Here is a 72089-nt window from a genome sequence, read left to right on the forward strand (position 1 = left end):
CCTGCGACGTGCTGCGCGCGCCGCTGGACTTTGGCTGTCACATTTTTTGTCATTGAAGAAAAATTTTCTTTTCGCTTTTTATTTGTCTCAATAAATTGTATACGATTATATTATAATAAACGATTATAATAAACGAATATATGCGTATCAAACAGTGCGTAAGTAATTTTCACAGGAAACAGCTATAATCTATGTCTATATGCTTTGAGTCTGACAAAGCTGTCATTTGTACATTTTCTGCAGCTGCTACGACTAACCAGAAGCCAGAAAGTCTGTCAGTCTTGTGTAGTTGACTGGATTGAAGATAGGTAGATAGGTAGTCGCTCCAAGCAAAATATTGGTCCTCAAACAGATTCGGTGACTGGAAGCCAACACCAACATAGTTGGGGAATAGCTGGATGGATGATAAAATGAGTCATCATCATCAGCAGGCGCATATTTATTTATTTATTTATTCTTCAACAAATTTACATTTGTGTCGAACAGTTGGTTTTGACAATAAAGGTACATAACAAAGAAAAACATTAAAAAATCATTATACAGCCAGGAAAGAATAAAGAATACAAAAATTTTACAACAATACAACATTCCACATAGGTTCTACTTAACATAAGAGGTATAATGTCAGTGTAATAAAATGTATAAATTCAAGCAAAAGTAATATATGTCAAAGAAATAATTATCAAATGTAGGTATGTCAGTCAACAAATTACATATAACTTTGATTTATTTTTTATTGTCTTTAAGAAACTCGTCTATGCTGTAATAACATTTTTTCAATAACAATGACTTTAATTTTCTCTTGAATTCGTTTGGATTCATAGAGTTTTTAAATTCTACAGGCAATTTATTGAACAGATTTACTGATTGCACTCTTGAGGCATGTTTAACGACATATGGTAACGACGACGATATGGTAGGATAGTTTCACTTACTCACTATGGTAAGGCTGACCCCACATTAGGCGTGCGCGATCCTCGGGCGTGTGAGTAGCGCGGGCGTCGCGAGCGCGCTGCGTGAACGTCGCGTTTTGCTGCCCTGCGGCATGTGTGAAGAGTGCAAGCGACGCGCTCGCGGCGAGCACGCGGCGCTTGAGTTGCGTTCTTACCCCTTCGCCCGCTATCCCCGCCGCCCGCTAAACGCCTTAGCAGTTAAACGTCAAGGAGAGCGGTGCGTGCGCGCCGCGAGCGCGCTGCAAATGCCGCAGGGCAGCAAAACGCGACGCTCACGCAACGCGCTCGCGACGCACGCGCGGCGCCCGCGCTACTCACACGCCCGAGGATCGCGCACGCCTAATGTGGTGGCCTAAGCCGGGACTCCACCGAAATGTTTGCATTAGTTCACGAATAGGCAAAATGTACGTATCTGTGAGAGTCCACTTCATGTATTCGTACTTGAAACCTGCAGTTTTGCCAAGATTTTCAGAATGTACGCTCGCAATTGTCATTTCTTGGTGGAGCCAGCAAATCAAAAGAAACATAAGTGTTGTATACTGTGCGTCACTACCGCACACCGGGAGAATTTCGCTCTTGCTGAGGACGTTTATATACCATATTTTGTGTCACACGTAAACAGGACGACAGTAAGTATCCACCGAAACACTTTCAAAGATCTGATGAACGTTCGTTCATCAAATCAGACCTGACTTGGTCACCTGGGGCCAATCAGAGCTCTATGAAGCGATAATACGCTTTGGCTCCTACTGTTATTGTGGTTTCTGAAAATTTATTCACCTCATTCAACGATGAATGTAATTCTGATGGTACTATTAAGAACACTTGCTTAGCGCAGAAGCTGACGTTGGCAGGTCAACTCTTTTGACTGCTCGAATAGGATACCATTGGTTTTTGTGCAATGCACACCTGCAATGCATTCTGGATTAGGATAGGATATAGGTGGATAGGATTTGCAACAGAGAACAATTCTGTCTTTGTGATTAAATGACATCAAACGTAGTTTTATATAAATGGTGTTTTTTTAGACTTGGCTCGGGTCTTACTGAGACTGTTCGTAATCGTGAACAGTGTATTTGCGATCAGAAGTTGAAAGTAAGCATGTCTCTGGTATGCGACGCGTAATTTGTGCGTTTTCAGACGCATAAAGCATTTTACGTGTGTATGGTATTAAATAGAGAAAGCTCCCATTTCTTATCTGCACTTTGTATCTGGGCTTGTTTTTAAAGCTACAGAATCCTACATTACCTACCTCACGCTTAACAGCGCTTGCGAGAGATAGATCCTCATTTCTTCTAGGATTAAGTTTACATATTTTGCATCAGAAAAAATAATTATGGTCTACTTAATACTACTCACTCAAAGTAATGTGTTTTAAGGCCACCACATTAGTGGAAGATAAGCTAAACTATGTTTATGAAAAAATCCTGATATGAACTCCATCTGTTACTTTAAATGATAATTAATTGTTCCACTAAAGTCATCATTTTTGACATAATGTTCAAAAAATAATTTAGATGGCACCGTTTTAAATTTGGTTGAGAACTATTAATTTTCTTTTCATCAAGATAATAATTATAGTTGAATTTTGATGTGGCACGGCAAACTGACAAACACTATTGAAATGTCTGTCGAAAAATTACACTACGTGTTAAAATGTGGTGAATTACGGAAAATACACAACTCCATCTATTGAAATAATAATCCTCTATAAAGAATGTATGGTAATATTGTCATTTACCACCTCGCTCCTTTGACAAATTTGATGTATTTTATTTACCACAGATGGAGCTACTTTAACCTTGGCTAAACAAAATTTTCATTTTTTTTTTCTTCCGAAGTTACTTATAAAGGTGTGATTTTCTGTGTAAAGATTGATAATAATAGGCTGATCAATTAATATAAGTACAACATTCAAATGTACAGTTTTGACAAATAGATTGGGTGTCGTAATATTTTACATCTTGAATTCACAAAATTAATCATATCTTTTGATAGAGTGAATCGATTTCGATGAAACAAAAACTAAGTAGGTAATACCCCAAGTTACGCAGAATTTTTGTATATAAGCATTGTCTGCATTTAATTCGTAGATTTTACGTGAATCGCGAACAAACAAACAGATAAACAGACAAACAGACAAAAATGATGGAAATGGGTTCTGTTAGCTATCCTTTAAAATGCTGGCTATTTTTTTTGTCAATTTCTTCAAGGTACAAAAATTACTTTTCTACAGATTTATTATATGTATAGATCTTCCACTGATTGTCAATACTTTATAACGTAGTTATTATTTCATTAAACACTTTCTAACTGCCTTAAAACTAACAAATGACAGTAGCCCCAATGCAAGAAAATACTCAACATAAAATTAGCTTTCTATTGATGTACCTATCACTTAATGCTAGAAGAGAGGTAGGCCAAAGCGCTCATTCTCCTTTTGCTATTGCTATTGTTCTATACACAATTAAACTAGAAACGATATACACATGAAAGCGTGTAAATAACACGACATTATGAAGATAGTACCCGTGACTGGCTTCACGTGGCTCTCTGTACTGTAAAAAGTGTTTTTGTGCTAAACTTTTGGCGTGGCTTTGACCGCAGGGTCTTCAGTTTTGTACTTTTTCATAAAACAATGGTATTGAAGAAGTTTGGCCTCACGTGGCTCTCTGTACTGTAAAAAGTATTTTTGTGCTAAACTTTTGGCGTGGCTTTGACTGCAGGGTCTTCAGTTTTGTACTTTTTCATAAAACAATGGTATTGTACAACTTTGATGTTTTCTCTCTTTTAAGAATTTCACTGTAAAGCTCCGTCACAGTTTATACATTCAAAGAATTATTATTCCAGTGAATTCTTAGTTTTCAGCGTAACTCAAAATTACGCATCTCAGCAGGAGCACCTACTTCATTTACTTTGGAGTTCATTTTCTACATTGAAATTAGGATTTTAAAAAATCAAATTAAACACTATAGTTCGGCCATTCAGAGAATGCGTTCCTGACACGTCGCGATTGAACTGACGACGTAACTACATTCATTGATTATTGATATAATAATGTTGTTTTAATGCTCCTCAATTGTTAAAACGGTAAACAACCAGCAAAAATATTTTTATCGTAACTGCAACGCCATTGCAAAGTTACGTCGTCAGTTCAATCGCGACGTGTCAGGAACGCATTCTCTGAATGGCCGAACTATAACAGCCCTTATACTATTGAATTTTCTACTCGATTTATTTACGCCCGACATATTGTTATTAAAACAAGTCAAGTGTCCTCATTAGAGCCGATACATACCTTTGTCGCGGCGGTCAGGCCCGTTATGAAGGAGTGGCTGGAGAGAAGCCACGGCGCCCTCAGCTTCCGCCTGACACAGGTTCTTACCGGACATGGGTGTTTCGGAAAGTTCCTGTGTCGCATAGGCCGGGAGCCCACGCCCGAATGCAACCACTGTGGGATCTGCAGCGAGACGGTGGCGTTGTGTTGCGCGCGCCTCTCGTAATGGAGTTTGCTGTGGCCTCTGGGTGACGGCCACAGAGGCTGACGGGGCCCACCTTCGAACATCTGGCGGGCCAATACCTGTCGGGGGTGCGGAAGAATGCTTTGGCGATACCCGTGCCCTCGACAATAGGTAATAGAAGGCAACACTGGGTGGGTTTTTAGCCGGTAAGAGTCCGGCACACCCCCTCCACTGACCCCAGGTGGAGGGAAGTCCATGAGGATTTTCCCCCTGCCAAAAAAAAAGCCGATACATACCTCTAGATCCACTAGGGCCACTAGGAAAATCAACCTGAAAATTTGCTACCGTAAAAGTGCGGTTAGCCTACAAATACAAAATAATATTTCAGAAATATACAAAAGTTAAACAAATAGAACTACAGGAAAGGCTAACGGAGCGGAATACGTTAAGTCCTTACCGTAATGCCTTAAACTGATCCCAAAAGTTAACTTCATCAGCAGTAAAACAAGAATACTAATCTCATGACTACAAAGTTGTAGACAACCATACAATACCCACTACAGTAGTACGGCACCTACTACAGTTTTAGAGGGCAAGCTCACTGACAGTCAGTGCTATTACCAATCTTGCTGATAGATTAATCTGTTTACGTATTCGTACTTCCGACACAAGGGAACTGCACTACTGTTTTATACGATGCATTTAAAATTCAAGCACATACACGAGCTACATACAATTAGATACGGGTGAATTTCCCGGGACCAAAAATTGCGTGGCATCGATGAAATCGGTACTAAAAATCATTGTTATAATATTCTTATATTTTTTTCTAAGTAGGTGAAATAGTAATCTATGTGTAGCACTAAATATTTTGTTAATAGGATTAATTGGATCTCCAAAAAAAATAATTAAACCTCAAAATCTTTCATTGCCGTGTTTGTCCACACATCACCTTTATGTGTACTAGACCGTATTTATAAAAATGTATTAGTTATTTATATTAAGGTTTTAATATTCTTTTATTTGATTCGTGAATAGTTAAAGTATTTTTACGGAATACATTTGTTCAAATATTTAAACAATACAACAAATGGTAAATAAAAAATAGTTTGTCCCAGAACTACCATTCATCGCCATGTCCTAAACATATTTGAGAATATTGCTTTTTCTAACGGTTTGCGTCCCTCCCGCTGTGCGCTAAATGTTGCATATTAGTGGACGTCAAGTGTTCGACGTGGAATGACGTGTGCACGAGCCTGCGTTTTCGCGCCATAAATGTAAGTATTCAATTTTTTTACTACTGGACATTTTTTCTTTCATCGCCGTGTATAGGTCTAACTTCTGTTTGAATAAGTTTGTCCTCTTAATTAATCATTCGGTACAATGCCATTTATCTTATGTTTATTTGTGAAGTATTAATGACTGTGAATTATTAACAGATTTTTGGTTTTTTGATATTTTTACCTTGATATTCATCGCCACGCTCTCATTGCCGTGGTTTCCGTGGTCAAAATTTGCTATGGCAATGAAAAAAAATACAGGGCAATGAAAAAAATTTCATTGCCATGCCTTGTAAAAATTTTTTATGTTTTCATCGTCACGGCATGATTAAGAAAAAAAACATTAACCGACTTCAAAAAGATATATAAAAACCTAAACTAAAAAGTACAAAATAATATAAGTAACTAAACCAGAAATTTCGAAAGACGATCCAAAAAATTATACGTATACACCTATCTATTTAATATTAATATACAATTAGTTTTGGAGTCGGTGCCAGCCAAAATAAACAGTTTAATCTGCCCTTGCAACAAATTAGAATTTTACGGAATCGGAATTCGGAACAGCCACCGCCGACGGCCGGCACGGACGCACTTGTCGCGGTGAGTGGCGGGAGTGGGGCGACAGCGCAGTGTGCGTAATGTTTGTGTCCGAGTGAGCTACCCGAACGGGCAGACGCGTGAGGGCAGACGACGTTGATGGTTGTGTCCAAATGCATTTATTTTTATGTACTTTTCGTTCGATTCTCGCGTTCGGTTCTTTAGTTACGAGACTATTTTAGGCTTATTAAGATTTTTTTGCACTAGCTGGCACCGACTCCAAAAATAATTGTATATTAATATTAAATAGATAGGTGTATACGTATAATTTTTTGGATCGTCTTTCGAAATTTCTGGTTTAGTTACTTATATTATTTTGTACTTTTTAGTTTAGGTTTTTATATATCTTTTTGAAGTCGGTTAATGTTTTTTTTAAAAAAATAATTTTATTTTTCCATTTTTAGTGGTAAGAAAATAGTTTTTTCTGTTCATTATTTTTTCATATTAAGGGTTTTTGGTTAAGTTATTACAATGTCATTTTTTACTATTAGTTTAAGTTTGTAGATTTATATGTAAATATATATAGGTTTGAAGTTTTTTTTAATAACTCATTTTGTTTTGATTTTTAGTATAAAGCAAGTTCTTTTTTTATAATATATATTATACAACATGGGTAGGCCTACAAAACGCGCTGCTTTAATGAGACAGCGTCGTTTGGCCGAAAGTAGTCAGGAGAGGGAAGACCGCTTAAAGAAAAGCAGGTTACGGAATGCGGTAAACATTTTAAATGAGAGTGATGAGCAGCGGGCCTGCAGACTTTCCCAGATGAGGGCATACGCGCGCTCATCAAGGTTTAATGAAAGTCCGACAAGCCATGCTCAACGGCTTTCATCGATTTGCGAACGTTTATCAAACGAAACTGAGGAACAACGTTCTCATCGTCTCGGTTTGATACACAAACGTTTATCAAACGAAACTGAAGAACAGCGTTCTCGTCGTCTCGGTTTGATACACAAACGTTTATCAAACGAAACTGAGGAACAACGTTCTCATCGTCTCGGTTTGATACACAAACGTTTATCAAACGAAACTGAAGAACAGCGTTCTCGTCGTCTCGGTTTGATACATGAACGTTTATCAAACGAAACTGAAGAACAACGTTCTCATCGTCTCGGTTTGATACATGAACGTTTATCAAACGAAACTGAAGAACAACGTTCTCATCGTCTCGGTTTGATACACGAACGTTTATCAAACGAAACTGAAGAACAGCGTTCTCATCGTCTCGGTTTGATACACGAGCGTTTGTCAAATGAGTGTAGCGAATCCAGAGCATCTCGATTAAATGCTATGCGTAGTCGAAATCGCAGAAATGTAACTTCTGTTAATGATTTTGAAGAAGCCATTAATATTTTTGCAAACATTCCATGTGCCATTTGTAACAAAGCGTTGTATCCACCACAACGTTGCAATTTAAATACTGCAATGTACAGTGCATTTTTGCCTGATGAATTAGTTTCTTTAGGTAATACAATAACATGCTCTCGCTGTCATAATAATATTCGAAAAAGAAAAATTCCGCCTGTAGCTTTCTGGAACAAAATGAGAGTCGCAACTGTACCTCAAGAGCTCGCCAATTTGACGAAACTTGAAGAAAGGTTTTTATGCCGAGTTGTTCCGTTCCTTAAAATAATGAAGTTGCACAACCGTTTCTGTCAAGACTGGTGTAAAGGACAAGTGACTTTATTTGCAAAAGACGTCATAGAAGTCGCTGAACAATTGCCACTTGCGCCAAACCAAGTAGGACTAGTTTTGGTTGTGGAAAGTCTTGAGAACTTACAACACTCTAGAGAGTTTATTGTAGATATGAATCGTTTGTATCAAGCTCTAACCTGGTTAATGACTAACAATGTACTCTATAGAGATATAAGACCCCATTTTGGGCATGATATCGACATTTCTGAAATTGTTCAAGTTTCTAAAGAACCTGCGGATGGTGATGACCTTATGAAATCACAATTAACTCCTCAAAACAACTACGTCAATATAAGTGTAGGCGTATCTATATTACACGGATCTTTCCATCAAGCTGATTTAAGATTCGATTTACAATCACGTGGCAAACAATGTACTGCTATAGCGGCTGTAGCTTGTGCCGCGTTTTGTACAGAAGAACCAAGTCAATGGTCGAAAAGTGATATTGATTACATAGTAATAATTGGAGACAAGTTCTACCGTGAGTCAATAGCTTCTAGAGACGGTCCCGCAGTTGGAGAAGTTAACCCCGAATATCTTGCCGCAAGCGATCTTGCAGAGCAAATTTTATTTAAAAGAAAAAAAATTAACCTCGTTGTGTCTGATACCAATTACAATGGTCACATGGATACAGATCGAAGTACCGAAGGCTTCCCTAATCTACAAAATTGTTTGCCAGTATTTTTCAGAGAAAATTGTTGCGGGTTGCTTACTGCAAATTCAATGACAGTGGCTATATATTATAAATCTGAAACGGACACTTACTGGATATTTGATTCACATGCACGTGGACCTAAGGGAGCTGTGGCTCCAAGACGTGGTGCAGCTTGCTGCATGGAATTCCAACATATTGATGGATTACACAGCATATTGCGTCGAAATATGTATATACGGACGACAAAAGAACACGCACAAGATTATTTCATCAATGTGTTTTCACTGACTCCCTTAATTGTAACTCCAGAAAATGAAGCTGAAGCGGTTCGAGAAACGTTAGGGAATCAACCGTTGAATGATCAGGAGCAGTCAGAAGTAGTTCAATTAGAAAGTCCTACATTTACAGACCCTATGCTAAAAGTGAAAAGCAACACTCCTAAACAAACATATCTTTATTCCTCAGGTCCAGATCCAGAAAAAGCGCTATCCCCAGTACAGCCAATTGCCACTATAATTGAAACGACTAGTATGCTCCGTAGCATAGATGAAGCGGTCCCTAACCTAGAATGCGTAGTTTCTTTGAATTCAAATTATATATCTAATAACGAGGTGAGATTAGCTGAAATTACACGAAAAACAGCGCCACCATTAAAGTTGGATCGGGAGCGACGTACGGAAGAACTTGCATGGTATAGTCTTTTCCCAGATGGCAAAAACGGTTTTGGAGAGGACAGGGATATTCATATTACTCCTTTAGATTATTTTCAAGCTCGAGTAATGAGCCTTGACAAACGATTTAATCGAAATGATTATTTGTTCTTTGCTCTGTCCATAGTAGAGTATTATCGAGCTAAATCCAGCGTTTCCGTATCGTGTCGAATGCGCCAGGGTCAAGGCCAACAAACACCCCAAGGACTCATAGATAACATACATATTACTATGAGAAATATCAGAGGATCATCGTCATATTGGCAGAAAAGTTGTTCGGAACTTACCGCTATGGTCCGAACTTTGGGGCCTCCTACGTGGTTCATGACATTCTCTTGCAATGATCTGAATTGGCCAGACATGACAAAAGCCCTGCTTATCGCAGAAGGTCGTGACGTAAATGAAGCAGAGAGCCTGACTTTTCCCGAGCGTTTACAGCTGGTACAAAAACATCCGGTGGTGGTCTCTCGACAATTTACGGTGCGCGTGAATGCTCTGATGCGATTCCTCAAACGCGACCCTGATTGCTTAGGTGGTCCGGTAGTTGACTTTTGGTATAGAATCGAATTCCAAAATCGCGGAAGTCCACATCTTCATATGTTGGTTTGGTGTGACAATATACCAGATTTCATGACGAATGAGGGTATCGAGGTGATAGAAAGGGTTGTTTCATGCTCCTTAATGCCTGATGATCCTGTATTGAAGACATTAATAGAAGACGTGCAAACACATAAACACACGGCCACGTGCTACAAAAATCGCAACGATCGTTATTGTCGTTTTGGTTTCCCCAGGCCCGCACATGAGACGACAATTTGCTTAGGGCCTGACGAAGTATTGTCAAACAATGGACGATTTTGTTGTTTGAAACGAACTGCAGACGAAACTATGGTGAACAATTATAATCCAACTTTATTGAGCCTATGGAAAGGAAACATTGACGTCCAGCCATGTGGTAACGTAACAGCAGTTGCGTACTACGTGGCTAAATACGCAAGCAAGTGTGAGCCCCATGACACAGGTGAAGTTGTTCGAGAAGCCGTGGCAAAAGCCAAAAGGCAAGGTGGTCCTGTGTGGAATCAGTTATTTGCAGTCTCAATGGCCATTTTGTCTCAGCGCCTTGTAAGTGCTCCCGAATGTGCATATAGATTGTGTCATTTACCTCTTAAAATGTCTTCACGGAAAACAGTCTTCATAAACAGCTGCAAGCCAAATGAACGTTTCAGACTTCTACGATTTGACAGTGACGATACATCTATTTACAATAATATTTTCGACCGGTATATATTGCGCCCAGACGAACTAGAACAGTTAAGTCTCGCTGAATTCGCAGTACGTTTCGAATCAATATCTAACTCATCATGGAACGAAGACAATGGTGATGAGGAATTACGGCGTGAAGATGTTTCACCGGCAAGATATATACGACTGAGAGATAACACGCGGATGCGTATAAGAAATAAATCTGCTGTATTGCGCACCCGATATTTTACTCTCAGCAGTGACAAAGAAGCCTATTACTACAGCTTATTAGTGTGTCATGTGCCATTCCGTGATGAGAGTGATCTACTACTCGAAGAGGAAACCGCTGAGCAGTGTTTCATTAGAAGGCAAAGAGATCTTCGTCCGTTACAGGGCAACGTTAGTGCTGAAGAGTTTGCTCACGCCGAGCAAATGATACAACAGGCTCTTGCTCAAGCGGTCGCTCTCAACGCTGCCCGTGACGCGGGTGACGTGGGTGATGCTCCTTTAATTTATTGCGGTGAACAAATTGTTAATAACGATGATAATTATTGTGAAGATGTATGCGAAAGATCTGTAATGCCAGATGAAGTCTTTTTAGGAAATATACGAGGTCTTAATGTCCAACAGAAAGATCTCTTCCAAAAAGTTTCTGCAGCTGTGGAAAGTGATTTGCAGGGACATGAAAGCCAATTATTGTTATTCATTACTGGCGGTGCAGGAAGTGGAAAGTCTTTCGTTTTGAAATTATTAGTTGAGCACATCAAACGGTGCTATGCACCTACAGTCGATATATTACTCAAGGCTAAATTTGTAGAATTAGGTTCTTTAACAGGAGTAGCCGCACGTCAAATATTTGGCAAAACATTGCACTCGATATTCTCTCTACCGATTGAAAAAGGCAATACCATGACCTACAAAAAAATGACTGGACAAAAGCTCGAAAATGAGAGGCGTAAATGGCGCCATATAAACTGGCTTATTATTGATGAGATTTCTATGGTGTCATATGAAAATTTGCGTATTATACACCTGCGACTCCAAGAATACAAAAATAATGACAATTTATTCGGCGGGGTGCATATATTGTTGTTTGGTGATATACTGCAACTTCCACCGGTAAAAGGTCATTGGTGTTTTATGCAACCAACATGGTTTTCAGGCGAAGTAAATTTATGGCAGCAATTTTCATTCTGTGAACTTACCATAAACATGCGACAGCAAAATGACCTTGAGTTCATTGACTTATTAAATTGCTTGCGGGTTGGTCAATTAACGACAGCTCAGCTGAGTTTACTTTGTGAGCGGCGACAAGTCCCCTTAACGGGAGATTTTGCAGACGGGGTTGCTGTCCGGATATTCCCTACTGTTAGACAAGTTGATGCATATAATGAAAAAATGACCGCTGAAAATGCTAAAACGCACCGCATGTATTCGATACATGCTGTAGATGAGTCTCGCGAAACGGCAACGTATGGCCGAAAGCCTCCAGATAATGTAATTCCTAAAGATGTAAATAACTGTGGTGGTTTTTTACAGTCTATGATGTTGGGTATTGAATCGCGAGTCATGTTAAGGCGAAATATTTCGGTATCCGATGGGCTCGTGAATGGTGCCATGGGCGTTGTAAAGAAAATTAAATGGCCTGCTCTTAGAAGAGATCAATTAGAAGAAGGTGAATTGCCTGAATCTGTCCTTTTACAATTTGACGACCCTTCTGTTGGTCTAAGAATAAAAGATGATGAAGGTTATGTAGCAATTTCACCTGTTTGTACAACTTTCCAAGCGCAAAGAGGATATGGAGATGTCGAACGGAGGATGTTGCCACTCATTTTAAGTTGGGCCGTAACTGTTCACAAACTTCAGGGAACAACCCTTGATAAAGCAGTAATTGATTTAGGAAAGAAGAATTTTGCTAAGGGACAGATTTATGTAGCTCTCAGTCGAGTGAAAACCTTAGAAGGCATTGCACTATCTGATTTGGATGCAAATAAGCTATTAATCCGACCCCATGACGAAAAGGCTTTAACAGAAATGATAAGGTTGCGTAATCTTAACAACAACTAAATCGTGATTTCTTTCTTCTTAAGAAAGATTGATGTCCTCCTAGCCGATTATCGGCTACGGCGGCTGTTCTCATACATGGAGATCAGCCAACTGCGCAGGACATATTATAGTGCACAAGCATTTGCGCAGATACGGGTGCACTCACTATTCCTTCACTCTCATAATGCGATGGGACGGCAATCCGACACGACCGGAGAGAGATCAGGCGCAGGACCGACATTTACTTGCTCTCCGATGCACGGGTGTATCAATCACCAACTTCCAGGCTCCGGGCTGCTTTTGTGAAAGTTTTAGAAAACCCACAAAGCGATTTCGGCCCGACCCGGGAATCGAACCCAAGACCTCGTGCTCGGCGGCCGCGCTTACGACAGCTTGATCAACGAGGCAGTTATTAATTATCTACTTAAGAAAGAATTATTATAATAAAAAAATAAATATAAACTTTTTTTTGTAAAAAGTTTTTTTTGGCTTTTCAGTGATAAGTCAAAAAAGCTCGTCAATACGAATAATATAAGCCCAAATACGAGGTAGTTTACATATTCAGTTGTCGAGTTCCCTCGACCTTCTCTGGTCTCCATCATCAGGTCAGCTCCAAACCTTCACTGTTATAAAGGTATCATCAATACAAAGAATATAAGCCCAAACACGAGGTAATTTACATATTTAGTTGTCGAGTTCCCTCGACCTTCTCTGGTCTCCATCATCAAGTCAGCTCCAAACCTTCACTGTTGTAAAGGTCTTGTCATTACGAATAATATAAGCCTAAACACGAGGTAGGTTACATATTCAGTTGTCGAGTTCCCTCGACCTCCTCTGGTCTCCATCATCAGGTCAGCTCCAAACCTTCACTGTTGAATAGTGCTATCAGGCATACACCTGACTGTCAAGTTTTTACCCTATTATGCCTACAACTTTCGAAAGTTGCCCTCGATTTCTCAGGGTTCCCATCATCAGATCCTGACCTGATGTCTATGGGACCACCTCGGGAGTATATCCTATCAAACAAAAAAAGAATCATCAAAATCGATTAATAACTGGCGGAGTAATCGCGTAACAAACATACAAAAAAAAAAAAAAAAAAAAAAAAATACGGTCGAATTGAGAACCTCCTTTTTTGAAGTCGGTTAAAAAAAAACAATGACTAAAACAAGATATTTCCACGTTCACCACACAAAATGATAAACTTACACACACACCACTTCACTCTGTCATTTCTTCTTCTTCTTTCCTGTCGATGACATGTCTTACAGTGACACTACACTTTGTCAGCCCAATATGCCGCCACAGCGAGAGTACGGTCGGACGCGCTCATAAGGTCCTCCCGCGAGCAAGTTTCAGGGCACGGTGGACATGCGGTGAAGTGGGACATGGTCTGCACAGCAGCAATGCACTCGCACCCAAGGTCCGCCCCGTCCGGGAAACCCCACCTGGACCGATTGTCCTTGCTCCGGCCGACCTGTGTCCGGAGTCTGTCTAAGGACTGCCAAACTCCTCTCGGAAGATCGTGTCCAGGAGGGAGACGGTCCAAGAGTGGGACAAAAGGAGAGGGCAGTGAAGTCCTCGACCGCCACAGATCCCGTCTGGCTAGAGAGGCCTCACTATCAACAGGAGCAACGATAGAGGAGAGAAAAGAAAGAAAAAGATTGTCTGGAAAAAAACGACGTGAAAAGTTCTTTCATTGCCATGGACGCATGTTTCATTGCCGTGCATGCATGTTTCATCGCCGTGGCATGAACATTTTAATCTTGTATATCTCGTTAGTTTTTTAAGCTATCTACTAGATATTAAGTAAGAATACATATCTTATCAAAAACTTGAGTAAACACTATTTTTTCTTGTTCTAAAGTTGAAGAATAAAAAATCCACGGAAATGAAGATTTTATTGGACCTGTTGAAATTCACCCACACACAATCCTCTCATACACTGTAGTCGTACCAATGCAAGTTATGAAGTTTACATTGCAAGTCACAGACAACGCAGATGCTAATTGCTACACAATGAGAATAGTGTAAGTAAATACTCTTAGTTGGAAGTCAAGCTGCGATATCATCCTCCGAGCCTCTTTCCCAATCATGTTGGGGTCGGCTTCCAGTCTAACCGGATTCAGCTGAGTACCAGTGCTTTACAAGAAGCGACTGCCTATCTGACCTCCTCAACCCAGTTACCCGGGCAACCCGATACCCCTTGGTTAGACTGGTGTCAGACTTTCTGGCTTCTGACTACCCGTAACGACTGCCAAGGATGTTCAATGACAGCCGGGACCTACAGTTTAACGTGCCATCCGAAACACAGTCAGTGGTGTCTAAGATATACTTAGAAAGTACATACAAACTTAGAAAAGTTGCATTGGTACTTGCCTGACCTGGGATCGAACCCGCGCCCTCATATTTGAGAGGTTGGTCCTTTACCCACTAGGCCACCACGAATTTTTCAAGCTGCGATAGTGTAGTCCAATATACACCTTACCTGTTACGTCCCCTTCTCAACTACGTAAGTAAAGTGAACATGACGTTACTACGAAAATAGCTCTGCAAGATCTTTAATAATCTTTCAGGTAACATTTTCCCTTTACATTTTGCAACTCGTTACTGCAAAATGAAAGGGGCCTAGAGAAAGTGGAATTTTGTAAGACTTCAATTGTTTAGACGCGCGAACACAATGGGTAAACATTCGTGCATTGTTTTGATATAATTTCGTAAACAGTTGCAATGTACGTACAACTATTTCGTAACAGAATTAGCGCATACGCGATTGTAACGAGAAGTTGCAGTTTAACAGAACAATCTGTTTGCAGTTCAAGATTAACATACAAATAGGAAACTAACTTGTATTTTATTCAAGTAACAGAATTGTAATATGTATAATAGTTTCGACACCGCTCACTGCTGAACCAATTAGGTAGAAGTGCCTCTTTAACAGACGATATTTGTTCGTAGACCCTAAAGTTAATATTTAATTATTCTTGGAAGCCTTGTGCCATCTATTTTGCTCAATTAGTTCCCTTGGCCCGGAACAGTCGTTACACTTTGCCTCCTACTAATCTATTTATTATGTGTATCTGTTATGGACCATGTGATTAATTCGGGCATTATTTATAATGCCCGAGCATTATGAATAATGTCTAGCTTTATCGGGCCAAATGATTAATAACTATCTTAACTTCATTATTTATCACATTGCACGGGCATTATTATATTGCTACATGATAGTTGGGCAAATTGATAATAAAGCTATATTTTATGCGGTGCGAGGGTGGCAGTTGTTCTAATAAATAAATCCTGATACTTGCTACATATGTTATGATTATTGTTTTAAATTATATGTTCTATTTTAATGGGAAATTATAAGTCTAGCCACAAAATTATTAATTGGACAATTGTCATCTAATTTACTAACTCGGCCTCGTTTTTCTTGATCTCATTATTCTTGGCTGCTTTTTTTTATGGTAGAATTTAATTTGGATTCAAAACATTGTATTAAAATCTGAACTTAGTGACGAAAACGAATCGCTGCAAAACCGACTCCACGTAGTCTTGTCTGCCCTACCCCTAGAGTGCAATTCAAAACCGCGTAGGCGTGGAGGGGCGAGGCGGCCTGCGAGCTGAGGCGCAGATAGTTGAAGCGCTCGCCGCCACGGCTGAGGCTGGCCGGCTGAGCCGGCCAGCAAGCCGAAGCTGCGGTGGTGAGCGTGAAAACCATCTGCGACGATAAGCTCGCATGGGACCGCCGGAGCCCCGCAGCGCCGGAGCCGTGACAGAAGCCATGCTTGCTGCATGTTGCATGCTTACTTCCATGCTCTGTTAATTGATATGGGATGTGTTATATTTTAAACGTACTGAGTAAAAAAAATATTGTCATTTTATATTTTATGATGTCATTTAATAGTATTTCAGAAGTTTACTTTAGTTTAGCATGCTACAAATTTAATTGTGGCTGACTTAGTATTTTAGAAGGCAACATACATTTTTGGGGGCGATTAATGATATTAAAAAGAAGCCTGTTTAAATAGCACCCTATTTTAATTATATTTTCTATGTGACTTTTATTTAGAGAAGCTAAATAATAAAAGTTAATTATGCCAAATAATGAGTCCAATCGCTTAAACTTTAGTTTATTTTGTTTTATAATAATAAGTCATTTGTATAAAACAAAGATACGTTGTAAATTTTTGGTTTTAAATTTAATTATATTTTATGTTATATTTTTAATATGACTTTCCTTAACTTTTAAATGCAAAAACTAGTGGATTTTTAAGGCAGAAGTCCTTCATTATTAATCCAAATCATGAGGCTGATTATTTAAGTGGTTTAATGTTTAGTTTATTTTAAGTTAAATGGCAAAAACAAAAAAAAATGAAATTAAATATGTTTGTATTACTTTGCCCAAAATGTCACGGGCAATATGTATAGTGCCCGGTCAATTTGATTATTTGAATAATTATTATCAAATTGCGCTCTCATATTGGGCATTATTCATAATGACCGGGCATTATGTATACTGCCCAATTTATCACTTGGTCCATAACATATCGAAGGGATCACACTTCACACACTTCAAACTTCATTATTGAATTAAGTTTTATAACACAGGGTTTGTTACAAGTCCAAACACGTTGTTAGAAATATAGTTCGTGTAATAAACAGGGACCGTACAACCCCGAATATAAGTTAATTCTTTCGAAAGTGTTACAGGTTATATGGCTGCAGTCAATAAAAGTGTTATCTCTTGGTAGTGTTAACCTTTTCAAAACCCTAACGTTAGGGTAACCCTTTCAATAAGTTAACTAGTACAAGATGTTACCGGCTCATGTATGATATCCAATTGAAGTAGATAACCCTTTGAAAGGGTTTTTCGGGGTTTTCAAAGGGTTTTAAATCAAATTATTTTAAACTACATAGGAGAAGGGGAATAGATTTTGACCTTGAAAGCTTGGAATCATTTACAATGTTTCATAACTGTTTCTTACTCGTCTATAATATTGTTTTGAGCGCAGTCGGTTACAAAAGTTTTCGTTGTTACTGTTGTTGAGTTTTATTAGTATTGTTTAGTTTTTTATTTAGTGCTTATGATTGTTTTGTGTATAAATACATGGGTTAATTGAAAAATGAAAATAACAGTTTTTTTCACGATTGTAAATGCGCTAAAGTTTTTTATTTTTTTATTAATAAAACCTTACCGCAGACTTGGGGGTCCGCGCTTTTATTTACATTTTTTACTTAATTATAATTTTCGCCGTCTTGGCCTCACAAAAACTTATGTCTACTGACTTCTAGTCTTAAGACTATGTGAGTCCACCACGTATTTATGTATATATTATTATTACACAATACTTAACACTATATGGACATGGACTTAGTTTCACAAGATTATGGGACAGGAACGGATTGGGGATTGGTCTCATTTCCCGCTAGCGACTAGGGACTACCGCGTGAGAGACGCGGTCATGAATTTGGAGCCTCCTGGACTTAGTGTTTATGATGACGACGTTGTCGTATGTCAGTCCCTGAGCCTCGTTAATGGTTAAGGTACGCGACCCTTCACCGGACCCGTATCCCTGGCTAATTAAAAAAAGATTTCTCTTCTTGCGTATGAGCCAGGAATAGGATGTTTTGGGCAGTGATCGATACTTGCGCTCCTGTTAAACCCTTCAAGCTCAGGGAATGAACATGAGACAGCGACGTTTTGGAGTGGACGACGCTGAGTGCGAAGGCCACATCCACTGTGTTACGGTGGGTGCAGAGCAGCTCCTGTGTGATGCCAGCCACCAGATATGGACGGGTATACTTTAATGGGAAAAGATTTTCCCTGTCCAAATATGGTAGCTGATTCACGTCTCCGATGAGGACCACCTCGCTTGCACCAGACAACTTTACTGCCATGACTATGGCCCCAAAGTGGTTCATGAGAGCTTCGTCTACCGTCAAACGGTGACATTTCTCATTTGGATTGAACCCGATGGCTAAAATTGAGGCCATAGTGCGCACCTTTGTCTTCGCTCTATCGCCCAATTGATGCGCAAGCTTTCCTCTTAGATCTTTGGCCGCTTCAGTTGTCGTGGTGGCTACGACATCCCTCCTCTCGTCGAAGTGTTTCACTACCCAGGTAGTTTTGCCGCACCCCGGTACCCCATTTACCCATCTGATATTGGGTACCGCCCAAGCTTCCATCGATGCTGAGGTGTCTGAGGTCCCAGAAACGGTCTGTGCCATTTCAAGGATACTATCCTCCAGCATGATTTTGGTACATTTGGCGGTAACCACTATCGGGTCATCGTGTGGCGTCAGGAATTTTATTTTGCCGGTTCGCTCCGTTGCCTCTTCGTCCAGGGCCACGAAACCGCTCTTTGCGCTGTAGGCGGCCATGTACGACCCCGTCATTTCCCCTGCAATGACTTGGGAGTTGGCGTTGTCGTCTACCGCCGCCTCTGCGTCCTTCAGTAATACCCGGAGCAGACCATCATTTTCTCGACGGAAGGTCAGCATGATCTTGTTGCAATTTCTAAGGTTTACCTCCTTTGTGGCCCTTACAAGTGCAACGTATTCCAGGAAAGCGTTTTTGACATGGTCCGTGATGCCAAACACATCGCGAGAGTCGGTGGGCGACCTGCCCCTTGTCCGCTCTTGTAGGCTTAGGCTTCGGCGACTCGGGCTCTTTGGGCTTTTTCGGAAAAACCGCTCCACTGCTGATTCCTGTTTCGCTGTTGGTGATTTGCGACTGACCGATGAGAATGGTGCTCAGGAAAGAACCGATATCTTTAAGGCGATTCCGCGCACGAGCGTGCTCCTCTTTGCTGGTGGTATTCCTTTGCTCCTTTGCGGTTTTTGCTGGGCTCTCTCCAGCCCCGGATCTTCAATTTTTTTAGGCGGGGCAAATACTGAAAAATGCCGCCCCGCCTGCCTACCTATAGTTCGGCCATTCAGAGAATGCGTTCCTGACACGTCGCGATTGAACTGACGACGTAATAACATTCATTGATTATTGATATAATAATGTTGTTTTAATGCTCCTCAATTGTTAAAACGGTAAACAACCAGCAAAAATATTTTTATCGTAACTGCAACGCCATTGCAAAGTTACGTCGTCAGTTCAATCGCGACGTGTCAGGAACGCATTCTCTGAATGGCCGAACTATAATTATGTTTATTTTCACCAAAGAAAGTCACTTTTTTGGTAGGTAAAGGACTTAAAAAAAATGTCCAAATCATTGTAGGCTCAAACAGTAGGCCAGATTAATTTATGAAAGTCGAGACAGATTAATGTAGGTACACAAAAAGTTAATAAGTTTTAAAAAGCGCTATAATAAAGTAACAAGCAATCGGAAGCGCAAACTTTTTTGTTTTTGAGGACTCCATAAATATATTTTTGCTACATTTGACTTATAAAAGGTAATACAGCGTGGATTTGATTTATGGAGTCAACAAAGTAAACCGGTAATGGTTATGTAATATTGCGCGAGCGAAGCAGGCGCCAAATTTTTTGAGTTTACGACACAAAAGTACCTACATTGTCAAGGAACAAGTAGCCGCGTGCGTAGCGAGCGCGAACTTTTTTAAGTTATTTGTTTGAAGACTCACTAAATGAAACAAGGAATTATGTACAAATAAAAAGAAACCGTGATTAGAGCGAGTGCCATTTGCGTTCGTTGATTCGGTGCGTCAATAAAAATAAAAAACCATCTGAAAAACAGTACATAAATAGCCATTTAGCCGCGAGCGTAGCGAGCGAGAATTTTTTCACTTAGTTGGAGGATGTTAAAAGTGAAAAATAATCAAAATGATCAATTAAACAAAGCGAAGGCGACTTATTTTGAAACTACGGGTGTAATTTCATCGAAATTTCCTGGTGGTGGGCTGAGACCGAGGCGCCCGGGCTATTCGCACTCGCTGCACCATAGGTTAAGACAGCCCTGTAGGTAACTATTATGGTTAAAATCAGGCAGCTGCCTGATTTTGCCGCCCCCTGAATTTGCCGCCCGGGGCATGGGCCCCGGCTTGCCCCCCCCCCTAGATCCGGGGCTGGCTCTCTCAGACCTGCTTTGCGCAGTTGGACGCTGGCTGTTTTTTTTTTAACGACGTCAAAAATCATCAAATGCTGTGGGTTAGCAGCGGCGAGGGAGTGTCAGACTCTTACTGACTAAAAACCGTCGTGTTCCGTCGTAGGCCTTTCATGTGCCAGGGCCGCGGTATCTCTTTCGAACAACCCGCAGCGCTGTAGGGTTTCCGCGGACTTAAAGGAAATTCAAGGTTTCCCCTCTGTCCTCGTATACTACCACCTCATGGTGTTCCGAGGCTTTTAAACAGCCGAAGCGGTCTGCGACGTCACCCCTTTTCTATTCAACTGCCATCGCGTCGACGCTTATGGTGCGAGCCGTGGCTGGCGCTTCTTCTTCTTCTGCCTCTGCGATCTTTTGCAGAAGTGAGCACACCTGAATGGAGTCTCCTCTCTCCACTCGAGTATTGCGATCGTCTTGCATTTGAATCGCAATAGTCGGCATCGGTGAGAGGCTACTTTCAATTGAGGCAGTGCATGGTACTTGCTGCCTTTTTTGGTTGTCTTGGTGGTGCAACCGTTGAACGGGGCGGCGAGGCCTGGTGCAATGGTTATTCGAGCTCCAGCTCGACTCGAGCCTATGCAGAAGCTTATGCCTATTTTTTCCGCTTCCCTGTTCATAAACAAGGCGACTCCACGCAGTCTTATGCCTGGCACTCCGTCTCCTCCGAATGCCAGAAGCTGTGCGATGGGCATGGTACTTGGAGCTGACTGTTGACTGGTGGGTGATTTCTGTGTTTGCGCTGGTTGTGAGTTGGTGTTAGTAGGTCCTTTGTGTGGTTGTTAATTCTGTGTGTGTTGATTGTATGATAGTCGTTTGTCTGGTTGTCAGTTCTGTAGGTGTCTGTTCTGTAGATGTTTCGTGTATGGTTGTAGTTTGTGTGGTTATCGGTTGAGTGGTTGTTGTTAGTGTTGTTGTCGATTGTGTGTAGCGAGTGTAGTGTAGGGTCTGTTTTGTTGGCCGCAGCTGCGACTATGGCTAGTTTAATGGTTTCCTAGTAGCCGGTTTCCCCATGATCGTGTGGACTGTGGACTGACTCGGTTTCGATCGTGTATTCCAGTTCCATTCTGTCGTGGCAGAACCTTGGACACTCGAAAAGCAGGTGCCAGACTGTTTCATCGCAGCTGGGGTCACAGACGCACGAGGGACTGTTTTTGAGTTGGAATCTGTGGAGATACGCTGAGAATCCTCCATGCCCGCTTAGGATCTGGATGTGTGTCGGTGTAAGGACAGCTTCTTTAAGTCTTCTTTTTGCCGCAAGGACATTTGGAAAGAACACTTTTGTGACCGCTCCTGTGCTGCAGGATTCATATCGCGCTTGCCACATTCTGATACGATACGAGAACTTTGAAAATACAGCGGAGTACATTGTAATCCGCTGTATTTTCTGTCCTCCTTGGCCAGCTGGTCCGCTCTTTCATTCCCTGGAGATCCCACGTGGGCCCTCAGCCAGAAGAATTTCACGTCTCTGCCCTCCTCTCTGATGTCTCGGACGCATCTCTTTATCTTTAGTGCCAGGTGATGTGTGACAGACGGACTCCTCAGCAGCTCAAGCGACGATCTGATGCGCTAAAGTTCGCAGAGCCTATGTTCAGACTCGCCAAGACACAACGGCCGTATTGTAGTTTGGAACTTTAAAGTAAAGGCACGAGATATAAAATTACAATATTTGTAGTCTCAATGGGTTACTGTGTTACAGTCGTTGAAGGGGTAACCCGTTCAAAACGTCTTACGACAAAAAAGTGTAACCCATTAAGAATGGGTTTTTGAATACACAGGTATCAAATCGAAAGGGTTTGAAAGAGGTTATCCATTGATAAGGGTTTTCGTAAAAAAGTGTAACAAATATGAAATTGGTTCTAAAACAACACTTTGTCAAAACCCTATCAAAAACCCTTTCAATGGGTAACCAAAATGGTCCCTGGTAATAAACAAAACACAAGTTTACAACAATAGGTATAACCAAAAGTAACTTAATCAGAATTTACAATAAAAACTCAACGCGGAGCACCGCGGAGGAAAAATCAAATCTCGCGTCCGAATCACACGGCGGTCGGGTGGCTCTCTTGCGCGTCACGGGCTGCGCCGCTGCGCGGGGACCGGCGGGGTGAGGGTCGCGGGTGTCGCGGTAGTAGCGGGCGCGGGGATGCGGCCGCGTTCCGTTAGCTGCGCGGCGCGAGACGTATGGCTTTCAAAAATCCCGCGCTACAGTCTCCCCCTCTAGTCCAGCTAGCGTGCCCCCACAGCTGGACTAGCCTAGGTACCTGCGCGGCCTACCACGTTTACGTTTTTCGCGGACCGGCGGTTCTACTTCACCGGTATAAGGCGTCAGGTTCGAGACGTGGAACCTCCCAACGCTCCCTCCGGTCTGGATATGCTCTAAGCTGTACGTAGTGGGGCTTACGATCGGCCCGATCCTATATGGGCCGTCACGGCGCGGGATGAACTTTGCGGACTGTCCGCGGCCCGCATCGTTCGGCCCTTGTGTCTGTGGCAAGACGAGGTCACCTACCTTATAGTCCGGCGGTGGCCTCCGCTTCTTGTCGGCATACTCCTTCTGCGCGGCTTGAGCCTCCTCGTGAGCGTCCCTGGCCTGATCCAGGGTGGCCGCCATCTGTTTTAGGTAAGGAGTAATGCTGGGTACAAAATTATCACTCTCCACGACAGCCCTCATGCCCGGCCAATAGTACCTGGCCCGGACACGGCTCAACGTACGCTCTACTCCGAAGTGACCGGCTGTAGGCGCATCGTGAAGGTCAACCAATACTTGCCTGCGGTCCTGCTCTGGAACAACCAAACAGCAGTCTTCTCCGTCGTCTGGTTCCAAACTGTACCTATAAAGGATTCCATCAGACATCACGTAACCCCGATCTGACCATGGTCTCCCCCTAGAGGGTTCGTCGGACTCCATGTCCTCGATGATTTTACGAACCTCTGGATCCAGGAGCTGATTGCTGCGGACATCAGCGCCGCTTCTCTTCGGCATGTCCACAATCGTCGTGCGTAGTTCACATTCATCCGGGTCGTCCGGACAAACGGGTCGCGATAGCGTGTCCGCCACCACGTTCGAACGACCGGGAGTGTATTCGATAACAAGATCGAACTCTTGTAATGTAAGGGCCCACCTTGCCAGTCGGCCGCTGGGTGACCTTTGACTCATAAGCCACCGTACGGGTTGGTGGTCTGTCCTAACTACAATCTTCGCGGTCTCAACGTAACCGCGGAACTTACCAAGTGCCCATACGACAGCGAGGGCCTCGCGCTCGGTCGTTGAGTAATTTCTCTCGGCGCTGGTGAGAAGTCGGCTCGCATATTCAATCGGCCTCTCGTCTTGGCCCTCCCCCTGCATAAGAACTGCTCCAAGGCAATACGCACTACTATCAGTGCAGAGTACGTACGGCTTCGATTCATCAGCCTGACGCAGTATGGGAGCGGTCACAAGAAGAGACTTGATGCGCTCGAAGGCCTCCTGTTGCTCAGCGTCCCATTGCCAGAAACTGGACTTCTTCAACAGGTTCGTGAGAGGTCTCGCGACTTCTGCATAATTGTTAACAAAACGTCGGTACCAACTCGACGTCTGCAAGAAACATTTCAACTGCTTAACGTTCCTAGGGGCAGCCATGTTATCGATAGCTGCCGTTTTATCCGGATCTACCTGGATACCACCTGGCACGATGATGTGCCCCAGAAACTGAACAGATTCCTTGGCAAAGAAACTCTTGTCTTTATTTACCCTTAACTTAAACATTGCTAGACGATCGAAGACGACCTCCAGGTCTGCCAGGTGCCTCTCGAAAGGTCCAGGAGACAGCACGATCAGATCGTCTAAATAACAAAACAGCTCAACCCCCTTTAGGTTGGAGCGGAAACGGTCCATCAACCTTTGAAAAGTTGCCCCGGAATTCCGTAGGCCCATTGGCATTCGTTTGAATCTGAATGTTCCAAGCGGCGTCGTGAAGGCCGTTTTGTCCTGGTCTTCTGCGCAGACGCTCACCTGGTGATATCCGGACCGAAGGTCTAGCGTGGTCATGTACTCACTGGTCTTAGCAGCATGCAAGACATCCTCAATGCGTGGGAGCGGGTATCGGTCTGGCTCTGTTACTGCATTGAGCTTACGGTAATCAATGCACAACCTCAGACTCCCGTCCTTCTTACCTACCAGTACAACGTTGGATGCCCAGGGTGACTCGCACTCTTCGATGACGTCGTCTTGCAGCAGTTTATCCAACTCCTTCTGCAAGGCCTCTCTTTTGGTCTGGGACATCCTATACGGTGGACACGCAATAGGTTCTTGGTGTGGACTCACCTTTATCCGATGCGTAGCAAATTCCGTGGGCGGTCCGTTGCGCGCGAACTGCGGCGCACGACTATCAATAAACGAGTCGAGCGAACGTCGCTGCTCGGGGGTTAACTTACAACCTTCATCCGGGCGCAGCGTCAACTCCGACGGCGTGGCGTACATCAGCCCCGTGTCAGACGAGGCGGGCCGCTGCGTATTCGCATCGCTTGCACTAAGAACATACGAGTAAACAAAATTATAAACGACATCGGGATCATCCGCGAATGTCCAGACGCGGCGGGCGACGTCAATTATTATTCCCGCCCGGGTCAAAAAATCGACCCCTAGTAATGTCTTGGTGTTTGCCCCTGGCAACACTAACATTGGGCAAACAATTTCACGACCTTCAATGACAATACTTACCTCGGCCGACAACAAGTGCCTCCACCCTTGTGTTCCGTCAGCAAGGTGAACGTACCTTTTCGTGTCGCTGAAACTTACTCCGGAGTCAACTAAAACTCGGTATAATAAAGGGCTCGCAAGACTATGTGTTGCACCCGTATCCACCACGGCCACGCCGTGACGGCCCATAACATTTATATCTACCATCGGGTATAATTCCCGCGATGTGACGTTATTGATGCGTACGTAACTCGAATCGTTATCACTAAAATTATTAAACGACGCTTCGACCGGTTTTGTACTTTTATCATTACATACGTCACATCGGGACTTCACGACGTCCGGCTTACCACATCCGTAACACCGCAACCTACTCGCGAAGGGCGGCCCGATGCTTGGCCCCGCACCTGACGCCTTATCACCAGTCATCTTATCGCGGTGACGACAATCATCACTAAGATGCCCGAAAGAACGACAATGCCTACAACGCGATTTCGTCTTATTATGGTTGCGCGTCGCGGTCTCGGACTCGGTCCCCGTGTTATCGGTAGGTATCTTAGATAACGAATGTTTGTTTTGATTTTTCTTCAATTTAAAATAACTTTCCTCCGCGATTCTGGCGCTATACAATAACTTATCTAAGCTTACTATACTATCGCGGACTACACGCTTAATTACACGTCTATGTAGTAAACCGTAACACATATCTATTTGTAATTGTTCATCTAGCTTATATGGTAGCTTTGCGATTAATGCACGCACTTTGCATATGAAAGAATCAACACGCTCGTCGTCACGTTGCTCGGCGGCGTAGATCTCGCGAAGTACCTGATGCGCGGGCTGCGCCACGCCGTAGGTATCGCGCAGGCGCGCGAGCGCGTCGGACCATGTGCTCACCGACGCCTTCACGCCGCGCCACCACACCGCTGCCTCGCCCTCCAACAACATAGGAAGACCTCGAAGGGCGTGAGCGTCGCTGATGGCCGTGCATTCTTTATATATCTGCACGGAATCCAGGAACGCCTCCAGGACCTCGGCGTCCTTGGAGGCTCCGGTAAACCTCGCCGTGCACTTGGCGAAGTTGATGCCGGCGGCGGAGGCTCCGCTCGTGCCGGCGTCGGCGCGGCTCGCGCTCGTGTCGGCGCGGCCCGCGCGCGCTGCGGCGTGTCCCGCATGCGCATCGGCGCGGCTCGCGCCTGCGTCGCCGCTGCTCGCGGCCGCGGCACCCCCGTTGCTCGCGCCGGTGTCGCCGCTGCACGCGTTCGGTTGAAGAGAGGCCCCGATGGGAGTGGATGTCCTAAACTCGCCGGTGGACGTCAATGCTGTGATGAGGCTTTTGTTCGCCTCCATCTGCGCACGCGTAATCGCCTCGATTAGCGTGGATAAAAATTGATCCGTGGGCTGCATTGTGGGGTGCGGCGCTGTCGGTGCCGTGCTGCTGGATCTCGCGGCGTCCCCGCGACCAAGCTCCACGACGCTGTCCTCGTCTTCCGTGAGCGTGGCGTCGTCATCACGTCTTCGCTGCCGGAGTGCTTCCTGCCTCGTTAACGGCATTTTGGATAGGATAACGCGTGGTTGCACACTTCAACAGTTCGCACAAATCGCACAATGTTCACAGCTTGCACGTGTTACTCACTCAGTCAGTAGGTAAGTTCGTGCCACGAGTAGGGCGCCATTATAACACAGGGTTTGTTACAAGTCCAAACACGTTGTTAGAAATATAGTTCGTGTAATAAACAAAACACAAGTTTACAACAATAGGTATAACCAAAAGTAACTTAATCAGAATTTACAATAAAAACTCAACGCGGAGCACCGCGGAGGAAAAATCAAATCTCGCGTCCGAATCACACGGCGCGGCGGTCGGGTGGCTCTCTTGCGCGTCACGGGCTGCGCCGCTGCGCGGGGACCGGCGGGGTGAGGGTCGCGGGTGTCGCGGTAGTAGCGGGCGCGGGGATGCGGCCGCGTTCCGTTAGCTGCGCGGCGCGAGACGTATGGCTTTCAAAAATCCCGCGCTACAGTTTTCTTATTACATTGTTTATGTATTGTGTGTACGAATTTGGGTGTATTCAGGCTATGAGATTGAGTTATTATTTGAAATCCTTGAGACGATATCACAACAACTTATCAAGTTTATTGTATCAGCAATACTTTGCGTGCCTGCAGCGGAACCAATTTATGTATTTTTTATTATTACTTTATTGTCCACAGTTGCAGTAGTGGTTGCCCATTTTTTTAGCGGCCTAATGAAACAGACAGCAATGAAACGATTATTTCTTAATAGGAGATTAAAATAAGAGAAAGGCTGTTAAATATTAATAGGTTTGCAAAATAAGAAAGACAGTTCATTGAAGGTCACATAAAGCAAATAGATAAATGAGATTAACAATTTAATAGATTATGTTCAGATTCAAAATACTTGCTTTATCTTTCAATTGCATTCGAATCAAATGCTTAAATCAAAGAGCATGTGTAGGTAACGTATATGTATTGTTTATCTACATAATGCTGAACCAACGTAATTCTGCCTATGAAAACCCGACGTTGAAGCCTTTCTAAATGTGTTCGTAAACGTGTTTTTTTATGGCAGCAATGTTTACCTTCACAATGAAACAATAATAAACACAAAAATAAATGTTATTCCTAGTACTTCCTATATAATTAGGTTTACAATATACATAATATATTATTCTTCCTTCCACCAACGTAGTTTAGATTACTGAACATTCATAAGCCTCTCTAGAAATAATTTTGAGTTGCGGTTGCGGTTAAATTACGGTTGTTAAGTTTATTTTCATTTGTATTCATTTATATTGGAGATATTTTTAGCAAGACTTGTAATTTATGTAAACAATTGGACCGCAACTTGATCTGCGGTATTGAGGTGACTGTTGAAAATATATTCTCGTGTGAAGTTCATAAGTCACTTATTATTAACCTGTTGTTCACCGCGGTTTCTCCCACGTCCCGGGAGGACCACTTCTCGCAATCGGGTAAATTATTACTAATGTCCTTTTTCTTATTTTTGTGCTAAATTTAAATTTATTGTGTTCAGTATGTTTAGCGTGAAAGAACTACAGACAGACAGACTGAGTAAACTTAACTTTTATAGTATTATTAACTACATTAACTATTAAGTCCTACACTTAAACCCACTCTAGTAAGAACACTAATAAGAAGACGTAAGGCTTTACAGTTAAGCATTAATGCCTATACTTTGAGACTGTTTAGCAAAGAAAAGAAATAAAATATTTAAAGGAACGTTGTACGTACGTACCTGCATCTAAAATATTGTAGTAAGTAGTTAAGAAAGCTACGAAAAGTAAATCCATACTTCACTAGTTAGCTGGTTATGTCAAGTAGGTAAAAAGAGAGGATCCTATTACTAACAGTGGTATAAAGCAATTCAATTGTTATATTTGTAGACCTTAGACCAAATAAGGAGTCTACAGCAGAACTGCAGAATTAATTTGTGATCTGTTCTTGTAGCATCAGCAATTCTCTAATATCATTTAGTTTTAGCACAAAGTAAGGACATGACATACCTACGTAATTAAGTAGGTAAGTATATACTTTAATTATAACGAGCAGGGAAACTTTTCGGTTCAAAAACGTTTTGTTCAAGCAGCTCTGTGACCTCGGCTAGTAAAAGTATATCATTTACAATGAAGGAGGATAATTGCTTTTGAGACACTCAAATATACATTTAGTCCCATCGAGATGAAGTGTTCTTTGGGACAGATTAAATATTAATGTTAAGTGCCCGAACAATGCCTACGTTTTGTTAGGATCATCTGTTCGTAAGCTGGTGTAGAGACCGTGGCCAAATTAACTAATTCCATGAAGCAATACACGTCTGCTATTGAAATCTGCAATACAACACTGATCGTCTTAGACTAAGTGAAGAAAAAACTAATTGGTGGCTTATTTAGTTAGAAATTCAGCCTCCTGATTACTTTCAGCTGTGACTTCGAGGTATCTAATCGATCTTATCTCGGAGCTACTTTGTTATTCATCGATTGCTAAGTTAGTCTGTTAGCAAGATCTATTAATGCTAGTCTGTTTACTTATAGTTCTGTTATCGAATGCACGCACGAACTAAGTGTAGTAACTTGTATACCCACCCAAAACATAAATGTGAAAGACTGCCAAGTTCGATAATATGGGAACGCTTCGCCTATAAAAGAAATGAGATCTGAATAAGTACCAAGTTCCATACACATACCTGAGTTAAAAATAGTTACTTTTTAATGATGCTACTTGGCAAGTTTTCACACACCTTGTTATAAACCTACTAAATGCAATGAATCAAGTATTTAATTTTCTATTAAAACTTGCCAAGTAACATCATTAAAAAGTAACTATTTTTAACTCAGGTATGTGTATGGAACTTGGTACTTATTCAGATCTCATTTCTTTTATAGGCGAAGCGTTCCCATATTATCGAACTTGGCAGTCTTTCACATTTATGTTTTGGGTGGGATTTCATTTATTTTTGTAAGGTTGTTTATTTTATTTTTTGACGTGACAACGTCTTATAAATCGATGGAGCCGGCTGCACGCACGAACAAACATGACTCATGCGGCGTTACCTCGCTCTGAGGCGTTCCGTTTAAGGCTTGAAGTGCAAGCGAGAGCACGCAGCGAGCGACAAAGAGGCACAATCAGCAGCTACTCACGTTGTCACGTTCAACTATCGTCAGTAAAACGACTTTACAGACAATGGTTTTTTTCATATGACTAAGTTAGTTAAGGAAATGACTCATTTATTCTATCTTTCAGATTTTTTAATATGCACGCTTCTTACAAAGAAATGAACTAGATTTACCAACTGACTGACATGACATGTTATCATATATTATGTTTGTAGATCAAAGTTACACATTCGTTATTTTCGAAAGTGACTCACACTTGGCCGTTTTCAGATTTTTACTTTACTTTGACTAAATACAAACCTTTGTAACGAATTTCAGATCGGTACGACCATTCGAAGATATATTATATAAATATAGATAAATTTAGTTCGTTTTAGTTCCTTAGGGGTATAAAACACCTTCATTATTTTAAAACCGACTCACACTTGACCATTTTCAGATTTTTCCCTTTACCTTGACATAAAGACCTACCTCCATGCCAAATTTCAAGTCAATACGACCATTGGAAGTGGTCTAGGTTTTTGATGAGTGAGTCAGTCAGTCAGTCAGTCAGTCAGTCAGTCAGTGAGTGTATAGTAAAAATAGCGATTTTCTGACGTCAATATCTCAAGACCTACAATAGGTATATTAATGAAATTTTGTATTTTAGATAAGTGAGGGGGTCTCAACAGATACTAGAAATTTGATATGCGTGAACAAAATAGATTTTGAGTTATAGGGGGGTCGAATTTGGCCCGAAATGGTTCGTGTAATATAACCCACGGCCGGTGTGTCGCTTTTTTTGCTCGAACTTGGCGGACACACTGCCGTGTGTCTAGATTATTGTTTCCGGACGCCCATGTCACAGTTGGGAAACATTTAGTTATCTAAAAATAAGTAACATAAACGGTTCATTAAATAGCTGGTTGCCGACGCTTATAAAAGCTACTCAGACGTAACATTATTCTTGTTTCACTTTTTTATATCTCGAGTCAAATTTAGAAAGTTGATGAAAATTATAACTGGATGACTCGAATAAATGTGGATATTAAACTCTCTCAAGGTAATGTTGACAGACTACTATATAAGTAGGTACAGTGAGTGAGTACCTTGTATGTCTTTTAAATGAGTTATAACTTGACTATAGATTACACTAGTTTACAAAATCAAACTTTTTGCCTGTTGCCGTGGATTTAATGGCTGGTAACATTCACTTATGTTTAGTTTTTATTAATTACACCCGCAAAAATTTTTTTGTAGCTCGACTTTACTTGTTATTGACTTTCTCTTTTCTGAACCTTTTTCAGTCGCTGAAGTACGTATTTTATTGTAATTATACAAATATGTGAAGTTTTTACAACACGAGTAGTTCAAGGAGGCGTTGTTTGAACAATCCAAACCATGTTTGTTACTTATGTGGAGAATATGTGTTTGAGAAGAGTAGAAATGTCATCAGAGACGCTTAAAAATACTTATTTTTTATATTTTGGAATGTTGTTAGATAAAAATGACAAATCTTGGGCTCCTGATTGTGTTTGTAAATCGTGCGTTGAATATTTAAGATTATGGAAAAGTGGTAAAAGAAGTACTTTTCAACTTAAAACACCAACTATTTGGAAAGAATCGAAAAATCATCTCGACGGCTCTTACTTTTGCAGCGTGAACATAAACAGCTTAAACACCAAAAATCGAGCTAAATGGCAAAACCGAAGTAGAACATGTGTTTAGCGAAGAGTGTAGCATTCACCTGAACTTTCAGAGAATAAAAATTATATTGAATTTTGAAAAATTATAATGAAAATTATGTTGAACTTGTCGAAGACCTGCTTTTACAAATAAGAGGTATGGGATGCAATTTGAGCATAAAGTCACTTCCTCTTCAGTCATCTGGACAGATTTCCAGAAAATTTAGGAGATATGAGCGAAGAGCAGGGGAGAACGTATGCATCAAGATTAACGTGTCATGGAAGAACGTTATCAGGGTTTCTGGGATGTAAATATGATGTCTGACTATTGCTGGTCTCTGATACGCCATTTCCCAAAGTCTACACATAAGAGAAGAGCTTTAAAGCCAAGTTTTTTGGAACTTAACAATTAATATAATTTTTAAACAAATATTCTTTAAGGTAAATCCACGTTTTTTCTCTTTAAACCGCACTTAGCTGAATCTCAAAAACTAGAGCTGATAAAAAAAAACTACTAATAGTTTTAAATATGGTTAAATATGAGTAGTCAACAACAGCTTAAAAAATCCCGGCAACAAATGTACTGTAAACTAGTGTTATTTATTTTGGTTACTTATTGGTTGGGCACATTTTACTCTGTCTTACTACAGGTAGTAGAAAGAAAATTGCAGGAGTTTTTCATAGGGGTTACTATAACCAAATAATAAACTAACCAATTTTAATTTATTGAATTAATAGATTTTCAATTATTGCTGTTTCGTGAGTGACGGAAAATTAAGTCCTCATTATGAACAGTGCCTAATATAAGTTTAACCAATCGTAGCTAGTTGCAAACGGGACTAGAACCTATAGACCGCTACAAAATAAACGTTGAGTGCCTATTGTTAAGAATAAGAAAACAATTGAAAGACTTAACAAAGAAAACCATTATGGCTTGAAGATGTATGCACGAAATAATTTGTTTTGCATTTTATTTCGTTTTTTCAAAACTTAATACCTTTTTAGCAAACTAAGATTACTTTGCCAAAAATATTAGAATAAATAAATACTACGTTTCTAGAGTGATTTAGAAAAAGATGGTGCTTTGATTAATTGTGCATAACTTTGTGTTTATGACATCTCATGATCTTGATACCAAGTTTGTTTGATAATAATTCAAAGGTAGTTGCGGGTTGTATCATATTTAACAGAACGAATATTTTATCGAATGCACGCACGTAAAGCGCATTTAGTAACATTTCTGATGAAGGATTATTCTCTAAAGATAAACCCAGATTGTGTAACAGCATTCATGTCTACTGGCACCTGAGCCTGATTGCTTTATAATACGTGACACGTGATATGTTGAAGATATTAATGATTTAAAAATACCGTACTCTTTTTTATGGTACAGCGTTGAATTATCTGAATTTACCTAACAGGCACATATTGAATGGTCAAGTTACATAGTGGTCTGGCTAACATATAAATACCTAAATGTACAGTTAAAAATCAACAAGTTAATCGAAATTCACAGTATAGGTATGCTATTGATAAATATCAAAAGCAAGTCATAGAAATTCAAAACACCTATTATGCAAAAGTTCGTTTATTTTTAGTGTGTTGGTCACTTGATACGCTTATGCACACTAAATTCGTTATCAGTTATTTTTAGTGATAGCAATAGCCAAAAAATTTAAACATGTATTTTTATAAATAACATTTTATACACCCACGGAAAGTTAAAATGGAGTAAACTGTTGCTTACCAAAATATTTTATTTCAGTAGATATACTATTTTTATAAAACTTCAGCAGGTATCACTGGGGAGTGATAAATTCAATTCAAAACAAGTTTCATTTCGAGAAAATATTCATATTAGTCCCCAGGCCGGCGAACAAATGTTTTTTTGATACATATACATTTAAGACTTTGTGAATGCTTTCCTTACGATGAGTCCGACAAACTTTTCGAGTGCGCAAATTTTGGTGCCGCTGCGTTTTTTAATGCTTGACTCCTGAAATTGTCGATATGACGTCTCTATGGCTCTTCGTACATACACGTTTCATCTTTTGGGATTCGTTTAATAAAGTTAACTAGAGAATGGTGGTCAACTTGTCCGATGAAGATCGTGCTGCGTTTGGAGTGTCCACCATCCTGAAAATGTCGATATGACGTCACTATGACTCTTCGTACATACCTGTTTCATTTTTTGAGATTCGTTTAATAAAGTTAACTAGAAAATGGTGGTCAACTTGTCCGATAAAGATCGTGCTGCGTTTGGAGTGTCCACCATCCTGAAAATGTCGGTATGATGTCACTACGACTCTTCGTACATACCTGTTTCATTTTTTGAGATTTGTTTAATAAAGTTAACTAGAAAATTGTGGTAAGCTTGTCCGACAAAGATCATGCTGCATATGGAGTGTCCACCGTCCGGAAAATATAGATATATTTTAAGATTTGGTATAAAGTACTTACAATTGGTGTGAAGTATGTTAATAGTAAATGTTGCATTTAGAAAGTCGTTTCGAATGATATATGTATCATTACTACAGGAGGGATTTATTAACTTGAAAACACCTATCGATAAAATAATCTTATATAAGCTCTAGCTTCTGAAATACTAACAATTCGCCGAATTTTTTTTTAATATGAAATGTTGCATTTAAAAACGTCTTTTGAATGATGTATAACTCATTACTAGAGATGGGATTTATTTAATTGAAAATATCTATCAATAATTATAATTTTAAATAAGCTCTAGCTTCTAAACTACTAACAATTTGTCGGAAGTATGTCAACACGAAATGTTTCATTTGGAAAGGTTTTTCAAATAATATATAATTTGTTACTAAAGAAGTAATGGATTAGCTTGACAGAACCTACCGATAATATATTCTTAGAAAAGCTCTAGCTTTTAAAGTACTAACAATTTGTCGGAGTTATGCTAATACAACCTTGCGCTTAAAAAGATCTTTTGATTGAAATATGGCTCATAACTTCAAGTGAGATGTTATTCCTTAACACAATGTAAAGTATCAAAAATATGCCTTAGGTCAGTTATGTCTTCCAAAATACTAAGTATCGGTAAATGGTATGTTAAGACGGAATATAACGCTTAAAAAGATCTTTCGATTGACATATGGTTCATACCTAGAGGTGGGACATTATTCCCTAACATAGTATAACCTATCGATAATACGCCTTATTTGGGCTATATCTTCTAAAATACTAAGAATTGATAAGTGGTATGTTGAGACAAAATGTTGCACTTAAAAAGACCTTTTGATTGATATATAGTCCATTAATAGATGTGGGATATTATTCCTTAACATAATATATACTATCAACAATACGTCTTAGTCAGGCTACTTGTTCTAAAATAGTAATTAAAATTGGTAAGTAGTATGCCAATTTAATATACTTGTGGGAGCGTCAGAAGGAGCCTCGCGGCGGTCATGGCTGTCACGTTGCATCTCGGGCGTTGTAACGACCGGAATTCAAAAATAAAGGCACGCTTGTGTAGTCCACCGTTCCATTATTTGGTTTCCTCACCATTTTATTCACAATCACACACAATCAGTAAGATGGAATGGGATTTCGAGCCAATAGGTTAGTATGTGCACAATTCAGTTGGCACCTGTCACCAGAATGACTGCTGCCATCACTCGTCGTGACACTTACTACTCTATTCGGGGTTACCCGCTCATAATTTTAATGTTATCAACGCGCCGACACGGCCATCCTGCATTATCACACGTCCTCGTGTGTACCGGTTTCATCTTACAGTCTACTCCGTTCGGCCTCCCTGACCCCTCAAATGACTCCCTTTGTCCATGTTGTACAACATCTTACAGTGGTTACAAATTTGAAGTCCAAGCGCAACAAAATGTTTCCCTTAAGTCACACATTTCCGAAAGTCAATGCCACACGGGCCAATTGCTGCCACACAGGTTAGTCATTGCCACAGAGGCTAATCATTGCCACACAGGATACTCATTGCCACGCAGGCTATTCGTTGCCACACAGGCTAGTTATTGCCACACAGGCTAGTCGGTGCCACACAGGTTAGTCGTTGCCACACAGGCCAGGTATTGCCACACAGGCTAGTCATTGCCACACAGGCTAGTCATTGCCACATAGGCCAGTTATTGCCACACAGGCTAGTCATTGTCACACAGGCCAGTTATTGCCACACAGGCTAGTCATTGCCACACAGGCTAGTCATTACCACACAGGCTAGTCATTGCCACACAGGCTAGTCATTACCACACAGGCTAGTTATTGCCACACAGGCCAGGTATTGCCACACAGGCTAGTCATTGCCACACAGGCTAGTAGCTGTCACACAGGGTTCCCTTAGCCAAGCTATCAGACACATGTTACCAACTGTACCACAGATGTATACGGGTCTCGTCCTGGTCACCCTGATGCCGTCACACAGGCCAACGAGTCTCTTCCAGGTCACCCCGATACCCATCAATAGGTACAGCTTAACACAATAAAAACAACAGTACCGCAGACTTTACACAGGTCTCTTCTTGGTCACCCCGATGCCATCACGAGGCCAACGGGTCTTTTTCAAGTCACCCCGGTATCCGTCATTGGTACAACTTAGCGCCAAATGTTACCAAAAATCTATAGTCTGATGCACATTCAATAAATTAAAAAAAAAAACGCGATTGAAACTGCCTCTCAAGTTTATAAATGTCGTATGACAAATAACCTCAACATAAAGCAAAAATGGTTCGGTCTCACCGGGTTTCCACTCAACGCGCATGACGATGCGCACATCGCTATGGCTCGCAGTACAGCGGCTTCACGTTCGCAGGCACCACGGAGATGCACGAGCACCGACACTCTAAACTCACGATGACACGTCAAGCTCCGCAGGCAGCTGGGATGCTCCATTCACGCCGTAATTTTGTCGCCATATTGCACAATAATCACCGTCATTGTTGAAACATGAAAATTAGATAAATTCGGTTAATTTTCTAGCATACCTTCGATAACAAGGATGACTGGTAAAAAAAAAAAATGGAACCGATACCATAACCATAACCGTGGTTACCATACTTGTACCTTCGCTGAAATTCTTTATAAATCTTCTTCTAAAAAACACCATTTTAAATAATCGACGTTCCATTTTTTTTACTGGTTATTAAGCACTATAAGGATTGCAATCTTCACGTGGCAAATTCTCCCGAAACCAATCTGTTCACAAAATTCTTGTTCTACATAGACAGCTCCATGAACATTATGTTGCAGTACGAGATGTTTCCACACAGGATTCTTCCTTGTGATAGCAGTGTCGTAACAGACATATTTTTTTTTCGCTACTAGCGTTTTCACTTTGTTGAACACGTAGCAGGGCAATCCTTAACACATGTGGGCATTCGGATTGCATCCCACTTCTGATGTGGGAGCGTCAGAAGGAGCCTCGCGGCGGTCATGGCTGTCACGTTGCATCTCGGGCGTTGTAACGACCGGAATTCAAAAATAAAGGCACGCTTGTGTAGTCCACCGTTCCATTATTTGGTTTCCTCACCATTTTATTCACAATCACACACAATCAGTAAGATGGAATGGGATTTCGAGCCAATAGGTTAGTATGTGCACAATTCAGTTGGCACCTGTCACCAGAATGACTGCTGCCATCACTCGTCGTGACACTTACTACTCTATTCGGGGTTACCCGCTCATAATTTTAATGTTATCAACGCGCCGACATACTTAAATAATGCACGTGAATATTTAAGTCAGAAATTGACAAAAAGAATAAACTTCTTCCAATTGTAATATTTTTTTCTCATTTTCTTGTCGAACTGACTATTTGACTCACTGCATTTGTCGGACAAGTCGATATTTGCAATAAGAATAGTATTATCTGTCATTGTTGTATTTGTCCGACATGTATGTATGGGGAGACACAGTGACGTCATATCGACATGTTTCGGATGGTGGACACTCCAAACGCAGCATGATCTTTATCGGACAAGTTGACCACAATTTTCTAGTTAACTTTATTAAACAAACCTCAAAAAATGAAACGTGTATGTACGAAGAGTCGTAGTGACGTCATACCGACATTTTCAGGATGGTGGACACTCCAAACGCAGCACGATCTTTATCGGACAAGTTGACCACCATTCTCTAGTTAACTTTATTAAACGAATTTCAAAAAATGAAACGTGTATGTACGAAGAGCCATAGTGACGTCATATCGACAATTTCAGGAGTCAAGCATTAAAAAACGCAGCGGCACCAAAATTTGCGCATTCGAAAAGTTTGTCGGACTCATCGTAAGGAAGGCACTCACAAAGTCTTAAATGTATATGTATCAAAAAAAAATTTGTTCGCCGGCCTGGGGACTATATTAAGTAACATATGACGCATGTTTCAGAAGTACAAGTAATACTTATATCTATTCGATATAATTATGTACATTAATTTCGTTTATTGAAATTGTGCAAATGCAATTGTGTATGCGAATGCAGATCGAAACTAGGTTACGATGCAACGATACACGAAATAATCTCTTGCGTATCAACAATAATCAATTTGTAATTGTAGATGAGTTTGAACATCTTTGAAGTCTAAAACAACATTTATTCCCGTCGCCTACACATTGCTTTGCTCCGCCATTTTAACGAGGGACTTTAGTGTAATCCGAGTCGCAGAATCCTGTTGCATGCATGCAAGTGTAGTCTAACCAACGAATCGAACGCAAATCCGTGGCCTCGAGGGATTTACCTCAATTCAATAGGTCAACGAGACTGGCTTGTATCTTTAAAAGAATTTATTTTAACAATGTTTAACAATGTTTTGCTCGGCTTCTGGAACCAAATGATTCAATGTACCTATTTTCAACGATTTTGCGCTTAGTTGGGATCTGAGATGCATGAATGCATCACAATGTCATAAAATATTTATGCATCAGATTTTTGTCTATAATGAGCAAAGTATTTCGATCTTATTTTTATATCGTTTGACGTAAACGTAGAGTGTATAACGAGCTCTTTTATAAATTTTTACTCAAGACCTTCATGTTTTACGTCCAATAACATTGAGCGTCACAAAAAATTTGCATCTCATAAATTAGCTTTTGCCCGTCAAATGTCTAAAATATAAAAGATACAGTAGAGGTAATTGGGTTTAAGTGTTCGAAATGGCTGCATATTTTTTCTGAAACGCTTTCAAAGGTAATAAAAAGGGCTATAAAATAATAGAAGTTGATAAAACAGAGTATCGAGCAACAATCGCGCTAAGTGAGCCGTGTGTCGCAGTTGTGCCGGTCCGGGCCGCCGCGCCGGTAACAAGTCGTTTCCGTTTCCACGCCTACCGGACAGCTCGAACTTGAAATGATTGCTTCACTTTTATTCACGTAACTCGTCACGATTGATGAATTAGAGCCAACAGATAACAGTCTCGTTTACTAACTGCATTAACTTGTTGAAGGTATATTATTATGCTCTTGACTTAAATAGATGGGGCCCATAGACTTAACTTTTGATACTGTAATAAAAATCGAATAGCCTAAATATTCGTATTATGTTAATTACAGAAATCATAAATGAAACTCAATGGCGCGAATCGATTCTGTACCTAACCATAATTTGAGATATCTAGAAGATATTGCAATTAGTTGTCTAATGTGGCGAAATAACTATTGCTTGTTTGAGTGCCCGAGGAGTAATCAGTTAGTAAGTAGTAAGTAAACAAGTTTAGTAACAACGCTAATTAATTTGACGATAAGTGACTGATATTTTCTGTTCATGTATTTGTAACATGTTCTTATATAGTTCGGCCATTCAGAGAATGCGTTCCTGACACGTCGCGATTGAACTGACGACGTAACTTTGCAATGGCGTTGCAGTTACGATAAAAATATTTTTGCTGGTTGTTTACCGTTTTAACAATTGAGGAGCATTAAAACAACATTATTATATCAATAATCAATGAATGTTATTACGTCGTCAGTTCAATCGCGACGTGTCAGGAACGCATTCTCTGAATGGCCGAACAATAATAATAAGCACCACCATATGTACCACGCAGTCATACATAACAAGGCTATTACTATTTTTAAAAACATAATCCTTAGCGGCGAGGTAAAAAGGACATTCACATTAAAATGTTCTCAAGTTTTAAATTCTGGGTATTTATTAAACATAATACTTTGAATAATATTACAAACACTTGCTTGTTACTTTGGTTACACTACACGCCACGTACGTCAACATAGTTAAGGAGAAACACCGGTGTCTCTGTAAGCCGTCACACAGCCAGCACTCACGAAATACAATAAAATCCTCGCTTTTAATTATATAATGATGTTGGGAAGTGGATCGCAATGCGAATTGTTTGCTAATGAAGTGACGAATAAATTATTTACACTTCGTATTTGTTGTTCCACGATGTCCAATTCGAAGTCGATCTTGCATTTACTTTGAATTTATAACGGTTAACAAGAGCGCTTGCGAAACTGTTAAGTAGTTTCTCCTTTGTTTTGTATCCAGCGGACACTTGGGGATACACCACTTGTTATAAATAATCCAAGACGGCTTAAGAAATGTCTTGTGCAATGTATTTGTGACATCCACAGAAACCTCTTTTGTGCATTTTTGAAACGTTGGTACACAATCACAGAAGTCGAATTTATAAAAAAGTATGGCAACGATTTAATACACACCACAAAATTGAACTAGCACTTAAAATCACATATTTAAATTTAAGTCACCTAAACTAAAACTTTTTAACCAGTTACTAGAGACTGGTGGTTCCTTTTTCTTCGTCCCATCCATTCCGAGTGCAAATGGAGACTTTGGTGAAGTGCGTAAATAGTAAAGTCCACGAGTCGCTGTTGATGACCCGTACCCCAATACTGCATATTCATCTTTTTCACAAGCATTTTCTTCGAAATGCTTCCAGCTCTGACAGCGAACACCAATAAAGGCTTTCGGTGATCTAATGCTCTCCGTGTAAACTTCTGCAGCACGAAGATGACTACAAGAGGGCATGAAACATCCTGGCTGGTTTGGTCCTCCGCCATTGATATAGAAATCTGCATGACCTAGAGGTTCTATTATTCCCTGCACTAATCGGTTTGAGTGCAACACATCTACGTAGGAAGCATCTGATTTATCTAATCTTTGGCCACTGTACGCGTACGAGAAGCAAGGGCCCGCAGGGTCCAATCCAGTGATACGACCCAAACTACGCGCTTTATATTGTTGAAAATATTTGCCGGCCCATCCTGCGACGTGTGCTCCAAGACTTATTCCCAAAAGATGAAAATCTTCGGCATTCGCTCCAAAATGTTCCAGATTAGCCAAGACATTTGCAAGTCTCTTGCCTATAAGACGAGCATTATGTGCAGATAAAATATATCCATCTTTATTCATTTCTTCCGCATCAAGTAGCAGTACGTTGAACATTTTCTTATCGTTGTAAGCATTTGCTAAATCCAGCGGCACCGCAGATTGCGAACTGTCTTTATAACCGTGGATAATAATTTTTGTCTGCTTCGTTATATCGAAAATTCCAGGCTTAGTTAAACCAACGAATGCTTCTGTAATTGGAAAATTTCTGACGGTAGTGCCATCTAATTGTATTATTTTCATTGTTTTAATCAGATCGTTTTGATCATTCATGCTGTTGTAGCGTAAGTCCATTATCGCCCTGCCTGGAAACACAAAATTAATAAAATAAATAAAACAGTTCAACGATGTAGAAACAGCTTAATTAACCGAGTAGCGTGCATATATTATAGAGGTGAAGGACATTGACTCACATGCACCGGACATTTTGGCGTAGACGGACTCGGCGAAGGTGAGGTCGGGCTCGGCGCGGCGCGCGCTGGCCGAGAGCGCGAGCGCCGCGGACACGAGGTACAGCGCGACCAGCAGCGGCACTACAACGCTATAGTGGTGCATGGCATGAGCCCTCCGCCGCTAACACGGTCACTATGTCACTGTCCGTAACAGAGAAAGGTCCGTTTCGCACAAGCTGCCTCCAAGGGGCTATTGCTTTGGAGGGGGTTATCTGGTGCGAATTACGCGCACCGCACTCACTGTCAGAAGGCCACTGACCGCTTTACGCCATTTTTATCATTTAAATTCGATCGTTTATCACGATTGTTGTGGATGCTGAGTGCCAATCACAATTTGGACAGGTGGGTAAATAAAATATTTGTCCAGTTTTGTATGTACTCGAATTAAGTTATTTGTTAGGTTTTGTAAGTCACGCATTCGTTTGGCCCTCTCGTGTTCAACTAAATTATAATAAAAAAATACATTCACTATTAATGCTTTAATATTTTCTCCGAACTTACTTTGATGGTATCAGTTAATACGAAAACTTCGGCACTTTTAATTTTCGTTGATAATTTTGTTGCGATTTAATCATACGAGTTTCTGTTTTTACATTTTTATTTTAGTTATAGTTTAGGCGAAGGCATTTTTGTTATTATAATAATTTCTTTGGTAGATATTTGTTATTCAGAGTACGAAAGATTATGTAAACAAGCTGCCATTTGATAACAGACTTCATTCAAATATCTACTCTATAAAAATAAGTACCCAATAAGGTTAACATTAACGAGGTCTAATATGTGTGCATGGAAACTTTTCCCAATTCCATTCCATTATAAAATTATCCCTAAATATAACAAGACCTTTTGTTCATATGAAAACAATGATTGTATTTATCGCAGGGTTCAAATAAAATTTGGTCTCTGATTGAACTCGTGGGGGTTTCAAAACCGATATCACTGTTACACGTGTTCTAAAACATACAATTATAATAATAAAAGAAAATGACAGTAGCTATGTTTAGACAGACATAAAAGTGCTCGTATAACACACAAAACAGACTAGTAAAAACAAAACCATTTTTTTTATAAGTGAACCGATCAAGCGCCCAGCGAAACAAAATTACACGATGGTTTGGTCTACTTGTTGTACTATGTACCTTATTCTACAGGTCCGTTGAATTTCATGCAGCTGAATTAGTATGAAAGTTATGAAACCTATTATTAGCTAACACAGTGGTTCTTAACCTTTTTGTCATGAGGGACCACTTTACCAAAAGTTTGTCTTGCCGGGGACCACCCCATTGGTTTGCCTAAATTGAGGGTTCTTTGATAAAGAATACAACATGCATGCAGACATACACATGCCTATGTAGTTACAAATGCGCGAGCGCGAAATTTTTTTCGGACTCGTACGGACGTAAAATGTATCCCAAACGTACTTAACTTTTTGTTTGTTGACAAATGCAAAAACGTGGTCACATAGTTGCTGAATACGCGAGCGAAGCGAGAGGGAAATTTTAATTATTTTTTAAGACTCAGAACCAAAATTACGTAAAAGGGCTACATTTCAAACCTTAATTTTTTTCTGTTGGACAAGGAAGATGGATAGCAACGTCGCGAAGCAAAGCTTCGCGGACCACTTGGAATGCCTCCAGGGACCACCAGTGGTCCGCGGACCACCGGTTAAGAACCACTGAGCTAACACCATTCATGTAGGTACCTATATGTACATACATCGACACATATTTCGTTGAACATCAAAACTTTAACACAATATTCGTAGTTAACACGATGAATTTCCTCGGGCTACTTTCATGCACCGCCCACGGAAGGATTAGTTCATGTAAGGTGGGTAGCTAAGATAAATATGAGGACTACACCTCATCAGTCGAGTAAGGGATAATGCCAGGGAATCTTGAATGTTCATCACAGGTAAGAACAAAAACTCACAGTTACATAAATTGATGTTAATAGTTCCTATGGCATTGTCGTTCCTCCTCACTAACCTAATACCTATTTCTATTATTTAGGATTGACACTTCTCAATATTTGCACTAGATTTTGCACCAATAAAATATTTACGATGGTTTGCAAATTGAGATTTCATTACAAACCAATTTAGCGGTTATGATGGCAAAATGAAACTGGTCACGTCTTGTTGTAATAACCGGAGCATTCCCTTCCATGAAGGCTGATTTACATTGAGTCAGTAACTGACGTCAGTGTAGGCGCCGAAAACTGACGCGTGCTATTTACACGAAGTCAGTGTAGTGTCAGTGTTTCGTCAGTAGTACTGTGCTGACTTCAAATCAATTTACACGATGGCAGTGCCGGGTCAGCACTGACTTGTCAGTGGACTGACGTCAGTTACTGACTCAATGTAAATCAGCCATTACATCGGCGTGAACAGTGTAATACACGGCCCGGGCCGAGGTATGAGCAACGCTATTCTCCTGTGCGCTATTACGAATATTCTGCCATCACAACATATTGTTGCCACGTACAATATATTTAACACCTAAATATGCTTTTGGGCTAACGGAATTTCATCACTGCAAGCTTCTCAACTGTTGATTAGGTATATTTGCAACACAATTTACCTCTCAGTCTGAAATAAACGCTTTTTCAATGGACTAGAACATTGAAATCGAACTAAAGATTAGAAGAAAGAAAAAATAAGTCGAAATAAGTTATCTAGTTGGTAACCTTTTTAGCTAGCTAACTATTCTTTCAGTTTACTTCGGAACGTAACTTCAAAGCGGACTCTAGATACCGCTCGCTTGAATAGCTTATCTCTAGAACCTAGCTATAAGCCATTAAAACGCGCATGAAAACCAGCATTATTGGTGTTTTATGCGATTACTTTGCCTGTAGTGTTACAAGTACGGTACGAATGATAACTATGTTTTAAAAATGAATTCACTTTACAAATACAAATAAATCATAGATTAACGATAGACATAATAATTGTCAACATAGAGTTTAGTCACTTACTGATGCAATCCAAAAGAAAGCTTGGGGAGCGGTCAGTGAATCACACGAACAAACAAGATTATACGTAGTCCACCACAACTAGTAACTCAACTGTCAGTAATATCGTATGTGCGATAATGAACAAAGTGTCTGTTATGATAGTCAAAGCGGAAAACCGATGCGATGCTCGGTGGCGGCTTTTATTAGCCCATGAGCCACAAGCTTATTACCGGCACGTTCGACCAAACGACCAACTTCTGCGTTATAAGGAAAAACTTCAACCCGTGTCGAACATTAGTATTTTATTAATTTACTATGTCTGATAACTTTTTGTACACATGGTGCCCCTATGAATTTCTCATAGCAAACTTTCCACGTGATTATCTATGACATCCACGAAAATACTGAACGCACTTAGGCTCATGTTTACATACTCGGCCTTTTTGCTATAAATATCCTTATAATTATAAGGATCTAAGTATATATCAAAACTAATTGCATAGGTATTTGTTACACACAAATTATTGATAGGCATTAATGGCTACCTACGCTACTCTATGTAACCGGATATTCATAATGGCTGGTCTTCACAATCGGCCATGATGGGCTCGATCGTGTAGATATCTGTCTGTAGTCAGCCGACGTCTGTGAGCGCCAGGGATCATTACATTGTCGATGTTTTAGACACGCTTCATAGGAGAACCGTGCGTAATTTTACTACATAGACAAGATTGGCGATCACTTGTTTTTTCTTAAGTCTTGAATAGTAATAACTTTTTTTTATGATCAGGTTCTGCTAATCCAAAATACGATTTCATCCTAATCTGCAATAAGAGTTTATAAATGCCTTTTATACGTTTTATATAACAAGTTGACTGCCTCGTTGGTCTAGTGGTCGCAAGCGCGGCTGCTGTGCTCGAGGTCTCGGGTTCGATTCCCGGGTCGGGCCGAAATCACTTTGAGAGTTTTATTAAACTTTCACAAAGCAGCCCGTAGTCTGGAAGTTGGTGATTGATTCACCCGTGCATCGGAGAGCACGTAAATGTCGGTCCTGCGCCTGAACTCTTTCCGGTCGTGTCGGATTGCCGTCCCATCGGGTTATGAGAGTGAAGGAATAGGGAGTGCACCTGTGTCTGCGCAAATGCTGGTGCACTATAATATGTCCTGCGCAGCTGGCTGATCTCCTTAAATGAGAACAGCCGCCGTGGTCGAAATCGGCCGTGGACGCCATTATAACAAGTCCCGTAAAAACATCTGATCACGAGGTTCTGTTGTCGACATCACAATTCAAAAGGGCAATAGGTATTAATAAATGGTACAAGTAAAAAGGTTCTATAGTAAAGTAGAAATACCCGTGCTACAACGTTAGAGAAATAAATAAATGTCGCAGCGCCGTGATAGGATCCTTTGTTGGCCTCGCACAGATTCTATTTGTGTTGGGGTTTTACTTGTATATTTCCTGTGAGCGTCAAAAATTTTATTTTTACTTTCTTTCTTCCTAAACCCCTTGAGTTTGGCCTCCTTTGGATCGCTTCACTGTGTTTTGTATTAAACATTTTCATTCTTTATTAGACTCAATAAAACGAGACAGTTTCATTTCAATTTCCTTTCTAGGCATAAGACGGCTATTTCGTCAAATTAATTCAAACAATTGATATCAGCAGTATAGATAGTCCATCTAAGTAGCATCTTGAATGCCTGACGCACGACAAATGATTACAGATGTATACGCAGCTCGCATTATACTCGTGTCGATCCTGGTCATTTACGCGATTAACGGCTGAAGAGGCGCAATAACAATGGTACATAGCACATGTTGGCCACTAATTACTAACCACAATCCTATAGATAGACATTCGTACTATGAAGTACCGTCATCATGTAGATGAGTATAATTGAGATACAGGCAATTGTTTTGCACGAGTAATAAGGTGCCGTAATAGTTATAATCCGACACCCGCTGAATAGGCGCCGCCGTGTGAAATTCCCTAACAACGGTAAAGGCAGATTATCTGATAACCACAACTTGTGTATGTACGTGCTTGAGGCCTCTTCACTAATCTATTAAGTTAATTAATTGCCTAGTAAATTAAATTGGGCACATAATTAATGAGATTTTATAAGTATTCTGCTAAAACTGTTTGAGCATTGGATGGAGCAAAATAAAATAACTAATTGCGGCCTTTATTTTATTTTTAAGTGAATGTATAATGGCTTTTTATTCTAAATGGGCTTGAAAATATCAAACATATTTCATTAACGAACGAAAATTCAGAGCTCAACAAGTTGTGTTCGTGTATGATTATTCGTTTGTAATACTCGACAGAGTACAAAAAGATAAGTTACTATTTTTCTTGTTACCTCTTGCAATACAAGCTCCTTTAATTAAGAACATAAACAAATCCTTGGGCATAATAAAGTAATGCCAATAGACGAAAGTCCCTTTTTTGCTGAGTCGCAATTTACAGACCGTATTTACCTTACAAAGGTACGGCATCGTCATTGTTCCCTAAACCAATAAACCTTACACCTACACCTAATAATATAATTAAATTATTGAATTGTTGGCACGTAATAGAACGAGATACAGCAACCATTTCGTAAACCGATGTAGCTTTTCCCATGTTACGCAATAGACGTCATTTACAAAGGGCTAATAGCAATATATCTTTATTTTGTTCATAAACATCGAACGATTACACGTAGGGCTTTTTTCCGCCGTACAAAAAGCCTTGTCGTAGGAAAGCGAGCTTGCCGTTGTTCTGTCCGTGTAAAATGACAGGGAGTACTTCATAACCTGTATACCATTATGTTTTTTTATTACGGCCGCCCTGACCTACTTCTGGTACACTCTGTAATATTTCCGAATGGCGAGGACGCTATAAAACATGTTCGTCCATTGTCCACCCTCTATGATAATAACTTTTCAGAGATTCCGCCAATAACTTTAATAGCAATGGTTCCGGTTAAGAGTTGCAGGGGTACATAACATACATTACAATGATCTCGGAAACAGAGAGGTTTTTACTAATCATCTTTTAATTTGATTAAAGGAAAATAAATAAATATTAATCCGATCTTACTAAATCCAACCTTATTAAATCTAACAAGCTTATTTATGTTCTTAAAATCGGAAAGAATGTTATAAAAATTTGAAACAAGAAACTGATTTTATCTCAACCTGTCATGTATCTTACAGTGTTAATTTTCAGAGATGTATCATGATACTCGATGTTTTAATAAGGAAGAAGCTCTTTGTTAAATATAAACCTGGTTTAATGATCTTAGTAACATAATACCACGGCTCCCAGTATTAAATTATTCAGTGGTGTGCCTGGGTTCCGCTAGTTTGTTGACGGAGGTAAGATGGCAGTCACTTTATAATAAAACGTAGCCGCTGATGTTCATGAAACATTGATTCGATTTGGTAACGACTCGAGTCTTGATCTAAGGTTATTCATATAATTTATTATATTTGCATGTTTCAAATATACCTAGTTTACTAGACTTAGACAGCGTCCTCAAGGACTGGCCACAAATAGCGACCGATAGGGACAGATGGAAGGCTATGGGGGAGGCCTTTGCCCAGCAGTGGGACAGCATAGGCTAATAATAAAAAAAAACACTACTACTAATTATTTTTAACCTGAAAACTATAGACTGATAAAGAAAGCGATTTCTCGCAAAATGTCTTCAACTCTTTATAATTGTTTTTACCACAATGAAAAACAGAATGAACGAATTACTTTGTAATATATATTAACTAAAATGATTGAAAGACATGGCTGCGACCTGTGGCTATGATTCTAAATAATATTTGGACAAGGATCCTAATCAATCATAATCCATTTTGGCATTGCAGAAAATATTTTTGCTTTTCTGTTAGATAAACTGGCATCAGCAGAACTTCTATTAAAATTATAGTTATAATTATTTTCAGTAACAAGTCTCATGAAGTAGGTTTTATTTAATTTTTTATGTATTAAAACATACAAAACATAACACATTATATTAAACTTTCTAAGTATATCTTAGACACCAATGGCTGATAAAAAGCAGAAGGAAAACATTTTGAGGAAACCTGGACTATAAAGACTGAAATCACGTACCCGCATTGAACAAGCGTGGTGACTAACGCTCAATCCTTCTCCACATGAGAGGAGGTCTGTGCCCAGCAGTGGGACGATAAAACGGTTGTAGCTGTGTTAAAATAATTTAAGTTAAATGTATATATTTTGAATGCCGATATTTCTTACACCCGTATCAATAACTGCCCACGGAATCTCGGAAACCTTATTAAATTACTTTGAGCAATCAGATCCTTAACGCTTGATCACATAAATTGCCTTATTTGAACACAGTATACTTGATGTTCACTCGTAATTTAATTACTTTTCGTTGGCGTTGCTTATGATATGTTCATTAGCTGTAATGTAATACTGTTGGAAAACCGCCTACCTGATTAAAGATGTCGCAGGAAAACTACAAACATGTGGCCTTTAACCGAAATTTAATCAACCTTTCAGTTTTTTCGTAAAATTACAAAAATAATGTTTTCACTACCGACTGCAGTAAGTCCTGAAATACTCATTCACATTTCAAGCACTTGAGTAGAGTGCGAGCGAGGTGCGTTAAAACGCAATACTAAAGAAGTCAACATTCCATCTCCTTTTATAAGACGACTTCATTTTCTCACATCCGTACACATGTTCCAGTCCCATGGTTTAATTGATAGTTATCGGAAAATATTGTTATTGACATGTTACTTGGTTCGTTGAATCGCATCCCCGATTGAAGGGATATAAATAGAAATAAGCTCATGAGAATAAACACGGTATACAATGCTTATTTCCGATGAAAACATAAAGAGTGTGTTGTAACCTCATTAAGTTTTACATTTTAAGTGTATGTAAGCATTTATTTATTTGTTGTTTGTAAGTAATTGGTTGTAAAGTAAATGCGCGTCACGTAACTGTGTAAAACACACTTCGATTATATCGGTGGCCGGAGCTCTTGATGTTAATTGGACGTTCATAAATAATAATAAATTATTGATTCTTTATTACAATGATAAATGTCTTGGGCCATGAACGTAATGGTGTATAATAACAGCTTTCGTTTTTAGTAATAGATCAATGTCTATTATTTAAATGATGACAGAGGTTTCGATGGCTGGGGCAGGCCTGTGTCCTGGGAGCTTGGTTATCGAGATATCTAGGCAATAATAGGTAATGATGGATGGCTACAAAAGTTTCTTCGAGAACGGGGAGATAGATCTACGTCTAGATACTACAAGTATAATATCGCCTGAGGGAAATGCGTTTACAATAAGTGCCGGCGGTATAAACGAGGAATTTTATAGTTGCTACATTGTAACATCACAGTTGGTTTAGAATGTTTTTTTTTTAATTTAATGCCTACATGTTCTCTTTTAGTTTATGTATATCGATCCAGATATCAAAGTTCATATTTAAGAAAAAGGAAGCACAATATCCTTGTATTTTTACTAGGTGGGTATATCAAAGTTCTTCTGAAAATAATGATAATTTTCTTTTGAGAATAATATCTGAGGGCACGGCAGTGCCCCAGCCAAGACTCGAGCAAAGCGGGCACGGCTGTACCATCTTTTCTCGAAGCGTTTCGGGGCTATTTCAGCCCCCTGTATCTTCCATGTGAATAAAGCTAGGAGTTTAGGTTTTCGATGACCAAGAGTAAGTATTAGAACAAGCTCAGTCTCAAAATTACAAGATATTTGAATAAATAGTTTACGAGTTATGAGCGATCAAAGTTACACCATTTTGTCACTGACTGACTCACTGACCGATCATCAAAAGTCTAAGGTACTTCTAGCCAACTTAGAACCTTCAATTTTGGCACCAAGATAGGTTATTAGCTACATATAAAGGGAAAATTATAAAACCTTAAAACTTTATAAAAAAATAGGAAACAAAATGATATTTGCGGTTTTTCAAGAACATTATGTATGAATTTTGACTGCATTGATAACTTTGTTATTTATTTATGTACAAAATGTTACTATTTGTTTTATTGTGACGTAGTGTGGTATATTGTTATTATGTATTAAATATACATACATATGAATAAAAAAGCTAGGTTAAAATGAAATGAATAATGATAAAATCTTTCACATTAATGCAGTGCGATAAATACTGCATGCTCGCTCAATAGATGGCATTGTCCTGGTCTAAATCGCGCTATGGTTTCGTTACATAGCTTAGTATAAGTAGTACTTAAAAAAAATCAAATAATTTCATGTGATAGCGCCATCTACCTCTGAAATAAATCTCTTTTATTCTAAAAGATATTCGATTCAAAAATTCGTCAATTTCGATTTTTTTTAGTTTATTTAAAAAAAAATGTTGTTTACGTGCTACTTTAGCTGTACATATTTTGTTTGTTATATATTTAGTTAGTTGCATGTAAGTTAATTTATTATTTACTTGTCGGAGGTCATTAGGATGGCACTATCATCCGACATCAGTTAGGGTAATCGTACAAAGAGATAACTCAAAAAGAACTCAAAATTCAAAAACGTTTATTAAAATTACTAAGAACAAAAGACAGCCCCCAAAACGCCCGCCCTTGGCCACTTCCTATGTGTTTTGGCTGGGGAGAAGAAGTGGCGGAACAAACTCCCCAGCAACACATGTCAAGTCAATATTATTGTAATGTGAACAAAACTATTGATATAGTCACAAAATATTGATTTATTATTACAAATAAAGTTGAACAGGACTTGGCTTTTATGCGATCTCAAAACTTTTTACGGTGGAGGAATTGCGTAGAGGATTGGCTTTCTTTTTTACATTTAATGTTTTTGGTGGGATGAATATATTCGTATACCAATAAAGTTAAAGTCACTCTTCAAAGAAGCAAGCAATTCTCGTATTATTACGTCGCTAAATGTTTACACATTTATGTTCGTCGTTTGCAAACAGAATGGTGAGGAAGCAGGCTTCAACACTCTCAGTTAATTACACTTAATGACTATATAAATATACAGACCACAGCAGTTTCACTAATTATGTACTCGTAGAATCTGTTAAATGATGCAACAACGTCTCCTCACACCATAAACTTCAATTTTAATATTTTTTTGTAATTATTACTTAATTATGTTTCAAAGGCTAAAATGATTTACCATACCTACATCATCCCTTTGATGAAGGGCCACGAATTTAATAACGTAAGTTGTTTTCGTTTGAAATACAAATAAAATTAATTATATTTTACAGCTTTGCTTCTGATTTAAATTGTTTAGCATTAAAATCCGGAAAGCTTTATCATCTAAAACAAGTGTGTTCTGAATTTTAATAAACGCCACGGCGGCCGTGTTATCAATAAAGAAGTTATTATGCCGTAGCGTGGAAATTCAGGCTAATATAATGTAGGCATTAGCTGTTTCGAATTTCCCTGCAGTAACATTAGCTATGTGCTAATTAAACAAAAATAACAGGTCAATTTGACTACACTACGTGTCGGAGACGTGTCTCGTAGCCACTGTACTCGTAGGCATTTGCCTCGCATAATGCTACGACGTAGGTACTACGAATATCTATGAATATCTCAATTTCAGTCAACGTCAACCAAGACAATCCTGTTATATTCATATACTTCAATAATTATATCAATATTTACATATAAATGAGTGAAAAGGTCAATTCACATAAGCTACTAAGCCCATTTTCAAAGGTGCTGTAACATAGATAATACTTTTCAGTATGATGTTAATTAATCTGGCGCTTGATGTTGCGCCTCGTTTTATGATAGGTATAATAATCCCTTAGTTACATACTTTACACCCACGCCAAGTGTTTGGGTGGTTTATTTGCTACGGGCAATACGCGAATAATAACACAAGCAATTTTAGACCAAGATACTCGTATCTATTAATTAAATTATAACCAGTTCGTTCTTATAGCTTTTGTTACTTTACAGCGAATAATTACTAAAAAGAAGTAACGGAAAAATACTGTAGGTTGCGAATTGTGGCTGCGACTCCCACGCAAGAAATAAAGAGATAGGCCACTTAATGTAGGTAAGATTTCGAGATTATCATCTTTAATAACATTTAAGTTTTAGGGTTTCAAGCCTCGAAAAGGAATAATAATACCATTCATAAATTAATTCCCTATTTGCCGGCTGGCTGACACTGTTTCGGAGAAGGTTTCGTAAATTCGGAGCTAGTTATTTCTATTTACTACACAGAGAATGTAATAGGTAATTAAAAGTGTCACGGTTTATTATGAAACATGAACCAACTGTAGATTTTACTTAATTCTAACATATTCGATATTTTACTCGAAATACGTTAGCCAAGATTTTTATGAAATCACGTTTTGTAATGAATAGGTTTTATGAAATTGACATTCTCGATTCGTTTAGGTTGAAAATTTAAGACGGAAATATGTATTGAATTCTCTTGTTACGACACAATATTGATTTACTAATTTTTACTTTGTAAAAAGTCTCTCCGATGAACGTAAGTACAAAAATATCGTCCATATTTTGCGATAATTTATAAGCAAAAATATCTATTGCGTTTCTCATGAATAATGAAGGATTAACAGCATCCTAAGTCTTAGATTTTATAAAATTTCATTAACTTTATACAAAGAGAGGCTCAAGTCGAGGCGCCAATTCCAAAACTACCTGCCGACCCGAATAGGATTTAATAAAACAAATTACAAAGGACGAACCCCTCCTTTACCCTCTGTACAAGTTTTTGTGTCGCTGAAACTTGATCTAGTATTATTATAGCATTTTATGTGGAGCTGTAAACAATATTATGAGAGAAGCCGTGGGAGGAGAGATCAAGAGCACCATGACAAGCAAATTTTATTGTTATGTAGCTATACAGAACTGAGGTTTGAAGAAAGCTATCCCACTAACTTGACTCACAAACATGTGACTCACTCCCGACATAAAGTTCACGGTTTTTTCTTGACACAAAAATTTCAGATTAATATGACGCATTTAAGACAAATGCTATGGAAAAAAAAACAAAATTATAAGTAAAAGGAATAAACTGTGCCAGGAACAAAAGTGAAATGTGTAATAGTATGCTTTTAAACATTAGGATAGTCATCGATTTTTCAATAAGTCGATTTTTTATAACATGACATAGGGCCTGAACATAGCCACCCAGCCCTTTACCAATATAAACAGAAAACAATCAGCTTATTGACAAAACTGATATAAATAGAACATGTTGTGTAAACATCAACCTTTGACACTTCGATAGACTAGCATAAATGTGTGACGCGTTCCCGTGTACCTACTTCAAGTTAAAATATCAGACGAATTGATCGAAGTTGTAGAAAAATAAATCAAATATTCCAATTTGCGATTTTATGTGAAAAAATATTTGGTGTGATATTATGTGATGTAAAGATTGTGGGGTAAATGGCGTGACGGCAGGCCCGAGCCGTGGGCGGGCGGGCTGCGCGGCCTGTCGGCGGCGCGCCGCCTTCAGTCGCTGCCCGCCGCCGCGCCAGCCGCACGTCCGCGCCACTCCCGCGCCCTGCGCCGCAGCCGCCGCACCGCGCCGCCCGCTCAGCCCGCGCCGGCACAACAAACTTCAGCTCCGTGCCCTTGTTATACTATGTGCTTCTAATTGTTCACCACTACGAGGACGCACGCACGGATCGCACTCACAACAAGTAAGTTTATGCCGCTTCTTCTATGCTCACACTGCCTCGACATCCGCTTTTAAAAACAAATGCTTCTTTGCTTTATGGTTATTTAATGTCATTCAAAGTTGTGCAAGTTTATGTTTCCGACAGAATACGGCTTCAACAAAGATTGTTTTCGCAACTTAATTGCCTGTCATTAAGTTAAGACGATTTAAGTCAAACTGTTGTTTAAAATTGCAACAAGGTTAAGCTCTTTTACCGTCTTCCTAGGTGTTATTATTGTTTGCTATCTATTTTGAGACGCCAGGACTAAAAATAGCCCTGTCTTGTACAGGCGAACCTTCATAGATTCACCTACGCGGTTGCTGCTGCATACTGAAGTCTTATTCTCTAGAGATAACTTTTTGCCCGCGTTCGTAAATGATCTGTAATGTATGATTTACTATCCACTGCAAAATATTTTTGAAAGGAAAATATGGTCATTATTCTGTATCCTTGAGTTATGAATGTAGCTTATATACTCCACAAATATACAGGATAATACGTAAAAGAGGTTAGATAGCAAAAAATCAAAAATTATGCAGATACCTCGAAAGTACAGCAGCAAAAGGAGCAATTATGTATACTTACGTATAGCTTCGAGACGAGAATTGACGTCAGGACCGTCTAAGGTCACATTGAAGACTATAAACCTTTTTCAAAACGAAACTTTTTGAATCCATTTCAGCACCGAATTCACCGATAGAGATCACTACACAGAATTTCCGCTGACTAGGTATCTCCTGGAGAAATGAGAATGAATATGGAGCAGTAAGGTCTTTATTTGACGAAAGAAAACAAAAATATGGCCGTAATAAAACTCTGCTCATAGTCTCAGGTGTGGAGAGTATTCCAATAACAACAGAACCCTAAAAATTGATTTCTATTTCTCTACGGAGGAACTTGTATCAATCACAATTTTGTGTACAGTTTTCCGTCGGATCGACATCATGAGGGCTGTGCTATAAGTAGGCAACAAAATTCATGCATTAACGTCAAGGATAGAAGAAAAGAATTTACGATAAAAAATATGAATAATTAAAAAGTAAATAATGATTAATTATTGTGCGGTAGAACGCTAGTACACTCAACATGTACCAGCTATCTACATGCTTTTAAACTAATTTAACAAACAAATGATTCGCGAATCGTGGTAATTACCTTCAAGCTTCATAAAGGTTCTATATGTCTTCAGTTTACGGGCTGAACTATCAAAAATCTTAGATCGTTAGGACCTTTCGATAACAAACGTTTTCCTGTTCAGTGAACATCTTCGTTCATTCAAGCCCGTTACTATTTCCATTTGGGGTCGCGTTTGATATTGATACAACGATTTTTTTGACGTAGGGCAACCTAAGGTTAAGATGTTAAAATAGAAATGGAATTTATGTTTCTGTTTACTTGAATAACATTTTGTCGTTAAAGTTCATGAGGAATAATAACTTTATTTAATCGCCCTTTTATCTTATCTTTTTAATATTCCCTTTTTGGGTCAAGTATTCTCTTAGCTGGCGGTAAGCTGCGAATGATTCGTTTAAAATTCCATTCAGATGCTACTTTACATAGAAACGTTATTTTTAGACATCTTAAGCAACTTGAATTATTTACATGAAATTAAATCATAAATGTATAACTACCAGCTAAAGAAATTGTCTATGGACATCTAGAATTGTTATTTATCTCAAAATAAATTGAAAAGCAAGAATATTTATCAGCTTTTCGTTTATAACGGAAAAGGCTATTTTTGGATCGTGTATGTGTGACATCACGTTTACGCTCCTACATGTATGAGTTGCTGAAATTAAAAATAAGGTTCGTTAGTGTTTCATTCATGCTAAGTAACACAATGAATGGGCTAAGGGTCGGCCAACCGCATCACCCAATATACTCCTTTACACTACTGTTATATTGTCCCTGTTTTATTACACGTTGGTACCTATGTGTTTTCAAATTAAAGGGCAGCCTTGGAGCTCTGTGGACACGTGTTATATTCATTATAATAATACCATGACAAACGCCCTTATAACTTGAGCTATATTACACCTACATAAAATGTTATCGCATTACGTTTTAATTAAATTAGATTTAATATTGCGCGTAAAGTAATTTCAGAGGAATCTTAGGTGAGCTTGTTGTTAAGACATCGCCGACAAGTAAGCTGCCTTCCGCTTATGGAAGTAGGTATATAGTAAATACTGCTTTGATTTCTAATAATGTAGTATATCAGATCGTCCGCCGTTTAACTTTCTCTGGGGAGATTGTTGAACCTTGTTGCAATTTAATTTAAATCGAGTGCGCCTATATTTTCTTTTAAATTATAACAATGATTCATAATTTGGGTATTTGCATTTTTTATGAATGCTTTGTTGGTTACAAAGAAGATCTCTTGAATGGCTTGCTATTTTGTATTTATTATTATTCATAAGCTTTTAGTTAGATACCATTTAGTGGTACCATCGGGTACGTAGTGTAGTTGCCATTAGAAACATTGGTATCGAATGTATTATGATTAATTCCCACGTCTTAAATCGAAGAAACTTAACATATAGTCAGTAATTTCATTTATTTAAAATTAAATCTAAATCATGATGAATAGATATTAAAGCTGTAATTTTGATTAACTTGGTTTTAATGAAAGTAATGTAAAACTTTTCGGGATTAATTTATGCTTTCTTCGGTTTCAGTCAGTGAATGAAAGAAAATCACACTGTAATTTCTGATCTAAGTATTTAATGTTGAGTATAATGAAGGTGAGTTGGCAAAACAAGAATTAAGATGTTATAGAAAAAGAAGAAGGAATCGCGCAGTAATTAGTTCATTTAGGACGTGCGCAAAAACTCGGAAGGTTTTTTTATTATTAAGGAAGCGGTCATTGTCCTTAACTGACCTTTAGGCAGGCTGTGTAGCCAATACGAAGATTTCCACTGGTTTCTTAACTTTCCGTTTAATTTCTAAGAAGTTATGAAACCTAATACGATCACTGAATTTGTTAAGTGGTACAGCAATTATTGGCAATACCTTTTAAAATCTTCCAGTTTTAGCCGTTGTTTACAACAATAGTTTTCTGTTTTTATGTGAAGGTATAGTGAAGTATAATTGAGAAAAAAAAATAACAACGAAGCATTGTCTCATGTACTTATATCAAACGTCTCATAGTATGACGTCAGTCAAATAAACAAGTAAACTTAAAAAGTAATTTGATTTCTTTGTTTTTTTTCGTCTCGACGTTATATGATAATAACATCCATTAAATCTTGATGGCACCTTGCTCCTCAGGGGGCGGTAACTTCGTTCGCGAGAGGAAACTCCAGGTTGACTTAGTAACATTCTGAGCAGCTTTACTTGAAAATATCTTTATTTGAATGAATACCCAAACTTATAAAATACTTGGCAACAGTCTTAAAAGCGAATTAAATGAATCGTTGTTCAAAATTACGGCTTTGTTTAAAAACTCTAAGGGGCTTTTCTTTGACCGTGCACTATAGTTCGGCCATTCAGAGAATGCGTTCCTGACACGTCGCGATTGAACTGACGACGTAACTACATTCATTGATTATTGATATAATAATGTTGTTTTAATGCTCCTCAATTGTTAAAACGGTAAACAACCAGCAAAAATATTTTTATCGTAACTGCAACGCCATTGCAAAGTTACGTCGTCAGTTCAATCGCGACGTGTCAGGAACGCATTCTCTGAATGGCCGAACTATAACACATTTTACCTAATTTAACACAACGGCGAATTCCCAAGGATGTTTTCCGTTTCGTCCAAACACAAATTTACATCTGTAACCCGTGTTTGTTTTATCTATCAAGCGAGGACGGGTTTGTGTCTAGGACATTCTCAGGGTTTTTATTTTGTCGTTGACTTTTAACCTCCTAACATTGTCATGATTAAGGTAAACAAAAGATTTAGTTAATCATGATGCAAAAATAACAATCGTATCAAATTCTAAACAGGTCTTTATTTAAGTGCAAAGCATTAAACAAGAGTCATCTTGCTGCAAACTTTAATTAAGTTTTTAAATAAACTTCAACTACTACCGAAGTAGACCGACAATTATGAAATCAGAATAAAACCCAATTTAGTTTAGTATCGTACATATTCCAAAAGGCACGAGCAACGAATTCCGAAAGTAAGACTTGCATTTGGTCGGGAAAATTCTTTCAAGAAAATACTTTGCAGAATATTCAGACATGAAAACTGCAAATAACTTGAGTCCCAAAAGGAAAGCTACATCTGCCTAGCTAGTGAAAAGCTACCACTAATAGCTATTGACGCATTTTACTACCTAAGAGTATCTGTAGACTTTACATTTCATATACTGGATGTAACAGATTGATACAAGTAGCAGATATAGTTACAGCAATCGGGATATGATTATGTTGTAGTTCAAAGGCTAATTCAAATCAAAGTATATGCAACTAATAAAATTAGTAAATATCGGGTTTTCCCCAAACTTCCCAAGTGTTTCCGAAACAACGATAGACTGTCAATTAAATATCTGTGCACCACAGTTAAATAAATAGAGTAATCACACTGAACTGCTAATTTCATTATCTTGTTACTCAACTGTGAATAATATACGCTAACTTATACTGTAAATAGAAAAAGATTGTCTTTGATTTTCCTGGTTGATTTCTAAATAAAATATAATCCAACTTTACGTCAATCATTATCACAATGCGAATATTGCCACTGCGATAAATAAAGTCGAAACAAGCTGCCGTGCCGAATTGTAAGGACTTATTATACCTTATGCGTGTACATTTCTGAGAAATATCGGATTGTTCAAATGAGATGCAAATAACTCGCGTATGGAACTCGTGAGAGTTTCGCCGATACGTACCAGTTGCTGATGTCAAGCGCGTAATCTTCTGATCCGTTCGCTCTCATAGAATAGCAATATTTAGTGCTAGTATACAACGTAGTATTAACACTCAAAATTAATTGAAAAGCGTATACGTTGTGAAGTAGGTTGTTTGCTCCAGACTCCAACTAGTTGTCGTGGCTTAGTGAGCGCGGCGTCTAATAGAGTTTCTGTAGCAAACTCGTCCCAAGTGACCAAAAGTGAGAGTACTCGGCTAGCTATCGCGGCATACGTCCCGTTGTGCCTATAAGGCCGCTGCCTCGAATTTTGCGGGCAGCGGGGCGGCAGCGGCGGCGGCGCGGGCGGTCACCGTTTGACTGGAGCTCACCGCTCGTTGCCCGCTCCCCGCGCCGCTGTATTCGAGGGCCGGTCCATTTGATTATACGTGTAAGATCCTGCCGCTCCCGCGCCGCCGCCGCTGCCGCCCCGCTGCCCGCAAAATTCGAGGCAGCGGCCTAACAACAGCTTTAATGGCTGCCTTTACTTAGAACAGGGGTGGAATAAATTAATTTAGCTTGGTATCATCTACACCTCAAATTGAAATATTAATTGAAAAGTGTCTAAACATTTAAATCTTTTTGTTGTCTTTGATTTGATAGACTTATTGTCTTGTTGTGACGATACTTTGGGAGTTAGCGCTGTTTATATTTTAAGAATTTTACTTTTAAATTGTTTGGTTCTATTTTTACTGAACATTAACTAATGATGCTTTTCTTCTAAAATTCGATAAAGATTCTTAATATGTTGTTTTAGTCGATTCTTGAACTTACGTTATTTAGTTCTCCACAAACTAAAGTAAATGAGAATGAAATCATATTAAATGTTCACAAAGACGCTGAATCTTTTTATTAAGGAAAATTTCATCACAGTGAAGAAAGTAATTATGATAGCAGATTGTCTAATCTAAGTTCATAATTGAAATTGAACGTGAAAGTTGGTGTCATCTATAAAGTCATCAGCTTCATTACCTCGCTAATAACTATATGCTTGCGGTTTAGAGTAACCTTGCAAATTCATCTAGGTTTCTATATAGTTGTTCTTCGTCTTCTTAACCATTTCCTAGCTACACACTGTGATTAACAGCTACGGGCTTGTTAGCTCAATACGAACATACCTTTTAAGACACTCAAATGGTATTGGGCACTCGAGCCTTCCTAAAAGCAAGCAGATACAACCAGACAAGAGAGTGATTATAAACATTAGCAGAAAAAATAAATAATTGCTTTAGCTGTTACCTCCTCCAATAGACGCAAGCGAACCGCCTCCCTTACTAAATTGCCTATTCTTTTGTGAGTAGGTGCTCGAGCAAAATAATGGAGTGTTTTATAATTTGAATCTTATTTTTATGCCGATCATAGTCAACGAACTTGTGTCTTTCATGGCTTACAATATGCACTTTTTTTATTTATTTTCATTGTACAGCTAAACGTTTTAGACTAGTAATGAGAAAAGGCTTCGTTTAAGTTATCAAAGATTCTATTTTTATTTAAAATTATAGTGAATAGTAAATTACGTAATAATATAAATGCTGATGCCGAAAACTAAATAAAAACAAAAGGAGATTTGGTACTTTCCACGAATAGTGATGGCAACCATAAAGTTTCCCAAATAGATTCAACCTTAGAAAAGTAGCTCGAGGTTACAGAGTGCCCCCAGAGATTCTGTCTGCAAATTTCATTCAGGCTTACAGATCCGCAAGGTAATCTACTAAGTTCTAACACAATGAAGTATGTACCGCCGTGCGCCTTACCAGGACTTTCAGTTCATTTAATAGTCAAATGTATATCGTCGGCGTGATGTCAACCCGAATGAGTCAGTAAATTACGTCAGAAATTAATTGAGTTGCAAACCAGAATTCTGATTCTGAACATAAATTGAATCAAAGATTTTTCCATCTTAATTGCCCATATTTTTTTTGCAAATAAAACAAATCTGTCCATTTACATAAAGTTAAACGAAAGACAAAACAAATTCCACAGTGTATTTTAATGAATTATAAAAAATATCATAATCTCAATCTGTCCAAAAGTTTTAATAAGAATGACGACACAAAACGGAGAGGCCTACGCCGTAACCATAATCAAAGGAAAATGAAATCAATTTTTTCTTCGTGAGAAACTGAATTTCATCATTTGATTTATTCAAGCTTCAATTTCATTATTTTAAAGAAAAAGCACTCCCGCTAAAAGCCCGATGTACCTACTAGTAAAGAAAATGAATTCTTTTCTACCTTTCTATTTTAAACTAAACCTTAATTTAGTCGCGACCTTTCCATTCACAAAAAAGACAAATAAGTGAAACATTACGGAAATAAATAAGTACCTCCCGTATTGCTACAGGCGATGTTTTTGTAAAGCTGATCTCGTGTACGGTGTACCTATTTGTACAAGTATATCACATATCATGTTAAGAATTATTTGCTGATTCATCAGAACGGAACGAATTTTCCGAATGCTGGAGATATATATTCGTTACGATTTGATCCCGGATGATACGTCAGCAAGTCACGGAAAAAAGAAATCAAATGTTCTCTCGGGAAGTTAGACCCAGTATCAAACTAATATTATTAGGAAAAATAAGGTAATCAGGGAATCAAACTCATTTTACTAGCATTTTACAAACTAAATGAAGCATGATTTAAAAGTACTTTTTTTATTAAAATTCATATTTATATTGTAAAACTGCCTCTACTAATAACGTACTCATAATGCTACTGAACTGAATGGTTAGTTATTTGGTCTAACATAAAAGTATGATTGTAATAAAGCTCTGGGGGCTCGCGTCACTCTTTGCTCCAATAGAGTAAAGTGCCTTTCCCCCATTGCTCTCGAAATAGAACCCCAAAAGTGCTTTATATATAAAATCCACACAATGTACGAATACTTTTACGTTCGTGGAAATAGCAATCCAATTTAACTACAAGTTTTACAAGATTCAGGGAGAGGAGCCGACTAAGCTAAAGGCAAGCAACCCAAGCTCTACGCAGCTATTGTTGCCGCGACCTTGAGTGCCATTCGACAAACGCTTCAGACACACCACACTAATAAATCAAATCAAAATCAAATCAAATCAAATCAAAGCATTTATTCGCGTTCATGACGCATATCGAACACAAACAGTAGCATACATAATCATGAAAAAAAAAAAAAACACAAAAATAAAATAAAAACATCAATAAAAAGAAAACACAAGAATAATAAGAATATGCGTCACAAGCACGCGAAATGGCCCTCGCTCAGCATTATGCAGCGACCCTATGCGAGACAGAGTCGCTGCGCTGGTTTTCAGCGATGGCCAGCACTAACATGTGACGTCAATCGGTGCATTTAAGCTAAACTAAATATATAAAATATAAAAAGTGTTATATATATTTATGGATATAAAATACTACTATAAAAACAAACTAAATATAAATAGAGAAAAATAACTACCTAGTTACGCAGCATTCCGAACGAATGCGACTGGAAGTGACACTCGCGCTTCGCAAAATTATATTTTATCTGTGGTCTATGCCGCCGACCATTACACAAACACAAATAGTCAATATACAAACAATTTGTGTGAGAATTAGGTAATGGCGACGGAGGCATACCAAGAATTATTATGCAATGCCTCATGTAGATATCATGTAGACGAGTGTATAAATGTGTATAGTGTTGAGAAAAGAAAAATCGAACATGAATTTGTGTAAAGGATGTATTAAATGTGAGTATGTAGGTCGATCGTATTCCTGCTACCAGGATGGCGTCGGTAAGTGATATTATTATTTTATTTTTTATACCTGTGAACGTCACTACTGGAATTATAAATATATATAGATATATATATATAATAATAATAATAATAAGCCCCGCAGGGCATCTGAGGCGGATGACGGGGAGTAGCGACCCCGCGGGGCTATATATCCGAGTGCTCCAGGGAGAGTATACTGTCCCCCATCTCCGGCTTGCCGGAGCATGACGGGGGATAGGTCTCCCGCCTCTTGGCTTGCCTTCATCGGCCGGTCAGAGTGGAGTCGCTAGAGCAAGGTTAGTCCTGCTCGGAGGGTAGGTGCCTCGTGGTAAGTGGCGAGTGGGCCGGTGATGCTGGACCCACAGGGAGCGCGTGATCTGCTTTTAAAGTCCGCCGAGGTATCCTCACCCTTCTCAGCCGCTCATGTCCCTGTTGCCCTCTTGTTGCTTTTCAGCGACTGATTCCCGGGGGCCCAGTAAGTGAGTTGGCGAGTCTCCACCTGCCATTTTAACATGTATTTAATACATTGTCATCGGCAGGTGCCATAGTTCCCGTAGTTTCCCCGTTCCTAGTCCATTAGCATCCCATCACAATAGCCCAAGTAGTTTTCATCCATAGTTAGCAATAGTTTAGCACAGAACCGGGGATTGTCCTTGGGTACATTTCTATAGTGTATACAGGGATAATCGTCGGTTTTGTGTCGCCATTTCATTAAAGTTGTCTCAAAAGGGCTTCAGCGTGTTGGCTTCGGCCCCACGTTCGTCTCCCAAAAATCCGGGACTCTATAGTCCCGAGGTCTGGAAGAGACATAATAATAATAATTTATTTATTGACACAAAAGACAACCTTTACTCCAAGGACTCTATCCAGCATTGTTATTTTAAATACGTGTTATCTAATATTCACATGAACAATTAAAACTTTCATAAATAGCACGTCATTATAATTTACCGGCTATGACAATGTTACGCTATCTATATGTATCGGGTTTCAGTCCTATTGACGATTTTATAAATTCACTGATTGTAGCTGTGTTACAAAGCTATTATAAAGTTAGAAAGTAATTGCGACTTTTTAACTCTCTTTTTAAAAGTAATCGAGTTTATCTGCAAACCTATAATGAAATAAAAAAACACTTTTCAATGCTTACAGTCTAAAAAGTCAAACTGAAATTATTATTACTTACATATGTCGTATACTAAAATACAATTAAAAATAGACTACGTATCATTGCCAGACTGACTAATGAGCATACATTACAACACTTCAATTTATAGAGTGTTTTTAGAAATAATTTAAGGTACCGCTACTTATACTAATTTCCAGTGAAAGTTCAAGCTACCGTTTGACAATGACACATCGCGTGACAACACATGTGCAGGGAATATAGCTAATAATTACGAGAATTGTCCGTTCGTCCGTAGGGACTGGATTAGATACCTATGTACTACATGCGTGGCTCCAATCTAAGATCGGTATCTAAAAACTTTATAGGATCAAACAATACAGATCCCTAGTGCATTGCCCACTTAATTCTACTCGTCAAAAACCTTTAGTAAAGTACGCTCCAATTCAATTAAATTCAATTTTATTTAGCTTTTCTTATATTCTAACCCTTGGAGACGAAGGCCGTTATCAAATATTCATATATATTCAGTTAGGGTTGGCTCAAGCATGTTTTTTCTTATGAAAGGAGTCCTTTTAAGTTGATCATTCGCTTGTCTGTCACATCCGATCTTATATTAGATGGATGAAGATGTACAGCCCAAGAACTATTCTTGTGTTTATATTAATACTTTTAACAAACGACATTAGAGTAATAATATTGCCTAGCTGTGGGACAGTTCGGGCTAGAAAAACGTAGAAGCTTTTATTTATAGGTATATCACACTATGCTTACATATATGTTTTGCAAGCTTAGAATAATTCCGTGTTCAGAAGCCGAACAGGGCATTACGAACTTTAAGTTCTCGGTTTATCTCTCAGCATAACTGTAAAACTAATTCAAGCGATTCGCTCAGTTACGTAATCGACGTAGTGATCCTGAAAATTAGGCTTTATGAGGGTGCCGAAGTGGCTCCAGTGTGTAACGTAGCTGTGAACAGAGCGGAACGACAAACTTATTTGACAAGAACGACGCAATGTTTGACGAACACTACAAAGTTGGTGAAGCGACCGCCGCGAGCCCGTCACGCTGGAAATAAACCTCCCAATCGATTTAACCTAATATTAACTCGTCGTCAACAATCAACTTTCTCGTTATCTCTCCTTTAACAGCCTGCTAAGTCCATACCAATCTGGTTTTCGCCCTGGCCATAGTACAGTTTCTGCTCTCATCAAAATTACTGATGACATCAGGCTGGCTATGGAGAAGGGGCTTTTAACTGTATTGGTTTTGCTGGATTTTAGCAGTGCATTTAACTCAGTTGATTTTGACATCTTCTTGGGTATCCTATCCTCACTAAATGTATCTCCTTCTGCAGTCGAGTGGTTAAGCTCTTATCTTCGGGGTCGCTCACAGTCGGTCCGCGTTGATGAGGTTTCCTCTGAGTGGCGGGAACTCGCTGCGGGTGTTCCTCAAGGTGGCGTTCTCTCTCCATTACTTTTCTCCGTTTTTATAAACGCCATCACTAAGTCACTAGTTTCACATTACCATCTCTATGCAGATGACTTGCAGCTTTATCAGCACTTTAAACTTGAAGAGCTTCCGAGAGCGATTGATGCCATCAATGATGATCTTGGACACAAAAGTCGATGGGCTAAGGATTTCGGGCTTCTAGTCAATCCTGCCAAGTCACAAGCTCTCATTATTGGTGGCAGATATTTCCTCAATAAGCTGTCTTCTCCACCACCGGTCTCATATGGTAGCGTTGCCATCCCATACTCTTCTACGGTCAAGAACTTGGGGGTAATTATGGACTGTCATTTATCCTGGGGTTCACACGTTGCAGAAGTAAGCAGAAGAGTTTTTTGCTCGTTTCAGTCACTCAAACGTCTCCAGAAGTTCCTGCCTTTTTCAACAAAAAATACTCTCGCTCAGTCGCTTCTTCTCCCTCTTTTAGATTATGCTGATGTTTGTTTCTTCTTTCTTAACAAACTCGAGCGTCTGCAGAATCTGTGCATCCGCTTCATTTTTGGCCTCCGGAAATACGACCATGTGTATGAATTCCGGAGCCAGCTGAAGTGGCTGCCAATTCGGCAGCGTCGAGATTTATTTATTTATTTATTTATTTATTTATTTGAGGTTAACCAACAACTGTTTACACCTTAACATTAACAGCACAAGATGTATGTTATCCTACACTTGTGTAACAATTAATTATAGGTTAACACCGCTTGTACAAATATTGTGGTAAATATAATATGTACAATATTAACAACTGATTACATGATAATTACCATGGATTAAAAAAAAATACAATAATAATAATTAGAATTACAAGTTACAAAAGATTACAAAAGATACATTAATAAATTAACTGGTATATTAAATTAATTAGAAATTACATACTTATAATTTAAAATCACTTATCATTAAATAACATTAAATAACAAACAAACCAGGTTAATAACATTAAAAACAAAACAATCATTATTTAAGACCAAGTACAACTTTACAAATTGTATGAATACTGTCATGGTGTATGTCTATCAGATCACTAAAGCTGTTGAGAACCCTACACATCCTGGGGACTGGGGAGTTTGATCCAAGCACGGACCTTCGAAATGGTGGACAGAGTGGCGTTATGACATTCCTAGGGTATCTAGAAGGAGCCCGAAATCTAATAAGATTTAATAAATTGGGACAATCAATTTGGTTTCGCAACAGTTTAAGTAAAAATAAGGCATCTGCGATATCTCTGCGTGTGGATAAAGGTTGCATTCTAAAATGATCCAAGCGAGAACTGTACGAGGGCAGAGACTTGTGTTTCCCTTCGCGATAAGCCAGATGCCAAACGAAACGCTTTTGTACACGTTCTAAACGCAGAATATGTGTGGCAAAGTGGGGCCTCCATACAACACTACAATATTCCAAGATACTCCGTACGAGACTGTTGTACAATGTTATCTTGGTGCTACTTTTACGAAAACACTTTGTAATTCGAATTATAAAACCTACCATTTTGGACGCTTTCTTAATAATATGTTCCATGTGGGGTATAAAGCTTACTTTCCTATCGAAGAGTACACCTAAGTCTCTTATGATTTCAGCTTGCTGTACTTTTTCTTGGTTAATGGAGTACTCCGATTCGATCTGCTTAATACTCCTAGTGTATTTAGCATGGTAACATTTCGTCGAATTTAATTGCATCTTATTAATGCGGCACCATTCAACTACTTGATTGATGTCACGTTGCAACAGCTCGCTATCTTCGGCTGTTTCAACTACTCGTGCTATTTTTAAATCATCAGCATACATAAAAGGCTTTGAATATTGGAGACATGATGGAAGGTCATTAATAAAAATTATGAATAGAATTGGGGCCAAATGTGAACCCTGAGGAGCGCCAGAGGCGATTATACGTGATGAGGATTGATACCCATTCACAACGACATAAAATTCGCGTTCCGTCAGATAAGACCTGAACCACTTTAATATTGGTCCACCTACACCGTATGCTGCTAGCTTTTTTTATTAATATGGAATGCGGCATTTTGTCAAAAGCTTTACTGAAGTCGGTATATATCACATCCAGTTGCTTGCCCTCGTCAACAGTCTGGATAAGGGTCTCAGTAAAAACTACCAAATTTGAAGCTGTAGATCTAGAGGCTACGAATCCATGCTGGAAATTGCTAAGATGCATTTTAAAATGCTGCTGGATTTGAGGACAAATAATTGATTCAAATATCTTCGCGAATGTGGACAGAATTGAAATTGGCCTGTAGTTCTTAATGGAGTCTTTTTTATCCGACTTGTGTACTGGTACTACCTTAGCCTTTTTCCATTCTGAAGGAAATATTCCTGTTTCCAGGGACGCATTGTAAATGATTTGTAAAGGGGTCGTTAGAGCTAATGCACAGTTCTTAATAAATATCGGAGGAATACCGTCTGGACCTGGCCCCTTCCCGATGTCAACTGATTGTAGTTTCTTTAGTAGACAATCGTCGTCAACTTTTAAAGTAGTCAAACCCTGACTATTATTACGAATAGCTTGAAAATAACTTGGACATTCATAGGCTTCTGAATTATTGTCAGATGCGTACACGCTTGAAAAGTGATTAGCAAAGAGATCACAGATTTTAGAACCGTCGGAAGTTATAACTTGTCCGTCAGTCATAGTCAACGGGTAGGCACTTGATCCTCCTCGTTTAGCTTTTATGTAGCTCCATAACAGTTTTGGATTAGTTTTAATATCGTTTTCCATTTTTCTTACATAATCATTGTATAATTGTAAGGCCAATTTTTCACATCGCTTAGAAATCAGTTTAAGCTCAATTTTATCCATGGGATTTTTGTATTTTTTGTAACGTATCCTAAGCCTATTCTTTTCTTTAGTACATCTAATTAATCGTTTATCAAACCATGGCGGATATCGACAATTTTTTAGTCTACTGTCAGGAACAAATTTGTTAATAGCATCCTTTAAATGATTATAGAATATAGTTACATACTCATTTACATTGGGAGTATCTTGAAAAAGTTTGCTCCAGTTGAGTTTATTTAAATGGTTGTTAATTTCTGTATAATTAGCTTTATAATAGTTGGGTCTCCGTATCGTGTTATAGGGCAGGTAGCAATCCCCAGCCAGAGACAGTGTTATTTCAAGAGGGGGATGTAATTTGTCAATAACGGTAAGGGAGCAGATAGATTCGCTAACTGTACAGTTAGGTGTTGTAGACAATACCAGATCCAATATACGGCTGGAACAATTGTTTACTTTATTGTACTGAACTAACTGATTAATATTTATAAAATCCAGCAGGTTTAGGCAAGTTTTGGGAAGAGAATCGTTTAGGGCCTTTGAGTCCCAATTAATTCTACTCAGGTTAAAGTCTCCTATAATACAGACAGGCATATCTACCGAATCCAAAACTATGTTGCAGTGTTCTACGAAATGATCAAGTGTTACAAGAGTAACTGGTGGGGGCAGATAGACAGCACAAAGCGCGATTTGAGAGGTGGGTGTATTCACTGTAACCCAGAGATCTTCACAACAACTATGCCAGCGATCGATCCGGGAAGAATTAAAACTTCTCTTAACTGCAATCAACACTCCGCCCCCATCTTTCCCCTGATGGAACCCAGTAGTTTCCCTATCGCGTCTGTAGACTTCATAACGATCATCAAATAGCTCGCTGCTCAGTATATTACTATTTAACCATGTTTCAGTCAGTATCACTACATCATAGTTCATACTACATAAGTTAATATAAAAAGCATTCGTCTTTGTTCTTAAGCCTCGACAATTTTGATAATACATTTTTATATCCTTGAATTTTACGAGATTATAACATTAAATCATGCATTAATTAGAGAATAATAATTATATCTAAAACCTTACTTGCTAAACAATTTTACTTAGGGTATTTTTACATTTAATTTGTATAGCCTCGGTGCCCTCGGCTTTTCTTACAAATATTTTTCCGCTTCTGACCCACACATATTTGTAACCGTTCTCCTTGGCTTTGATCCTTGCGGCGGCGTGAAGGGCTCTGTTAGTGGGGCTCAAATGCTCAGTAACATAGACGGCTGATTTTGATCCACCGTACCCAAGATGGGAACTGTTTAGCTTATCCTGAGGGTTTAGTTTGTTGTACTTGATAGTTGCTGCTAGTATCTGATCACGTATTCTGGGGGAAGCTAGTTGAACAATAATGGAGCGGGGGCGATTACTGGACGGGTTGAGCTTTGAAACACGTGAACAATTTATTACGTCTTTGTCTTTAATTTCACAATTCACCACACGCGTTAATTGGGAAACAATGCTGACAACGTTTTCATTCTTATTCTCCGGCACACATTGCACTTCAATGTTATTGGATCGGGACTGCTGTTCCAAGTTTGTGAGTCTATCATTAAGAGCATTGACAGTGGACATTAGTTCTACATTCTTCAATTCAAGGTTTTTAATAGTGTCCATAGATGACTGATGTTCCCTCCTTAAGTCTTCGAATGTATTATTCATAAAAGAAACCGACTCAATAATCCCTTGCATTTCCCTTTTTACTGGCTCTAATTCTTGGTTGATAGTGCTGACTACAACAGTATTGAACTTGGTCAACATCTCCTGAAATTCTTCCTTTATTATCTGTTTAATAACGTAGCGGAGCTCGTCCATATCGCTTGAGACGGTGGGAGGAGGAGACGGAGATTCAATGGCTGGTCTTTTAGAGCCTCTAGTCGTGGTAATGTTACGTACCGGGGTTGAGTCGTCCCTGCATACTTTCGGGGTACCGCTTAAACATTTCGGGCATTTCCAGGCGCCTGCGTCTTTGGGAGGACCTTTAAGTAGTAAGCAGTCGTAGTGGTAGAATTTTCCACATGTAGGACATTTTATGGATTTCCCACCTACATCATTATCATCGGAGCAGCACCCCCAATGTACAGCTTTTCCAGCCATGAGTGAATTATATTAAACAAATATAAATGACAAAATAAAAACAAAAATTGAAAAAGAGGAAAAAAAAGATCTCTGATTGTGAGACTCGAACCGGTGACGACGACAGTGTAAGAGCAGCCGTGTTTACCGTTTTAACAATTGAGGAGCATTAAAACAACATTATTATATCAATAATCAATGAATGTAGTTACGTCGTCAGTTCAATCGCGACGTGTCAGGAACGCATTCTCTGAATGGCCGAACTATAATATAACTTATTGCAACTTAACGAAATCACTATAAAAATTACACTGTTCGATAGGTCACTTCACAGGCTTCAAGATGATAGTATTTTATAGTTAGACTTTCCACTTTTTACTGGTTTACTTATTTAAAAAACTGAGGAAGAGAAATAACAACGTTGTCATTGCCACGGACGTACGACGTATATGCTCATATTCTGTCTTTTCTCTTCTCTCTTCTTCACAATCCCAACGCTCCAAATTATCTTAGGGAACGCTTTGAGTTCCTTGTTCCTAGAGGCAAACCCTGTCGCTCCTCTTCATCTCTTTTACTCCGTATCCCTCCTCATACTTCGAGCAGTTATGATGAATCCTTCACTGTTCGCGCTGTAAGGCTTTGGAATGCTCTGCCTCACAGTATACGTGACAGCACATCGTTAGATGTCTTCAAGAGACGAATTAAAGAACATTTCCTGTCAACATGACCTTATTTGTATGTATGTATTTATTTATTTATTATATTTTATGTTTTATTTATAGGTATATATTTTATGTTATGTAGTTTCATCTTTGTTTTGTTAAATGTTGTGCACTTTAAATTTTCTCTTCCCTATCGCATCTCTCTATCGCTCTAAGGTTTGCTGTTAGAGAACCCAGTTCTGGGTTAAGCTCGCCTTTGTACATGTCTTCTCTGTGTTGTGTGTGTCTTTTAAATGTTTTTGTGTACAATAAAGAATAATAATAATAATAAGCCCCGCAGGGCATCTGAGGCGGATGACGGGGAGTAGCGACCCCGCGGGGCTATATATCCGAGTGCTCCAGGGAGAGTATACTGTCCCCCACCTACGGCTTGCCGGAGTGAAGCATGACGGGGGATAGGTTTCCCGCCTCTTGGCTTGCCTTCATCGGTCGGTCAGAGTGGAGTCGCTAGAGTATGGTTAGCAGCCCGCTCGGAGGGTAGGTGCCTTGTGGTAAGTGGCGAGTGGGCCGGTGATGCTGGACCCACAGGGAGCGCGTGATCTGCGTTTAAAGTCCGCCGAGGTATCCTCACCCTTCAGCCGCTCATGTACCTGTTGCCCTCTTGTTGCGATTTAGCGACTGATTCCCGGGGGCCCAGTAAGTGAGTTGGCGAGTCTCCACATTGTTATCGGCAGGTGCCATAGTTCCCGTAGTTTCCCCATTCCTAGTCCATTAGCATCCCATCACAATAGCCCGAGTAGTTTTCATCCATAGTTATATAGCAATAGTTTAGCACAGAACCAGGGATTGTCCTTGGGTACATTTCTATAATGTATACAGGGATAATCGTCGGTTTTGTGTCACCATTTCATTAAAGTTGTCTCAAAAGGGCTTCAGCGTGTTGGCTTCGGCCCCACGTTCGCCTCCCAAAAATCCGGGACTCTGCAGTCCCGAGGTCTAGAAGAGACATACATTTATAATAATAATAATTTAACCAAAAGATATGTCCAACTGTAGGTCACCGCAGGGCAAACGTTTTGCCCTTGTTCAATTAAAAAAAAAAAAA

At 39.3% G+C, this 72089-nt stretch overlaps 3 protein-coding genes across 3 annotated transcripts in view; 2 read left to right on the plus strand and 1 right to left on the minus strand.

Annotated features, from left to right (window-relative positions):
- Positions 1–154, plus strand: part of LOC124634134 — a 3403-nt gene extending 3249 nt beyond the window's left edge. Inside the window, exon 4 of the mRNA XM_047169558.1 lies at positions 1–154. This exon is cut by the window's left edge and continues 502 nt beyond it. The gene's annotated coding sequence lies outside the window, so the exon portion shown is untranslated.
- Positions 155–9645: 9491 nt separating this feature from the next.
- On the plus strand, positions 9646–12663 carry LOC124634135. Its single transcript, XM_047169559.1, has 2 exons — positions 9646–11715; positions 12136–12663. The coding sequence occupies exons 1-2, from the start codon at positions 9646–9648 to the stop codon at positions 12661–12663; spliced, it is 2598 nt and encodes an 865-aa protein (XP_047025515.1).
- A 27178-nt stretch (positions 12664–39841) lies between these two features.
- On the minus strand, positions 39842–41631 carry LOC124634136 (phospholipase A1-like). The gene is made up of 2 exons (XM_047169560.1): positions 41490–41631; positions 39842–41381 (listed from the first exon to the last, which is right to left on the minus strand). Exons 1-2 carry the CDS (start codon positions 41629–41631, stop codon positions 40414–40416), a joined length of 1110 nt encoding a protein of 369 aa, XP_047025516.1. The 3' UTR covers positions 39842–40413.
- Positions 41632–72089: the final 30458 nt, after the last annotated feature.

The sequence above is a fragment of the Helicoverpa zea genome, chromosome 10, assembly GCF_022581195.2.
Source record: "Helicoverpa zea isolate HzStark_Cry1AcR chromosome 10, ilHelZeax1.1, whole genome shotgun sequence".
Lineage (NCBI taxonomy): Eukaryota > Metazoa > Arthropoda > Insecta > Lepidoptera > Noctuidae > Helicoverpa > Helicoverpa zea.

Bases quoted from the DNA above. Each gene is read 5' to 3' on its own strand.
- LOC124634135 (XM_047169559.1), top strand. From the start codon at position 9,646: ATGGTCCGAACTTTGGGGCCTCCTACGTGGTTCATGACATTCTCTTGC. The intron at 11,716-12,135 runs GTAAAAGGTCAT...GGTTTTTTACAG, and splicing joins ATATACTGCAACTTCCACCG to TCTATGATGTTGGGTATTGA.
- LOC124634136 (XM_047169560.1), bottom strand. From the start codon at position 41,631: ATGCACCACTATAGCGTTGTAGTGCCGCTGCTGGTCGCGCTGTACCTC. The intron at 41,382-41,489 runs GTGAGTCAATGT...TTGTGTTTCCAG, and splicing joins CGCCAAAATGTCCGGTGCAT to GCAGGGCGATAATGGACTTA.